Source organism: Lutra lutra, chromosome 4 (assembly GCF_902655055.1).
Source record: "Lutra lutra chromosome 4, mLutLut1.2, whole genome shotgun sequence".
NCBI lineage: Eukaryota > Metazoa > Chordata > Mammalia > Carnivora > Mustelidae > Lutra > Lutra lutra.
The window spans coordinates 188,464,273-188,535,531 of record NC_062281.1 but is presented as its reverse complement, the minus strand read 5'-3'; the positions used below and the strand labels follow the sequence as shown (position 1 = coordinate 188,535,531).

The 71,259-nt window shown below is 46.1% G+C and overlaps 2 protein-coding genes across 3 annotated transcripts; both read left to right on the top strand.

Annotated features, from left to right (window-relative positions):
- Positions 1–15,885: 15,885 nt before the first annotated feature.
- Positions 15,886–25,625, top strand: AADACL3 (arylacetamide deacetylase like 3). Of its 2 annotated transcripts, none has more exons than XM_047728690.1 (4): positions 15,886–16,196; positions 19,107–19,323; positions 20,884–20,947; positions 22,645–25,625. In XM_047728690.1, the coding sequence occupies exons 1-4, from the start codon at positions 16,029–16,031 to the stop codon at positions 23,414–23,416; spliced, it is 1,221 nt and encodes a 406-aa protein (XP_047584646.1). In that variant the 5' UTR covers positions 15,886–16,028; the 3' UTR covers positions 23,417–25,625. The 2 variants fall into 2 exon arrangements, with proteins under 2 accessions (XP_047584646.1, XP_047584648.1); XM_047728692.1 differs by having other exon boundaries at positions 16,068–16,196; positions 19,174–19,323.
- A 9,719-nt stretch (positions 25,626–35,344) lies between these two features.
- Positions 35,345–46,622, top strand: CFAP107 (cilia and flagella associated protein 107). Its single transcript, XM_047727360.1, has 4 exons — positions 35,345–35,669; positions 42,137–42,250; positions 44,940–45,117; positions 46,227–46,622. Exons 1-4 carry the CDS (start codon positions 35,556–35,558, stop codon positions 46,406–46,408), a joined length of 588 nt encoding a protein of 195 aa, XP_047583316.1. The 5' UTR covers positions 35,345–35,555; the 3' UTR covers positions 46,409–46,622.
- Positions 46,623–71,259: the final 24,637 nt, after the last annotated feature.

The window sequence follows — 71,259 nt, the reverse complement described above, 5'->3', positions numbered from 1 at the left end:
ACATTAGGAGAAGGAAAGGAAAAGTGAATTAGGGGAAATCGGAGGGGGAGACAAACCATGAGAGACTGTGGACTCTGAGAGAAAAACTGAGGGTTTTGGAGGGCAGGGGGGTGGGGGGTTGGGTGAGCCTAGTGGTGGGTATTAAGTAGGGCACGTATTGCATGGAGCACTGGGTGTGGGGCATAAACAATGAATCTTGGAACACTGAAAAAATAAAATTGAATTTAAAAAAAAGAAAAAACAAACCCCAGGGGCTTTGTCTCCTTTTCCCGCAACGTTATATTATGACCTAATGGATTTCACAAGGGGACCTGACCAGCACAGGTCCAGCTGAAGGCAGAGAAGCCTGGGACTCTGGATTCAGCCAGACAAAACATGAGCCAAGATAACAGGTGGCTGATTTGGGGGAAAGTGTTTCAGATGAAGGCGAAACCGGACAGGGAGGAGATGACCAGTCGCATGGAGAAGGATCAGTTCTGGGAGGTCAGCTGGGACAGGGGGAGGTAGGACGTGTGCCCTGGAGGCTGAGCAGACAAGTAGACAAATCTAGAAGGCTCAGCTGAGGCAGGGATCAGAGAACCATATGGACAAGGGGCTGGATGCGGGAGTTCATGAATCTACCAGTGGAAGCTGCTTCCTGACATGTTCATGTGGCAGCCATGCACACCCATCCAACCACCATCTGTTGCTCACACCTGTGGGACCTTAGCTTTGTTGCTTGTCTCCTTACAGTGAAGGGAGCCATGAGGGCCAAGGATGGAGAAACTGTGGGTTGGAAGCTAGGTCCACCAAAAGAAACAAAAAAAACTTAGCCCTTGGAAGGTAGAGCAGAGACAGCATGCAGGTGCAGATAAACCACACATATGAAAGATTTGCAAGGCTTTGAAGAGTGGCTTTTGGGGTGGGAGCGATGATGGTGAGCAGGAAAGAAGACTCATGGCTCATGAGGCAACAAAGAAGGGGCCTCAATGCCATGCCTGCCTTTCTCGGTGGGGGTCTTCCCCTCCTGGCTCTGGGCAGGGGTTATTCCATTGGGTCAGGCTGTGGGCAGATGGCTGGGGGTACAGGTGAGCACTGATTGGCGAGGAGTAGGGATGCAGGAGGTAAGATGAGAGGGATAGTTGGTTTATATGTGGTGCTCTTGGGCAAGCCCTCATCGGTTCCAGTGTCCAGCTCAAACTCTGGAGATAGGTTGCCTGGCTTTGCAATGTTGGTTGCATTGTTTCCTTCTCTGCAACCTTGGCCAAGTCACTTAACCTCTTTGGGGCTCAACTTTTTCATCTTCATAATAGAGGTAAGGATAGTACTTACCATATCAAGTCGATGTGGGGGTTAGATGAGGTTATGTATGTGAAGAACCAGGAGCAATGCCCAGCACGTTGTTTGTGCTCAGTTAAGTGTCAGAGTCATTACTGATATCATCATCACGATGTTTTCCTAAACTTGGACTTGCCCTTGAGTTTACCAGGATCCTTATTTTGATTATGCTACTGAAAGCAAACAAGTACCAGGGAAGTCTGAATTACGCAAGAGTTTCTCTCTCTGTTTATTCAAATGAAGGTGGGCAGGACCTCCTGTGGTGCTGGCACTTACTCTTAGCTCATTGTTCTAGCACTTTCCTGTTGTTGGTAGGGGTCCTCTGTGTCTTCTCCTTCACTAAGGAGGCTCCGCCATCTCCAAACAATTGTCCTCCCCTCCTCCCTGTCTAGCAGACCACCCACCATAGAGATGAGTCAATAAGGATAAGCTATTATTTATAGTGTTAAAAATTATAATACTGTTTAAGAAACAAAACAGAGGATCATCAGAGAAGAGAGGAAAAAAATAAAACAAGATGAAACCAGAGTGGGAGACAAGCCATGAGAGACTCTTAGGAATCATAGGAAACAAACTGAGGGTTGCTGGAGGGGAAGGGAAAGTGGGATGGGGTAATTGGGTGATGGACATTAAGGAAAGCATGTGATGTAATGAGGACGGGGTGTTAAATGAGACTGATGAATCACAGGACTGCACCTCTGAAACCAATAATACATTGTATGTTAATTAATTGAATTAAAATAGTAAAAAAATAAAGCTATTACAAAATTGAAAAAAAATTATAATAATGTCATATATGGAATGACAACTTCTGAGAGGGATTTGGAATATAATAACAATCCCTCTTCTTTTTTTAAATTATAGGGCCTTCTTATTTAATGAAAATGAGTATGGAACCCTGATGTATAAAACAGAGAAAACCAGAGCTGTCTGGTTAAAGTCCAGATAGGAGGTTTATCTACTCAGCCTCTCCCTTGAAGCCAGATTAGCTCCAGAGCCCCCTAAAGCATAGTTTATAATCACCAAAATTGACTGATGTCGCTGAGAAAAGGCAGAGTTAGCAGAACTCATCTCCATTTCTGTTTATGGAAGATCAAATTTCTTTTCTGTTTAAGTCTTTGGTTCTTGCCTTTGGCTTTTCATTGCAACTGCTTTCTCCACAACCACTCTAATTCGTAAGCAGCCAAGGGCCTCTGTGCTCTACTCTTAGGAACTCTGTCATCTCCCTCTTTTCACTCCTTCATGAATGGAAAGGATAGATGCAGCTGGGCCACTTGGTGGCAGCGTACTCCAAACTAAACTTGTAAATTTATTTAATTTGTAATCAAAACCTAATTACAGGTTTAAATTTCTAAGAAGGACATGTTTTGAAGATTGATTCTGCAAACTCAGATTAAAAATAATAGTAGTAAGATGACAGAATGATACATAAGACAGACAAATTTTGGCAAAGAAGACAGTGTATGGAGGAAAGAAAGTTTTATCACCTAAGTAAGCAGCAGATCTTGATGGAGAGAATCCAGGTGACTTTGGGGCAGTATACAAGCATAAAAAAGAAAGCAAAAAGTCGTAGGCAAGTTTCTAACCCCCAGTTTTGCTCAAGGCCACCCATGTGTGCTTTGAGAAATTACCTGGGTGCAAAAGTAAACCCAAACACTACCAAGCAAGGAATTCTGAAGGTCACTGAACAGAAAGGCTCACAGACCAAATTAAGATGGCTTAGTCACAAGGTTCAAATTCATTTAAAACATAGCAAGAAGCAAAGGGAAAGTTAGCTCACAAAGAATAAGGTGCCAGAAGGTAGAAACTTTATAGCTACTCTATCCTGAGTAGTGAAATATTCATATGTCCTCTCTCTGTGCCACATCTGTCTTCCCCTCTGTTGGTGTGGTTAGGAAGACCAGAGGGGTTCCAACAGATGCAGGGTGGCTGGAACCAACATATATTCTTCAGCGGAGCAGGAGAGCACAGGAGCAGCTAAATCTGGTCACAGCAGCAGCTCACCCATTAATTTGCTGAGAAGCTGTGAATTTCATCTGCATTCTTTGGGAGAGAACATGCAGAGCAAGCATGGGGCCATATTGGGTGTTACCAATGGGTGACCAACTTTAGATGACTTGGCTTATCAATCCAGATGTGGCATGCTCATGACTTTTAGGGAGGAAGCCTGTCTGGTGAGCAGAGAGATCTTTAACCTAAAACATTTGCCTCTTGTTGCTAATGATGACATCATCCACTCTTCCCCAAGAGCTTGTCTTATGAGCCCTGAGCATGATGTCCTTCGAGATGACACCCTGATGTATAAGAAGAAGCTGGAGGACCAAGGGGTACCAGTGGCCTGGTGCCACATTAAAGGTGGCTTTCACAGAGCCATCAACACTGTGACTTTAGTGGACTTCCTTCCTTATGTTGAGAAGATTAGGAATGCTGCTGCTGGTTTTATAATGAATTTGTGAATGGTTCTCCCCTTCACCAAAGCCAAAAATGGAAGCTCACCTTTTATGATGGCAAGTAATTTTCTCCTGCTCTGGTTGGAAGGGGCACAGGCAGACAGTTGCTGCTGATGGAAGATGAAACCAATGGGTCCCACCTCCTCGCAGCCTCTGTGGACAACAATCCAGAAGATAAAGGAGAAATTGTTATTGTTAACAGCTCAGTTAGAGCCCTGCTTCTCCAACAGTGGTCCCTGGGCCAGCAGCGCCATCGTTGCCCAGAAGCTTGTTAGAAATGCATGATCTGCACAATGAGATACCACATCACACAGGTCAGAATGGCTAAAATTAACAAAATAGGAAACAACAAATATTGGCGAGGATGTGGAGAAAGGGGAACCCTCTAACACTGTTGGTGGGAATGCAAGCTGGGGCAGCCGCTCTGGAAAACAGTGTGGAGGTTCCTCAAGAAGGAACCTCTATGACCCAGAATTTACACTACTGAGTATTTACCCCAAAGATACAAAGGGAGGGGCACCTGGGTGGCTCAGTGGGTTAAAGCCTCTGCCTTTGGCTCGGGTCATGGTCTCTGGGTCCTGGGATCGAGCCCCGCATCGGGCTCTCTGCTTGGCAGGGAGCCTGCTTCCCCCTCTCTCTCTGCCTGCCTCTCTGCCTACTTGTGATCTCTGTCTGTCAGATGAACAAATAAAAAAAATCTAAAAAAAAAAAAGATACAAAGGGAAAGTGATCCGAAGAGACACCTGTACCCCAACGTTTATAGCAGCAATGTCCACAACAGTTAAACTATGGAAAGAGCCCAAGTGTCCATTGACAAATGAATGGATAAGTAAGATGTGGTTCATATATACAATGGAATATTACTCAGCCGTCAGAAAGGATGAATATCCACCATTTACATCGACATGATTGGAACTAGAGGGTATTATGCTAAGAGAAATAAGTCAGAGAAAGAAATTATCATACGGTTTCACTCATATGTGGAACATAAGAAATAGCACAGAGGATCATAGGGGAAGGAAGGGAAAACTGAATGGGAAGAAATCAGAGAGGGAGGAAAAGCATGAGAAATTCTTGACTCTTGGAAATAAGCTGAGGGTTGCGGAAAAGGAGGTGGATAGGGGGATGGGTTAGCTGGGGACCGGGCTTTAAGGAGGGCACGTGACATGATGAGCACTGGGTATTATATGTAACTGATGAATCATTGAACACACCTACATCAGAAACTAATGATGTAGTATATGTTGGCTAATTGGATCAAAAAAAAAAAAACAATGCATAATCTGGGGTCCCTTGCAAATCTACTGAATCAGAATTTGCATGTTCAAGCAGATTCCCAGGTGATTCATGTGCTGCTGACAGTCTCAGTCACACTTCCCTAGGGGAAGGAGAAAGGCATTGAAGTCAGCCCTGTAAATTCTGACCCTGTAGATTCACTGTCCAACTTTGGGCGAGTTATTTATCTGCTACCAGCTTCAGTTTTCTTATCTTTAGGAGGCGGAAATAACACTTTCCTCAGATCCGTCTCTTTTATTGTGGTAAAATACGCATAACGTAAAACATCACCTTTTCAAATTGTGCAATTCAATGGCATTCAGTGCACTTGCAAGAATGGGTAACAATCACTACTGTTTAGTTCCAGAACATTTTCATCACCCCCTAAAGGATACCCTGTACATTAAGGCATCATTTCCATTCTGTTCCCCCTCCAGTCCCTGGCAACGGCTCATTTTCTTTCTGTCCCTGTGAACTTGCTCGTTCTGGTTATTTCCTATGAATGGAAGCGTCCAATATATAACCTTATACGTCTGGCTTTTTTCAACTTGGTCTTTTTGGGAAAAAAAAAAACGTGACTGAAAGAAAATAAATCTTGAGAAAAGTGCACAAATTACAAGCTTACAGCTTGATGAGTTTCCACACCGACTATATTCAGGTAACCATTACCCAGATCAACAAACGCATTTTGGTGTCCCGGAAGCCTCTCCCCGGCCCTCGTCCTGTCACATGTCATAGCCGGGATTCATTTTGCCTGCTTTTGAACGTTACAGAATGGAATTATAACTGTTCTCTTTCACATCCAGCCTCTGTCGCTCAGCGAGGTTCATCTCCGTTGCTATATGTCCTTGTAGCTTGTTGACCTGTTTTGCGTTCTCTCGTTCCCCATCATGTGAGCCAACGATCATGTGTTCATCCCTTCTGCTTTTGATGGGCGTCTGGATCATTTCCAGTTTTTAGCTATTGTGAGTCGTGCCACCATAACCATTTCTGTCCATATCTTTTCGCACACATTTTCAACTTCGGCTGGTTCCATCCCTCGGAGTAGAACCGCTGACTCGGAGGGCATGCATGTGTTCAGAATTCGTGGACGCGTCCCAATCGTCTTCTAGAGCAGCTGTGCCAAGTTAGCAGCAGCGTATGAGAGTCTGGGACGCTCCCTGTTGCTTTCCACACTTCTTCTTGTACTTCAAGTACAACTCCAGTTGTACTTGGAGGACATGAGAAGTGGCCTGTTGAAGAACTCTCATCTGTTCTGGATTTATACAGCTACAATAGGAAATAGCAGGGAGTGGCTGTTCTGTTTCCCAAGATGGCTTTGCTTTATCGATTTTCAAATCTAGAATCGATTATTAGGATCCAAACCTGTCAAGATCCTAACCAGCTTGTGGCTACAGAGGGGAGTGGATTGAGTCTACCTAGTACCCAGTGGGAAAACTTCCTTCCTCCCAAGGCAGAAGAACATGGTCTCTCACCTTTGGGAAACACCAAACATTTATTTTGTCATTCAAATATTTGCAACAGAACTATTGTACCTTCAAATAGGGGCTCAATGACTAGCAGTCAAGGAGTCACGAACTTGATTGGGGAAAGAAATCACATTGTTATTTTCATGAACCTCTCATTGAAATTTAGATTTTTGTAGGGGCGGATAAATGTGGACCACAAGACACAGTAATATTGCTTGTACAGGGGACTTCATCACTGATAGAAATCACAAATATTTTCATATATTTCTTTTGTGGCAAATATTACAAAACATCTCATGTTCATTATTATTTCGAAATGTGGCATTCCTAGATCTGCCACTAGATCATGCTACTTAATGTTTTTTTAAGCACTTACATTACTCTATCAGAAATGGAAAAACCAGGGTGCCTGTGTGGCTCAGTGGGTTAAGCCCCTGCCTTCGGCTCTGGTCATGATCTCAGGGTCCTGGGATCAAGCCCCGCATCAGGCTCTCTGCTCGGCAGGGAGCCTGCTTCCTCCTCTCTCTTGCTGTCTACCTCTCTGCCTACTTGTGAGCTCTGGATGTCAAATAAATAAAATCTTTAAAAAAAAAAAAGAAATGGAAAAACCATCTCTACAACTCCATTTTATTATAATTAATTTTCTTGGTAAAACATCGTCTGTTTTGCAGTTATTTAAAAACATTGCTTTTACCAAAAAAAGTACGAAAAATATTCTGAAAGGGGGGGGGGTCTGCTGCACAAAAAGATGAAGAATCCTTGTTTTCAACTGAGAATCAGCCACCAGCCATGAGTGATCAGGAAGGAGTGGAACATTCCAAAGGGTTCCTGTGTGTCCGCCTGTCTGCCATTCTGTCTAGCCTTAAGCCATCGTGACCTTAATATGGATTATTAACAAAGTTATTGTGAAAATTCAGCCAGAATTGGTTACTTCAGGGGCGCCTGGGTGGCTCAGTGGGTTAAGCCTCTGCCTTCGGCCCGGGTCATGGTCTCTGGGTCCTGGGATCGAGCCCCGCATCGGGCTCTCTGCTTGGCAGGGAGCCTGCTTCTCCCTCTCTCTCTGCCTGCCTCTCTGCCTACTTGTGATCTCTCTGTGTCAAATAAATAAATAAAATCTTAAAAAAAAAAAAGAATTGGTTACTTCAGAGTTTGGAAAGTTGACTTAGCCCCTAGCAACTCAAAGCTTGTGTACCTGTCCTTGAGGCAGGAGGAGCTCCTGAAACAGGAGGTGGGGTCCCTTCCTTTCCCAAGGGGCTTCCTCAGGAAGCGCCCCATCTCTGCCAGGAAGGCTTTCCCCAGATAGCTGCTTGGAGAGCGAGCACCCTGAACATTTTTGAATGAATGAATGCACTTTTTGATGTTGCAAACAAGAATCACACGTAGAGACACGTTTTTCCAAATTCTGCGCCATACTGGCGACACATGGGGGAGGAGCCGGCCCTGCGGGAGTCTGGTCCAAGTTTAAGTTCATGTGTGGTCCACTGTCTGGGGTGGGGGGGTTGGGACTTCCAGCTGGCTCCCTGCACAGTGGTGCCTGAGTGTTCCCCTTAGATTTGCCTGCATTGGCCTGATGGAGCTTTTGCGACCTCCGTGTGCAGCCGGCCCTTTGGTCGGCCTCCCCCCGACCATGTCCTTCAAAACCCATGGCCAGGGATTCAGGTTGGCTCCAGGGACTTCCACCTGGGAGTTTCAGCCCAGGAATGTGATTTCAGGGAAACAATTTTCAGCTCATTTCCCCCTTAAAGGTGCACCACCTCCCCTAACCCACCCCCAACCTCTCCACCCTCACTGCCTTCCCCTCTACCCTTTGCAGCCGGCATGGATTTTCCTAAGGGATTCGGAGCCCTTCCACGTGGTGAGAGGTGAGGAAAGAGACAAAGGCGTCCTTGGTATCCATTTACGGAGCAAGTTCTGAAAGCAGAATCTGTACTAAGGAAGATTGTTCTAGTCATTTTTTTCATACCTTCCCCCTTTATTCACTTGGAAGCTGGAAAACAAAGGTAAAGATTCCTGATAGCTCTTTTCACAGAGGATTTGTGAGAGCCTACCTCGAAAGCATGTGCAAGGAAGGCAAAGTAAAATGGGCCCAGATGTGGGCAGACGGAAGTCGGGAGGCAGAAGGCAGGGAGAGACAGAGACAAGCATGCCCCCTAAAGGGCCAACAACGTGCCACACTTGAGGCAGGTAAGTGTATGTTTTTAACTGAGATATAACGGACATACAGCGTTGCATTAGTTTTAGGGGAACTACATAATGATTCAGTATATGTATATGTAGATAGTGCAAAACGATCTCCAAAAACGTTTAGTCGATATCCACCACCATGCATAGGTATATTTCTTCTTCTTGCGATGAGAATATAGCAACCACTCTCTTAGCAACTTTCAACGTACGGTATTGTTCTGGACCGGAGTCCTCATGGCACGTGATACCCCTCAGACGTACTTATCTTATAGCTAGAAGTTTGGGTCCCTTTTGGCCCCTGTTACCCATTTTGCCTGCCCCCATTCCCCACTTCTGACAAACACCAGGCAACTAATTCTCAGAGAAACTCTTGAGTAAGGAGATAAATCTCCAAGTCTTTTTAGGGGGTGTCCTGAAAAGAAGAGTTTTAAGTGGGTGTTATATCAGTGACAGTATTTTGTATAGCAAAAAGTTCTTGGGACGCCTGGGTGGCTCAGTCGTTTAAGCCTCTGCCTTCGGCTCAGGTCATGATCCAGGGTCCTGGGATCGGGTCCTGCATCAGGCTCCTTGCTCCGAGGGGAGCCTGCTTCTCTCTCCGCTTCTGCCTGCCACTCTACCTGCATGTGCCCTCTCTCTCTCTCTCTCTCTGACAAATAAATAAATTTTTAAAAATCTTAAAAAAAAAAAGTTCTTGCAGACGCATCGATTGCTTCTGTGAAAGCAAATCTCACATACCTATTTCTCAAAGCCAAAGGGGGGTTTGAAGGGGTGTGCTGCCCCCCTCTGCTGTGGTGCACTGAATAACACTCCCCCTCCCCCAGAGATGTTCATATCCTAATCCCTAGCACCTGCAAATACGTTACCCTCCATGGCGAAAGGGACTTGTCTCGTGTGATTAAGGATTTTGAGGTGGGGAGATTATCCAGGATTACCCAAGTGGGCCCAATGTCATCATAAAGGCCCACAGAAAAGGGAGACAGGAGAGGTCAGCATCGGCAAAGGAGGTGGGATGACAGAAGTGGAGGTCAGAGCAATGCCAGGAAGGGATCTTCAGCCAAGGAACGAGGGTGCCTTTCGAAGCTGGGAAAGGGAAGGAAAGGGGTATGAACCTCTAAGAGGAACTCAGCTCTGCTGACAACTTGTTTTTAGTACTTCTGCCTCCAGATCTGTATGAGAATAAATTGGTATCATTTTAAGCCCCTAAACTGGTAGTAATTTGTTACACCAGCAGTGGGAAATGGATACATTGTCCCACCTCCCCCCCCTTCCTCTATGAGTTCAACACTAACTGAAAAACAGAATGGGAGTCAAAGAGCTGGAAGTGAAAATACCCTTGTGCTGGATGTTTTCCCTTTGCCCCTCAGGTGGGCTCCCCACCTTCCTCCACTTGCTCTGTGCTCCAAGGAGCACGGACCCCACCAGTAGTATCCTTCATGGACCCCGCCAGGAGCATCCATTTCCCTCTGCTTTCCCGAAGGGCCTGGGCAGAGGAGCACGTTGGCGTGAGAGCCTAGGGAGGAAGAAGCGTGACAGGAGTCAGCTCTGTCCCTGTGGGAGTGCTGTGTGCCTCCGCTCAGCCGACAGGGAGCCCTCTCCATGCAGTCTCGTTCTGAGGGGAGGGAGAACAGAGCCCTAATGTTACCAGCTGTGCTATCCTGTGGGATTTTTTTTTTTTTAAGATTTTATTTATTGGGCGCCTGGGTGGCTCAGTGGGTTAAGCCACTGCCTTCGGCTCAGGTCATGATCTCAGGGTCCTGGGATCAAGTCCCACATCGGGCTCTCTGCTCAGCAAGAAGCCTGCTTCCCTCTCTCTCTCTCTCTCTGCCTTCCTCTCCGTCTACTTGTGATCTCTCTCTGTCAAATAAATAAATAAAATCTTTAAAAAAAAAGATTTTATTTATTTGACAGAGAGAGATCACAAGTAGGCAGAGAGGCAGGCAGAGAGGGCGGGGGAGCAGGCTCACAGCTGAGCAGAGAGCCCGATGCGAGTCTTGATCCCAGGACCCTTGAGATCATGACCTGAGCCAAAGGCAGAGGCTTAACCCACTGAACCACCCATGCGCTCCTCCTGTGGGGTCTTTGCAGGTTATCTTAATATGAGGGTCTCAGTCCATTCAGGCTGCTATAACAAGATTACCATAGACTGGGTGGTGTATAGACAATAGAAATCTACCTTTCATGGTTCTGAAGGCTGGGAAGTCCAAGATCAAGGTACTGGCAGATTCCATGTATGAGAACCCACTTCCTAGTTCATAGATGGCTGTCTTTTCCTGTGTCCTTATATGGCAACAGGGGCAAGGGGACTCTGAGGTCTCTTATAAGGGCACTAATCCCATTCATGTGGACCGCACCCTAATGACCTAATCACCTCCCAAAGGACTCCCCTCCAGATACCATCACACTAGGGATTGGATTCAACATATGAATTTCAGGGGGACACAAACATTCAGTCTGCAGCATGAGTATGCCGTCTGTTTTCTGCTGGGACTCTGACTGATACATTAGCTTTCTTTCTGATAAAGCTGATTATCAGAGCATGTGGCTTAGCTGTGTGGGCAAGCGTGCTGCCTGATACTAGGAACGAGGTCCCAGGCAGCACCAAACATACACACGTGTCTCTCAGGCGACACGTGGCTCCGGAGCCCAGAATGCCCCTCCCTGCAGGCAGATGTCACAGCAGCACCTCCAAGTCCTTTTCTTAAGATCTCCATTCACAAAAGCCATTTTCCTCCCCTTGGAGGCGTGATTGTAGAAGTAGAGGGAACATAGAATGTTACTCTTCTAGAGATCGCTCTACCCAGAGGAAAGGTGCACCCCAGCACTTTCTAGGTTCTGGCTTTGGGCAAGTAGAATTCAAGGCAGGAAAGATTATGTCATAAAAGAACACCATTCAGTGTTGATAAAGGTGCTATTATGGGTTGAATTATGTCCCTCTAAATTCCTATGTTGTGAGTTTTTAATTCTTTAAAGCATCTTTAATTCTTGAGTAATCCTTACACCCAACATGGGGCTCAAACTCACAACCCTGAGACCAAGAGTCCCATGTTCTGCTGCCTGAGCCAGCTGGGCACCCCCTAAATTCATACATTGAATGGACCCCCCAGGACCTCAGAACGTGACCTTATTTGGAAATAAGGCCTCTGCAGAGATCACTGAACTGAGGCATCAGAGTGGGCCCCAATCCAAGATGCCTGGTGTCCTCACCAAAAGGGAAAGTTCTGGCCACAGAGATGTGAGTAGGGGAAGATGATGTGGAGACACAGGGAGACGACGGCCGTCCACAAGCCAACGAGAGGAGCCCAGAACAGACCCTTTCTGCACAGCCTGCAGAACAAACCTGCTCTGCAGACACCTTGAACTTCCAACACCCAGAACTGCAAGACCATAAACTTCTGTTGGCTAAGTCCCCCAGCCTGAGGTCCTGGGTTAGGGCAGCCCCAGCAAACTGATACAGGCGACTTGCACAGTAAATGTGTAATTCTGTGCCAAATAGCATTGCAGAAGAACACACAAAGGAAAAGACTGCTGGCAATCCCCCAAGGGCACAGAGGAGCACCAACACTGCAAGGGTACAGAACAGGGAGACCTGACCTCAGCCCGGGGGCTCCTCGGCGGTCCATGGTTGGGCTTCAAGGGGTCTGAACATCACAATCACCCTAGTGTTTATTTCAGGGGTCAGATGCTGGCACTCAGCACCCCCCTCATCATTCTAAACTCTCTTCTGTGTCCGGGGCCCAATGCAGGACAATGGCATTTCCTAGGCTCTCTTGCCCACAGTGCTCCAGCTGGCCCAGGAGGATCAGCCCCATGAGCTTTGGAAGGCAGCTAGAAGCAGGAGTCATCCCTCTCTGGTAGCCGCTGAGCACGGGCTCATGAGCACCAGCAGATGGAAAGGCTCAACATTTTGCCCACACTTCCAGGTGTCCTCTGCTGAGACCCAGAGATCAGCCAGTAGCTTTGGTTCCCTGTGACATCTGCAGGTCCCTTTTCCTTGAAAGCCTGCCCTCCCTTGACTCTTGTTCCCTCCACCTTCCCAGCAGTTTCCACATTCCCTGTATTAAATCTCCTCTTGCTTGGGGGACAAAACGTTACATGGCAGAAAGATCCTGTGAATTCACCAAACTCTATTTCATTTTCATTTTCATCCTGTGCAGGTAGAAGATGTGCCTTCCCCAGGGTCCCATGCATTTGGGCGAAGTCATGTGAATGCGTTCTGGCCAATGGGATGTATTTCCTGGCCGGGCCCATGGGTTCCTCCGTGAGGGTACTGTTTGTCAGGCTCCTGGCAAGGTTCAGAGGTCCCAGGGGATGAAAGAGCATCAGATGGAAAGAAACATGGATCCCATAGTTGCCAAGTGCTGTGGTTGTTCCCCAAACATGCAAATGTCTGTGTTGGGAGAGGGAAATAAGTTTTTATTCCCTTAAAATCTGAGATACAGAGGCCATTTGTTAGAAGAACTACCATTACTGATCCTAATCTGTCCAGGAAATAAAAAATGGTTTGGTGTTTATACGTATGCATTCCCTCATTTTCCCTGTGCTTTTGCATGATTTCCAGCTTAGGTGTTTGTAAACCTCAGTGGTGACAGACTCCAATCCCTCTCCTAATAATCAGTGTGTGCTTCCAATTCTTGGGTGAAATTCAGATATATATATTTTGATACAGAAATTCTTCATTTTCAAAATCATTGCCGTCTGCTTTCACGTACTGTAGAAAGGATCTTTCTAAGCATGATGTGAGAATGGGTGGGAGAGTTCACTGCATAAAAATGATAAACATCAATGCAGAAAAACAGCATTAACCAAGTTAAAAGGAAAATGGAAAAAAGTTCTTAAAATATTTTAAAAAATGTTTTGTTGAAGTGTAATTGACATGCAGTGTTCTGTTAGTTCCAGGGGCAAAGCAGAGTGACTCAGCAGTTCTACACATGACTCAGTGCTCGCCACAGTGAGTGTTGTCCCCATCTGTCAGAACATGATCACTACAAATATCTTTTAAGTCAATGCAAGATGACAAAAGTAGCAAAATAGATACCAGGTATTAACACACAAATTCCCAAGAGTCCATAAAGGAAAAAAACCAAAGAGCCAATAAATAAATATTTATTTATTTATTTTATATTTATTTATTTATAATTTATAATTTATAATTTATTTATTTATAAATATTTATTTATTTATTTATAAAATAAATAAATTATATATATGTATATATAAATATATACTATAATATTTATTTATGCAATAAATTATTTATTTATAAATAGTTATAAATATGTATAAATATAATATATTTATAAGTATAAAGCCTATTTATACAATAATTATTTATTTATAAAATAAATAAATTATATATGTATATATAAATATATACTATAATATTTGTTTATATATAATATTTATATAATATATGTATTTATATGATATTTATTTATTCATACAATATTTATTTTTAAAATATTTATTTCTATAAATTTTAATATAATATATATCATATATAATATTTACTTATACGATAAAAATATTAAAATAAATAAATAATATTAATATTAAAATAGAAATTATATTAAAATATAAAATTATATTAAAATTAAATAAATATATTAAAATAAATAAATTTAAAATGTATTTATTTAAGCAATAAGTAAATAAAAAATTCCCCATCAGCATTTTATTTATCTATTTATATAATATTATTTATTTATATTTGTACATAAACAAATATAATATTTATTTATACAATAATATAATATCTATTTATACAATATTTATTTATACAATAATATTTGTTTATAATATATTTATTTTATAATATTTATTTATAATATTTATATATATTATTTATTTATACACTATACATATATTTATTTATACAATAAATAAATTTAAAAACCCCAAAAGCCAATAAATATGTTCTACTTCATTGGCTCATATGTTCTACCACACCCTGAAACTACATGGAGGGACGATTATTATCATCCCAATCTTACCATCTTGGGAGTTGAGGCTCAGCGAGTGTAAGTAGCTCGTTCATGATGAGAACGCTGGCTTGGGCAGAGCCTGGATTCAAATCCAAGTCTTACTAATGCAGGGCTTTCATCGTGGGCACTCTTGACCTGTTGGACCAGGAACCTTCTCATTGTGCGGGCCGCGTGGGCCTTGCAGGACCTTGAGCAACACTGCTGACACCTGCCCTTGAGACACCAGTCCCAGCCCCCAGCCCTCGCTGGGTTGTGACAACAAAAGATGCCTCTAGGTGTTGCCAGAGATCTCCGGTGGGGGTGTGGGCGGTGGGGGGGTGGAATTCTCCCTGTTGAGGACCACGGTTCTGGCACCACCGCAGGGGAGGTGGGAGAGATGACAGACATCATCATTCTTACCCCGGATGTGAGACTTTGTCATTAGGGAAGATTTTGAACACTGACATCAATCTCTGACCTTACCTGAAAAGGCAGGTAAGCTCAATGTTTCCTGCTTTTTGATGAAAAGGACAAAGCTTATCTATTCATCCGTTTCTTCATTCAACAGACATTTGCTGAGCCCCTATGAAGTACCAGACCCTGGTCTAGCCTCTGAGGATAAAACAAGGAACAAAACAAAAATTCAGTGCTCACAGAGGTGACATGTCACAGACAATAAAGGAATAAGTAAAGTGTGTGGTATTTCCAGTGATAATAAAGGCCAAGAAAACAAAGTAAGTAAGTGTCAGGGGTGGGGGTGTAGGGGTGGGGGTGTAGGGGTGGGATGAGCATAGGGATCCTGGTGGGGAGTTATACTTTAAAATAAGGTGGCCAGGCACAGCCTCACTCAGAAAGTGACATTTGAAGAGACCTGCAGTAGGGGAGGGGTTGAGCTCAGTCATTGTCTGGGGGAACAAGGTTGCACAGAGAATAGCAAGTGCAAAGGCCCTGGGGCCTCCTTGGTAGACTAAGGAATGGCAAGTGTGGCCAGAGTGGAATTGGGGGGGTTGTCCCAAGCACAGTTGGAGGAAATGGTGTTTGTGATGTCCATGGGGACGTCTCTAGGGCCATTTCTAGTAGCAGTGCCCCAGGATCTAAGCTGGAAGTTTGGAGCCCTCATTTCTAGCTGAGTCAGGCTGCATGAACCTCTTTCTCCTGTGCATGGGCGCTGTCCTAGAACTGCGTCCTCACCTGAGTCTGTGACTCACCTGGCCCGGCCAGTGCTGGGGAGATGGGGAGGGCAGGGTGTGGTATATAAGTGGAGGCAGGTGGCAGGCTCCAAACCCTGTCCTGAGTGGCCTGCCCTGAGCACAGCCTCCTCTCTTTCTTCTGTGTTGAAACAGCACTCTCTCTTCCGTGTTGAAAACAGCACGATGGCAGTCCCGGTCCTGCTTCTTCTCCAGGTGGCCTGCGTGTTCTCCATGGGGGTTGGGCTGTGGGTTGTCTGCAACCATTTCCTCACTGCGGAAATCCCTGCCGCTATCGGCCACCCCATGAAACTGCGGGTCCTGCACTGTATTTTCGAGCTGTTGGTGACATGGGTGAGTGGTGTGTTTTATTTGTCCCGTCTTCCGGAGGCTGAAGGAGGGAGTTGGGAAAACACCCTTTGGAGGATTGTGGTTGCATTAATGCTACTATCACAGCCGTGGAGGCTAATATGTAACGTATTAGTCATGAGGTTCCCAACCTCTTCCTGGTGTTGCTCAAGCAGCAGTGAGCTCATAGCCAGGAAATGATAAAATGACTTACATCCTCCATTAATGGGGGAAAAATGCCCTGCTCTAGTCCCGCTTTCCTGCCTTCCAACTTACTTTCTTCACAGCTCACGGCGTGATTCTGTGAAGTGAGGAACGAGCCCCCATCACTACCTACCTACCTGCTAGCTAGCAGCAGCCAACAATAAAGAGCTATGCGGCCAATTAGTAAATTAGTGCTAACTTAGTAAATTAGCAAAACTACAGAATGTGACTTTAGAGATATATTTTGTTAATTTTGAGAGATGGAAAACTGTTTATGGAATATAATCAGATTTTGCTTGTTATTCCTGGTGTGTGAGTTTAATAAAACAGATATAAATGGGTCATGGGGAGACCAAGTTGCGCATGCGGATTGGTGGTGCTTTTCCAGAGGGATGATGAATTAAACACATAGAAGTGTTGAGTCTCTTACATAATGGAAAGTTAATTGCAAGCACCTGTTCTCATGAGGGATCCGTCCTGGAGAAGCACCCTCAGGCTGAAGGTTTCCTACCTTCAAGTTCAGCTTTCACAAAACCCAGTGATTTCTCCTGTGGCTTTCCTGCCCTTGATTCTCACAGTCTGGTAGTCCTGGTTCCCAGATATGGTGACTCAGTTTCCTCATCTGCAAAAGATGGGGAATAACGGTCTAGACTCTGTAGCATGGGCTCTCAGGAGATAAGCCATCCTGAGTGCGGCTGATGATGCCTGGGGCAGAGGAAGCCCTCGTTAAGTATTAGCCTTACTGCTATTTGCTGATTTGTTTTTTTTCTATGAGGAGGTGTCTTGTGACTCCTATATGTCATCCACCAGTTCCTAGCTCTGGGATCACTGATGGGTGAGAGGAAGGAAGTCCCAGAGAGCGTCTGACTTCAGGATGCTCAAACTGTCACGGAAATGTCCATGGGGAGACAGTGAGAAACGAGCAAACTCACTAGAAATTAATTGATTTACGCAGTGACAAGTGATACGAAGAAAGTGGAACAGGGCAGGAGGGAACCACGGGGCTTCTGAATGTGGAGTTCCCTGAATCTGCAACGGCGACAGAAGGCAGAGTCCCTGAATTTGGGGGGAGGTAAAAACCACTCCATTTCCCCTCACCTCTAAAGGAAAAGTGGTATTTCCTTCCATTAGGAATGAAGAGGACAAACCACAGTTGTGACAGCAGAACCCGGGGTTTGTCACCAAGGCGCATGCCAGCTGTTTTCAGAGCAGATGACATTTCTTGCAGATATTGCGAAAAACTGTGTGCAGGCCTCGTTTCTCTGAAGTTATGATAGTGTTAATCCAGCCACTAGGTCTTGCTACTTGGTGTGCTAATAAGGAAGCACGTGCATTATTACTTGGCCTGTGTACCTCCCTGTTTTGATAACTATAATCGAAAAGAAATTGGTTTCCTTGGTAATCCCATGTATTTTACGTTATGTGTTGGAAATATTCTGTCTCAAGGTCCACAGGCATCACTGAAAGCCAAAAGGACCTTGGGGCAGAGCTGCTGGAAAGAGGGTGCCTGGGAAAGAGCCCACTTTGTTTACTTTTACGGCTTGTTATGCCGACTCCCAGACATCGGAGACAGAATACCATACCACCCCAGCCCCCCAGCACTGACTGCCGACTCCCGGCCAACCTTGTTGCACCCGTGACCCTAACTTTTCCCCCTTCCCGTTTCCTAGGAAGCAGATCTTGGGTATTATATTTATCCAAAAAGCTTCAGTATGTATCTCTAAAAGACAAGAGCCCCTCACCTTTTATTTATTTTTATTTTATTTTTTTACTTTGTATCCTTTTAAAAATGTAAGTTCGATTATTGGCCATATAGTGGTATTATCAATTTCAGAGATAGAGGTCCATGATTCATCAGTCTTATATCATACCCAGTGCCCTGCTTAATGTCACCCTGTTACCCCATGCTCCCTCACCAGCAACCCTCAGTTTGTTTCCTATGATTAAGGGTCTCTTATGGTTTGTCTCCCTCTCTGATTACGTCTTGTTTTTTTTTTCCTCCCTTTCCCTATGATCCTCTGTTGTTTCTTAAATTTTGCATGTAAGATCGTATGATAATTCTCAGACAGACTTATTTTGCTCAGCATAATACCCTCTAGTTGTGGTTGCCATGTGGTTGCAAATGGCAAGATTTCACTTTTTGATGGCTGCACAGTACTCCATTGTGTGTATAGACCACATCTTCTTTAACCATTCACCTGTCGATGGACATCTGGGCTCTTCCCATAGTTTGTGGACATTGCTGTTATAAACATCAGGGTGTAGGCACCCCTTCAGATCGCTAAATTTGTATCTTTACCTCCCACCTTTTAAAAAACATAACCACAATGTCATTATCAAGTCCTAATAGCAACTAATTCTTGGAATGGCCATGTTGGCTAGGCTGGTCCGGGATGGCATCTTTGGGAAGAGAGGTTATGTCCAGGCCACGGGGGGTGGGTGTTCTGGGTTAGAGGGACCCTCGTGGGGTTGGCCAGAAGCCTGGTTTACGGGGCTGGGTATCAGGTCCTGGGGAGAGAGGAGGAAGGGGCGGTGTAGGTGGACCGAGGTGGGCTGGATCTACGGCAGGGTCATGGGGGCACACGTGGTGGAGCAGGACTGTGACTCAGCCTGCCCTTGACCACCCCGCTGGGGGCCACGGGCAGTGGCAGGACTCCACTGTGCTGCACACTGAAACCCTTCACACCTCATTTCCTCTTCTCTCACCAACAGGGGATGATTTTTGAGAGACTGAGAATCTGCTCTATGCCTCAGTTTGTCCGTTTCATGCACGATCTAGTACCACTCAAGGAGGATCCGGATGTCGTGGTCACAGATCTCTACTATGGGACGATCCCTGTGAAGCTGTACCAGCCCAAGGTGTCCTCCCGCACCCTCAGGCCTGGCATCGTGTTCTACCACGGCGGCGGGATAGTCATGGGGAGCCTGAGTAAGAGTCCTTCCCTCAGACCCAGTAGGAAAGCCTCAGAGCAGAGCGGGGGGGCACCTGCCTTCCAGCAACACGGGGCTCTCCCATCACTGTCCTGGAGTCTGTAAGCTGCTACAGGACAGAGCACGGCCAGAGAGGTAGTGGGGCCCAGATCAGGCTGGCAGCAAAGATATGGAATGTTTGGATCTCTTTATAGAAGTGAGGAGACCCAAATATGGGGGAAAAAAAAAATATATATATACACATACACACACATACATATTTATGTATTTATTTATGTGTATAATCTATGTATATATATGTATATACATGAAATTCACACAACATAAAATTACCCACTTTATTTTTTAAGATCTTATTAATTTATTTGATAGAACACAAGCAGGGGAGGGGGAGAGGCAGAGGCAGAGTGACAAGCAGACTCCCCGCTCAGCAGGGATCCTGATGCAGGACTTGATCCCAGGACCCTGGGATCATGATCTGAGCCAAAGGCAGATGCTTAACCCACTGAGCCACCCAGGCTCCCCAAATTAGCTGCTTTCAACTGTACGATTCAGTGGCATTTACTACACTAACAATGTTCTACAACTACCACCTCGATTTAGTTGGAAATAAGGAGTTTTTTAAAAAGTGAAAAAACAAACAGACAAACAAAAAAACCCAGAGACACAACATTTTGTTTCAGGCCAGATATTTCCTGAGACAAATTCCGGTACAGACAGGAGAATCAAAAATTTGAGGAGAGTTAATGAGAGGAAAAAACCTCAAAATTGAGACAATTTTATTATCTTAACCTCCCCCACACAGGTGCCCCAAGAATTTAAGGGGAAAAACAATTTTATTTGGTTTCAACCCTGCCTTCTAAACCCTGGAAAGGCAGAAGCCCACAGTGGTAGCCTCGGGAAAATAAGGGATTTCTGCAGCCATGGTTTGGGTTCCGTCTGCGTAATGAATGGCTTAACAGTATGGGTATTAAATAATATTATTAGTAATTAATATTTACACAGCAGGCACTGTGGAGACCCTTCATGCGCATCATCTCATTAACCCCCGCACAGCCCTGTTGTTATCATTGTGCCCATTTTTTAAACTTTTTTAAAAAAAGATTTTATCTACTTATTTGACAGACAGAGATCACAAGTAGGCAGAGAGGCAGGCAGAGAGAGAGGAGGAAGCAGGATCCCCGCTGAGCAGAGAGCCCAGATGTGGGGCTTGATCCCAGGATCCTGGGATCATGACCCGAGCCGAAGGCAGAGGCTTTAACCCACTGAGCCACCCAGGCGCCCCAGCATCTCAGATGTTTTGAATGAATTGCAGAAACCACGGGGAAAGAGGGGATCTTAGAGGAAGTTGTTCAGACAGGATGTCCAAGGAGAAATTGTAGCAAGTGGAAGAGGAAGGCTTCTCCGCAACTGGAAGAAAGTCTGCAAAGGCCCATTAGGATCAACCCCAACTCTCTGTCCATGGTGGTTGTCAGAGAGAAGGGGCAGCCCATGGTGACAGCTGCCAAAGGAAGCCACTAACCGTCCTAGTGAATGTTAAAAACGTTTTATTTTCTAGGAACCCACTATGCCATATGCTGTCGTTTGTCCAAGGAAAGTGACTCAGTGGTTCTAGCAGTTGGGTGAGCACGGGAACGAGGAGGTGGTGCTGGGTGATGGCGTGGGAGGCGGGGAGACAAAATGATGCTGGGATACCAGGACACTGGGGCATGGGATGGACTGTGAGCAACCCTGAGGGGAGGAAAGGAAAGAGACAGAGAGAGAGAGAGGCAGAGAACGGCACTCCTTCCTGCGGGCGGCCCTCCGGCATCCCGTGCAGGCTGTCGCCTGGAAGCTGTGTGGGGAGGGACCTTTGTCGAGCAGATCAGGTGCAGAGCTTTGCGTGCATGAGCCCCGTTGGGTGGAAAGTGCTTCACCGGGCCGAAGAGCCCGGCATGTTCCAGACACTCAGCACCTCCTTCCACACAATGCTATGGTGCCCCACGTGGTATACCAGATGAGGGCAGACATTGCCATGGCATTCCCAAGCGCTCCCGAGGTGGGGGGGTCCACCCTGGTGAGATCTGTCAAAGGAACTGAGAAGGATTAAAAAGCCACTCTCTCCTACCTGGTCTTGGAGAGTCGACCTCCTAGTTTGGAACCTCAAAGAGGGCTTGGTGGACATGGGGCAGGCGAGACCTCCCGGGGAGGAGTGTGGTTTCTCCGGACTAATCTTTCCTGCAGCTTTGTTTAAATGCAGGTGCCATAAAGAAATGCCATTTGCTGGGGTCTTAGCAAGAAAACATTTCCCAGCTTCCTTGCAGCACAACTGGTTGACTGAGAGTGAAAAATACAAAAATCGCTCCTGGATTAAGAAGGGGGAACCCAGAGAAACCAGTCACTTTATAATTCTCAGCTATGAGATATTTTCTGCCTTGGGGAATTCTCGATTCAGGCGTTGGCCACAATACGCCTTATAGCTCTGGTCATGCTGAACAAAGACGTTGCCGGTCTATTATACCAGCAACTCTCTACAAGAAAATTAGTTTATGAATCCAAGGAAGATAAGGTTTTAGAGTTGAAACATTGCTGTCCCAGCCTAAACTCAGGACAGCTTAAAAATAGGCATCGGAATGGAAACAGTTGGCAAAAATTTGTTGATCCCATAGAATAGTTTTATATTTTTAACGTTTGAAGTGGTAACATTTCTCACAACACCCAGATTTCTGGAATCTCTTGAAAAATGGGGAGGTCTAGCATGCTGGGCTGGTGTGCTTGCATGACAGCAACCTGAGCATGGAGACCAGGGACTCGGGTGGCTCACCTGCAGGGCAGGAATAGCCCAGAGTGGACACGGCTGACCTGGAGGAGACCCACAGGTTAACTGCTGGTCTCAGGCGGTATTTACATCTACAAGATCCTCCCACAAAACCCGCGAGCTTGGCAGGATTAGTTAGAATTGAAACCCAGGCAAAGCTGGAGATGCTCATAAAGGAACGTAAGTGAGGGGACACATGTGAGTCAAGGATGCACCAGCAGGTTGGTACAGAAAGATGGGGTTTGTTGGTAATTGCTAAATTATTGAGGGCTCTTGTGGTCATTGTCTGTCCCCCAAAGGGGCACTGAGACAGAGGGAATAGCAGCCACCACTCACTGAGCCTATACGCCAGACATGGTGGACTTCATGTCCATCACGTCTTTCAAGCCACTACCTTCACTTCACCTGCTCAGGCTTCAGAAAGAGAACTTAATGGAAGAAATTGGGCCTAAAGGATGCTAGACACAGGTTTGGTTTTGCTAGGGAGCTGGGTGTAAACCGTGGTCCTTGATTCTTTTTTAGATACCGCAAGTTGCCTCACCATAAGTTCCCTGTGGCGCTAAGAGACTGCATTGCAGCTACGACCCACTTCCTAAAGTCCCTGAACACGTACGGGGTGGACCCAGATCGGGTCGTGCTCTGTGGGGACAGTGTGGGAGGGGGGATGGCAACGGCAATCTGTCAAAGATTTTTGGGCTGTCCAGATCTCCCCAAGATCCGTGCTCAGATCCTGATCTACGCCAGTCTCCAGGCTGTGCATTTCCAGTTCCCCTCCTATCAGCAGAACAAGAATGTCCCCATGGCCAGCCAAGACTTTGCCTTCTACTGTTGGAGTGCTTTCCTGGACATCAGCCCCTCCTGGAAAAGCACTATCCTGAAAGGCGCCCATTTGCCTGCTGAATTCTGGGAAAAATATAGAAAGTGGTTGGGTGCAGAAAACATCCCAGAGAGGTTTAAGAAGGGAACCTACCAACTGACCTCTGTGCCCTTGAATGAGGCTGCCTATCTGGAGACAAGACTTGTGCTGGATTTCATGAACTCACCCTTGATTGCAGAAGATGAAGTCGTGTCCCAGCTCCCCGAAACATTCATTGTGAGCTGTGAGTTTGACGTTCTCCGGGATGACTCGCTGTTGTACAAGAAGCGGCTGGAGGACCTGGGAGTCCCAGTGACTTGGCACCACATGGAGGATGGTTTCCATGGAGTGCTTAGTACCTTAGATATGGGCTGTTTGCACTTTCCCTGCTCCACAAGGATTCTGGACACCATGGTTCATTTTCTAAAGGGGTTGTGACCATTTTTCGTCCCAAGACTAATGCATTCCACCACCATCTGTTTTCCCAGCAGGGCTCTCTGTTGTGATGGAGGTGATGTTGAGTGGGGCTAGGGAGGGGGTCAAGGTTGCCATGTCCTTCTTGCTTCAGGTTCCAGAAATGTAGAATGCATGCTTCTGATGTCTGGAGGGAGAGCAGTAGGAGAGACAGGTTTGGGGGGAAGGTGGCGCTCTGTTCCTGTTCACCATTGGGAAAACATGAGCTGACGATCTGCAGCAGTCATCTGAGAGTGAATGGTCATGTGAAGGTTGCCTCTGGCTTCCCTGAGGGAGAGTCCAGGCTGGTCTAGGCTATAGGTAGCAGGAGTGTCCACTTGGCTGGCCTTGGAATGAAAGAGGGACACATTCTGTGCAATCCCATGGGCTCTCAAATCTAGCTCAAAGGATGGGGCTCTGCTGTGCCAGACTGCTGGGTGGAGGTGGAGAACCTGTTGTCCTTCTCCTCTGGGTACACAGTGACATTTTCCCCTCTGTTCCTCTGCCTCTGAACTCAGAGTTTCAACTCTCTGTACTGGAAGAGTTAGGACAGAGTGGATAGGTTTTCTGTAGTGGTTGGGACCTCGTGGCAGATGAAGACAGCCCAGAGCCACCTGATGGGGGAGCTCTGGAGCTCTTGGAGTCAAAGGGGCCAAAGGGGCTGAAGATGTGTTAGCAAGAACTGTTTCCGTTTTAAGACACAGAACCAGCTCAAATTGGCCTAAATCAGAGAAAGAATGTATTGATAGCTATGAATTCTGGGGATAAATCAGGTATCATTTAATCCAGGAATTCAAACAAGCTGGTGAGCTGCCTTCTCTTCTTTCTTCCATTCTGTGCTCTGCTGCATGGATGGCCCCTTCCGCTCTGCATATGGTGGCCCTGAGCAGCTCCATATTCACACTCTCCAGAGTCCCATGCCTCATTCTCAGCCATCCCAGCAGAAACCACACCGTAGCTCAATGGCCCTGTGGGCTTGCTGAGTAGTGTGTCTAGTTGCCACAACCTAGAGAGTGGAACACTTTGACCAACCAGGCCTACGTTCCATGTCAACCTTGGGGTGGAGGACGGGATCTGTTCTACTGGGGGCTTGGACTGAGCATGAGGGAGGGAGGGAGTACTTTCCTCTAATCAGCACTTACTACTCTACTGTAGACATCAATGCTTACTCTGTTGGTGGACATCAATGCTTATGCTACTACAGAAGCTAAATGAACCCTGAATCAGAGTATTTGGAAGTGGAAAGAGATGTCAAGGACTACTAGGTCAGTTGACCACCTGTCCCTGAGGACATTTCCATGAAAGAGCAGGCCCAGGTTCCCAGGGTGATCCTACCTGGACTTCAGGAGGCTCTGCTCCTGGTTGGCCAAGATCCAAGTCTGCTGCACAGAGGCCCCCGTGCATGTCCTTGACTTGCTTTCAGTTGAATGTTTGTGCTGAAACATGGGGCAGAGAGGAATCCCACTTGGTGGCTTCTGGATCCATTCACAGCAGAAGACCAGCAGGTGTCTTTGTTGGAAAGATAGGAACCACTCACTGAAAGCGCCTGGTCTGGTGACCACTCAGCTGTTGGGCAGGATGGGATCTGAGGAGCATGGTCTCTTCTAGACTAGGTCTCTCAGTTGAGTCTGGGTAGGCTCCTCTCCTGGAGTGTGGTCTTCATTGTTTCACCCTGCCTCTGGACATAAGTAAGTGGGACTGAGCTGACCTTGTGGGAACTTAGGTGGTTAGCTTTTCTACTGTGGGGTGGTGAGGAGTGTGGGAGCCACTGGAGGACCATGCCCAGAGGAGATGTGTTGGTTGCATTTTCAGGGTTGGAAGAGCCTCTGGATTTAAATTTCCATCCCCCTCTGATGAGAAAAGAGCTCTTTCAAGTTGCTGCCCAGGCAATTTGCAGCCTGGCAATCCTGCTCACACCCATGGACATGCAGATAAGAACCTCAAGCTTAGGATTTCCAGCCCTAAGTTCCCACTTTACTTTTCGCAGGGCACCTTTTTAAAATAACCACTTGGGAGTCAAGCCCACAAGATGTAAGTGACCTTTGCCCCAACCACCTTATCAGAAGCCGGTACTTGCTACCCTGCTCTCTCTCCTGCACGCTTGAGACCTGAGACAGAGGACTGCCCTTCCCTTATTTCATTGCACACCCCCAACACGTTTCTGGGATCTGTGAGCAATAAATCTCATGAGTTTATTATCTTTGTGTGAGCGTATTGAAATGACCCTGGGTCTCCACTTCCCCAGGGTGGGAGCTGGGATGCTGAAGGAGCTGCCTGCCTATCCCATGTGGGTGCCTCATGTCTCCTCATTCAGCAGGTCATGATCTGCATATTTTAATTTAATCCACCAGCTATGCACTGCCCCCCCAACAACACACTCATTTGTTCTTCACATGAATTCTACAAAGTAGGTATTCTTAAACCCATTTTACAGATGAGGAAACGGAGGCCCAGAGTTGTTAATAACAATGCTCATTTCCCGTCGCTTTCCAGTCAGGCTCAAGGCCACATAGTTGGTCAGGTGCTGTGCATTGAACCCCTGATCCATCTGACAACACCCCCTTTCTGCCATGTCCCATGACCCATTAGCTCTTTCCTTTTCTGTCATTTAGAATTAAAAGACACGACTGAGCCACATGACCTTATTTGAGTCATTTGCCATCCACCTAGGTGTCAGCTGCTGTTTATCTGAGTCAGGTTGATGGAGCCAAGTAAGTTTTTGCCCATCTGGTTTCCTTTGTTTTTTGACTGCAGCTTTCTCAAAGTCTGAGTGACTTTAGAATTGGTTGTTATAGCCAAGGTGCCCATCTAATACCAGCTCAGGGTTGATGGACACCTGCATACCATTAAGCCCTGACATTGTGCGAGTGTTTTCTCAGTAAGTTCCTAGGACTCCCCTGAAAAGATCTGCCAGTTAGGCCAGGGCCAGCTGATGAAGGAAAACGTGTTGAATCCCAAATTATTCTCATTGGTCAGATGGCAATTGAGGACAAGGTCCTAAGGCAAAGTTGGAAAAATGGGCAAAACCAGTCTCTACTGCTCTTCCCTCCACTTCCCTTTCATTGTCTTCCTCATGGTACTCCTCACCCCCATCCAGGACCTCCCTGCCTTTCTGACCCCAAACCTTGTCTCCTCTCTGCCTGCACCCTCTGCTCCAGAGTGACCTATTGCTCTCTGTTATCCCTAGGCTACTATAGTCAGTCTAGGTTAGGTTCTGCTGCAATGACAAGTGGCCCCACAGTCTTAATGGCTTAGGACAGCAAGGGACTATTTCTTGCTCACATTATACACTACGTGGTCTTCTCAGCTTGGCTGGAGCTCTGCTCCACATCTGTCTGCTCCAGCAAACCAGGCTGATGGAGAAACTTCTCTGTGAGATGTTCTCCAGCCTCATGGCAGAGGAGAAAAGACCACAGCAAATCACACATGGGCTCCCCAAACTTCCTTTGACCTTTTGTTGACCAGAGCAAGTCATGCAGCCGCACCTGACATTGACTCAACAGAGAAGCATCATTCTCCCCAGGTGGCAGATATTTTTGGGATAATATTACAGCTTACCATGCTAACAATCACAATATTTCCATTCTACCTTCAAAACATTAATTGTAAATTATAAAAGTGATACACAAAGATATTGTCCTTTTATTTTTAATTTTTTTAAAAGATTTATTTTTTTATTTTAGAGAGAGAGAGAGTGCATGTGAATGGGGGAGGGGAAGAGAGAGAGAGAGAATCTCAAGCAGAGTCTGTGCTGAGCAAGGAGCCAGACGTGGGGCTTGATCTCACAGCCCTGAGATCATGACCTGACCTGAAATGAAGAATCAGATGCTTAACCAACTGACCCACTCAGGGGTCCCAATATTGTCTTTTTAAGTAAAACCTTCAAATACTGGAGATAAGGCTAACATCCTTTTTGACCACCCTTCCTTCACTCTATCCCCTGTTGCCTTGTTGGCAGGGGGTGGTCTTCCAATCCTTTAAAGTCTATTTCTATGCTTTTACATACACAGATGTGTATCCATGGAAAATATAGGAGCCATATTTTGTGGGATGAGTTTGCCATATATTAGTACATAAAAGGTATTATTCTGTACATGTTGTAACATTTGAGCGTTTTCAATCAATGCTATACCTTTGAAATCTAGCCTAGTAAACAACATAGATTTACCATACTCTTTCTAGCTACTGCACAGTATTCCCCATTGTGGCTATATTACAGTTCTTAGCCATTCCCAAGCAGTGGACACATTTGGTCTCTTTCTAGTTTTTCACAGACCAACAAATCCATAGTGAATGTGTCTGCACACGTCCCCTTCTGCATGCATGATTCTGTGATGGGGTCAAGGAGAACTGTTAACTGGCGATATTTTAAATGGTAGATGGTCCCAAGATGCCTGTCCTGTTTCCCAGCAGATCTCAACTGGGAGGGAAATCATTGGATCATAACCATCAATCCCAAAGGCAAAAAGAAAATGGATTGGCTTGACAATTAGTGGAGTGGGACCAAGTTGGCATGGCATGGCCATATTTTTAAAAGGCAAGTTCTTTCACTTAAATGAAACTCTCCAAGAATCAGTTGAGGGATCGGGGCAAGCTGTAACATTATTGGTTTGTTGCCTCCAACCTTGATGCTTCCTACAGAAGAAAACAAATGATGCCAGAGCCAGCAAACTGTATCCTCATTCCCATGGTTGCCATGGCTTGCTCTTTTCCCTGGCTAGCATATCTCTGCCCCAATATTGTAGCTGGTTGTCTTGCAAATTACTGCACAAAGTTGAATCAGATAAGGCAGTGCCTGGGGTTCAGTTTCAAAGCATTTCTAGTCATAGGAAAAAGCCCTCCTATTTTCCAATTTCCCAAATATGCTTCTCTCCTGTAGGGAAAGGAATGGATTTTGTCACTAAGATAAACTTGGTTTAGGCCTAAAGGGAAGAAGGGATTGAATATTTATCTACCCCTTATATGTGACAACATCTTATGAGGTGTTTTATCGGTGACATTTCATTGAATTCTTATCACCTCATGGTATTTACTCCCAATTTTTAGATTAGGAAACCAAGGTTGACTTGGGCAACCTTGAAGCTCAAGCCAAGTGAGTCTGAGTTCCAAGTCTACCACCCCCTACTATTTTGTTCCATGCAAAATACCCCGAGGCAGATTGGCCATCTCTAAGAAGTGTTTCTAGGTCATGCTGGACCAGGAGGAGGGCAGAAGTGAATCCATGATCTAGCTCTCAGGTCCCCTCTTATGTTCTGCTTTCTCTGGAAAGCCAAGCAGGGTTAGGTCCTTCTGTGAATTTGCAGAGCATGCTGTCATTCCTCTAACATAGTGCTGAGCACACGGCATTGGGATCATACAATGATCCAAGAAGCCTGCCCCTAAACTGTATGCAAGTGATCCCTAATTTCTAACGTCAACAGGTGATTAGAGAAGCAAATGACAGTCACCTCTACAGAAGGATAATGTCATCTTAGACCTACATTACTTTTGCAAATAATTTTTCAGGTACCAGGTACATGAGAAAAGAAGAGCTAGCAAAAAGAAGTCACAGAAACAACAGCTAAAAAGAAAAAAGAAAAAGAAAGAGGGCGCCTGGCTGGCTCAGCTGGAGGAGTACACAAATTTTGATCTTGGGGTTGTGAGTTTGAACCCCACGTTGGGTGTGGAGATTAAATAAAACATAAAAAATAAAGGAGTCACATGCTGTAGAATGGTTCTGCTTATTCTGTCCAAGGAGATAAAATCTGTATTAATATATTTATGCATATAATCTGAATAAATAGAAAAGGTAAATATGTATATAGCCTATGAGTATACTCTACTCATTTAAAATATAATATATAAGTATAATCTAGAAATCTATAGATTTGAAAAATTTGGAAGGCAAAGAGTGGTAATTTAAAAATTCAAAAGGTAGAAGGGTGTCTAGGTGGCTCAGTTGGTTGGGCATCCAGCTCTTGGTTTCGGCACAGGTCATGATCTCGGGGTCATGAGATCAAACCCTGTGTTGGGCTTTGTGCTCAGCAGGGATTCTGCCTGAGATTCTCTCTCTCCCTCCCTGCCCCCTACATTCTGTCTCTTTGAAATAACTAATTTTTTTAAATTCAAAAGGTAGAAAATTTTAAAATTTGGAACTATAAAATGTGACATATCTATGAATCACACAGGAATTGTATTCTATTTATTTTTTAAAAGATTTTACCATTTATTAGAAAGAGAGCATGGGAGAGAGAAAGAGAGCAAACACAAGCCCCTAGGGGGCAGGGCAGAGGGAGAAGTAGGCTTCCCACTGAGCAGGGACCCCACCATTGGGCTTGATCCTAGGACCCTGGGATCATGACCTGAGCTGAAGGCAGAAGCTTAATCTACTGAACCACCCAGCCACCCCTCGAACAGAAATTTTAGAACTGAAAAATGCAACAGACCTAAAATCCCCTGGGTTACTGCACCCTTGAAGAGAGAAGATATGTGAGCTGGAAAGCAGGTCAGAAGAAACGACTCAGAATCAAGCGCAAAGAGACAAAAGGACAGAAAACACAGAGGAGCCGACAAGAGGCATTGAGGATGCAGTGAGAAGGTGTCACCAGTATGTAACTGGTGTCCTAGAAAGCAAGGGGAAAGAAATGAGGCAGAAACAATATTTGAACAGAGTGGCTGAGAATTTCCTAAAGTGAGTGAAAGATTAAGCATTAAAAAGTAATTTCTAGTTTTCAATATATTTTCTTATCTTTACATACGTTCTTAGACCTTCAGGGTAAAATTTCTAAAATATAAAATAATCACACAGTAGAGATGATCGTTAATGCCATGTTGGGGCTCTTTGAAAACACTAAGAAAAATGGGGCGCCTGGGTGGCTCAGTGGATTAAAGCCTCTGCCTTCAGCTCAGGTCATGATCCCAGGGTCCTGGGATCCTGATAGTGGAAGTGAACATTATAGGCTGTGAAATTTTGCTCATGGATATAAATATTTCTAAAAAGTATTTAGCAAACTGAATGCATCAGTGTATATTGAGGATAGCATATCGTGACCAAGTTGAGTTTATACTAGACTGTAAGACCCATTTCACATTGGAGAATTTGTTAATATCACAAACTCAATGTAATTTATCACATTAATGTATTAAGTGAGGGAAACTGTGTGATTATCTTAAGAGATGCAAACCTTTAACATTTATTTATGAAAAAACGGTCAGTTCTTTAGAATAGAAGAAAATTTCTTTAACCCAATAAATGGCCTCGACAAAAAAACACCTATAAATAATATTATTATTTCAACAGAAGTGAAATGTAACCAGGGTTGGCAAGGATGTGGAGAAATGGGACCCCCTGCTGATTGCTGGTGGGAACGTGAACCGGTGTGAACCCTGGGAAAAAGAGTTTTGTGTTGCCAGTTCCCGCCCTAGATATTTTGAAAGATTGGAAGGGAAAAACTCCGGTATCTGTACACCTATGGTCATAGTAGCACTATTTGCAAAAGCCAAAAGGTGGAAATGATCTAAATGTCCAACAGATGATTGGATAAACACAGTGTGGTCTATATATATATGTAATGGAATATTATTCAGCCATTATTTGTCCAAAAAAGAAATTCAGAATGAAATTCTGACATGTACTATGCCATGGATGAGCCTTGAAAGCATTAGGCTAAGTGAAATAAGCAAGACCCAACCCAACCCAACCCAACCCAACCAACCCAACCCAACCCAACCCAACCAACCCAACCCAACCCAATCCAACCCAACCAACCCAACCCAACCCAACCAACCCAACCCAACCAACCCAACCCAACCCAATCCAACCCAACCCACCCAACCCAACCAACCCAACCAACCCACTCCCCATATGCTCTCATTTATATGAGGTACGTGGAAAAGGAAAATTCATAGAGATGAAAAGTAGAACAGAGATTACCAGGGCCTGGGGGAAGTAGAAATGGGGAGCTATTGCTTAACGAGTACAGAGTTTCTGTTTAGAATGATGATAAAGCTCTAGAGGTATGGAGCAATGGAAACAAACATACATACTGATGGGGGGAATATAAACTGATATATTGCACAACATATTTGACGCTATGTAGCAACGTTGAAGACCACATATCCTATGACCCAGCAATTCCCTTGCTATAGGTCTATATCTTAGAGCAGAAGTTTCCAAGCAAGATCCCTGGAGATCCTCAAGCTTCCTTCAGGGCACCTACAAGGGCTAAACTATTTTCTTAGTAATACTGAGAAGTCATTTGCCCCTTTTCACCATGTCAACGTTGATACCGACAGTGCAGATGGAGTCGTGGGTAAACCAGCTAATGCCCATGCAGGAATCAAAGCAGGGGACCAGCGGTGCGGGCAGTCATGTTCTCCACCACTACACACTTGCAATAAAATAATTAATAATGATGATGATGATGATGTTAGTTTCCCTTAAGGTTGTCCTTGATGAAGAAGTAAAAGTTCCTAATTTTTTAAAGGATTTTATTTATTTATTTGAAAGAGAGAGAAACAGTGAGAGGAAACACAAGCAGGGGGAGTGGGAGAGGGAGAAGCAGGCTTCCCGCTGAGCAGGGAGGCTGATGTGGGGCTCGATCCCAGGACCCTGGGATCATGACCTGAGCCAAAGTCAGACGCTTAACGACTGAGCCACCCAGGTGCCCCCAAATCACTAATTCTATTAAATCTTTGACCTTTGAGCAGATACCTTTCCAAATGCTGTGTGATGAAACAGAAGGTAGGTGTGTGTAAAACTCTGCTGTTGCATACCCAAGAATGATATTCTCCTGAAAGAGAACATTGAAGTTGTAAGCAGAATTAGGTGGGTTTTTTTTTTTTAATCAAATACCATTTTGACTTGAAGACATGATGGCTAGACAAACCGTGATTATTCAAACTGAACATCTGGCTGATATTTTCTTAAAAATGAATGAAGTACATCTGACCCTTCAGGGAAAACAGTGGATATTAGTTATTGTCTGTGACAGAGTTTTGAGCTTTCAAACTAAAACTAGAATTTTGGAAACCTTGTATCCATCACTGTGAGCTGGTCCACTTCCTCATGTTTAAATGTTTTTCTGATGAGATCACTGGTGGTATTAGCAGATGTAATTCTTACAACATCATATACTCTGCCAACATTTGGAAGATCTGCAAGGCTCAGCATACCCATGGATTCCAAATGACCACCATGATGTTACAAATCGTAAAAAACTGTAAGATCTACTCACAGCACAAGCTCAGTCAGTGGATTTTAATGGAACAGAGCTCAAAGGGGTGTCGGCACAGTTTCAGATTCCACATGGTAACTAACCAGCGAGAAACTACCACTCACTGAGTTTTCCTTCAGCATCAAAGAATAGCCACAGTTAGCTGCAAAGCCTATGAAAATGTTTCTCTCCCTTCTAACTACATATCTATATGAGGTTAGATTTCCTCCTTTACACCAAACAATATAGCACAACAGATAGAATTTTTTGAAATCAATACATAAAAATCAACATATTTACATTAATCTCTTGGGTTTTTCCATCCTGTGGTATAAATATTCCCACCATGAGGGATTTTGAGCTCCCAATGTGATTTTACAGAAGGTGGAATTGGGAAGAGCTCGGGGGCTCTCATGAGCTCTATGACTTGGTTCCAGACCACTAATATAACCCAAATTTTATAAAGCCCTCTGGGTCCTCGTAAATTTTTTTAAAGATTTTATTTATTTATTTGACAGAGAAAGAGAGAGAGCACAAGCAGGGAGAGTGGGCAGAGGGAGAAGTAGGTTTTCCGTCAAGCAGGGAGCCCGACGTGGGGCTCGATCCAAGGACTCTGGGATCATGACCTGAGCCGAAGGCAGATGTTTAACCAACTGAGCCACCCAGGTGCCCCCTCAATAATTTTTAAGAAACTAGAAATTTGAGAGCCACTGCCTTAGATAAATGGCTGTGTCTTGGCCCCAGAGAACAAGTACAAAAAAGTCATAGCAACCACAGCTCCATGCAACATGAGTGAATCTTAAAAAATATTAACTATAGGGGCACTGGGGTGGCTCAGTCAAGTAAGCATCAGCTCAGGTCATGATCCCAGGGTCCTGCGATCCAACCCGGAGTCGGGCTCCCTGTTCAGTGGAGAGTCTGCTTCTCCCTCTCCCTCTGCCTCCTCCCCCCTGCTTGTGCTCTGTCTCTCTCTCTCTGTCTCTCAAATAAAGACATAAAATCTTTAAAAAATGTTAACTATATTTAGGAAAAGAAACCAGACTCAAATGAATACATGCTATACAGTTCCATTTATACCAACTCCACAAACAGGCAAGGCTAAGCATTAGCTATAGGAATGCTTTGGCGCTCAGCATATTTAAAAAAAAAGGCAAGGAAGTGACAGCTACAGAAGTCAGGTTGGAAAGGGAGATGCGTGTGTGGCCCTGGGCTGCTGGATATGTTCTGTTTCTTGACCTCTGTGCTGTTTTGTGAGGGTGTGCTCTACTGTAATTCATTTATCTGTACGTTTATTTATTTATTTATTTATCTTAAAAGATTTATTATCTTAAAAGATTTTATTTATTTATTTAACAGAGAGAGAGGTCACAAGTAGGCAGAGAGGCAGGAACGGTGGTGGGTGGAATCAGAATCCCTGCTGAGCAGAGAGCCAGATTCGGGGCTCCATCCCAGGACCCTGGGATCATAACCTGAGCTGAAAGGCAGAGGCTTAACCCACTGAGCCATCCAGGTGCCCCTGTACATTTATTTTTAATGTATTTGTTCATATTGTGTTATTTTATAATTAAAAGTTTTATACAGAATGCATGACTCCCCTGTACTTGGATTAGAAGGACATCCCTTCTTCACAGTCTAGCCTGTCCAGACGGTTGTCCCTACCAAACAGAGGTTTGCCATGCTCTGTGGTGTGTCTTCAGGTCTTCTCTGCGCCACATGGTTAGTTTCAAGAGGGAACAAATAGTTTCTTGGGGTTCCTCTTCTTTTGTTTAAAGGCTGTTGGAAAATACATTCTCTGAATTACCTACTTGAAACTGGATGTTTTCAGTTGTGGCAAGTGAGACTACAGGGTTCTGCTTCTTTAAGTCAACTGTAGTGGAGGCACCTTTCTCTGTTAGCATTTTTTTAAACAGCTACAGAGTATTTCATTATATGGATGTGCCATAATTTATTGAATCAGCCCTCCCTTGATAGAGAGGTGGTTCCTAATTTTGTTTTGTTTTGTTTTGTGAATAAACAAAATAATGGCCTTTCTCCCATTGGACCTCAGTGGGGTCCCTCTGTGGGGATGGGACCCTGGTCTAGCTATATTCTGCGCATTACACCCACAACTCAGTGCTCAGGATGTAGCATTTGCTCAATAAAATGATTGGGGGGGGGCAAATGAAGACCGACTGAAAAAAAACACATGGTATCAGTTTGAGCACAAAGATAGGATTTTTTGTGGAAACCCCTTGGGCAAAGGGGCAGACAAGCACTAACTGGAGCCCAGGGGTCTAGGCCAAAATCAGAGTGGATTCAAATCCCAGCTCTCCCACGTGGGTGATGTTAAACAGCTACTTAATCTCTCCTTGCTTCACTGTTCTCATCTATAAAATGGGTATAACAGTGGTCTCTGTTTCAAAGGGCTGCTGTGAGAATTAAATGAGTGACTACATGCAAATATCTCTGCATGGGCCTAGCCAATCAGCACTAGAGTAATAGAATTAGTCATAGAATGTGATCATCTCAACTCACCCTTGTTAAATAACCCTAACAATGATGCCTCTCACAGGGCGATAACACGAAAATAAGGTCCTTCTGGCCCTGCATTTGTGGTGGTTATTGTTGGTTCTATTTGCTTCTGTGGGGTCCGTTTGGCTCCTGAAGAATCAGCTTCCCCCTTAAGGAGAGTATTTATCTGCAGAGCCTATCACCATGGAGACAGTCAACAGTAGGGAATCCAAGATCACCGCACCTCTCTCTGGAGGCTGAAAGTAGTCCCTCCAGCCCGTTTATTTTGTGAAATTGTCAGGGTGTCATCAACTGTACCCACTCAGAAGGGTAGCTGGGAAGATGAAAAAGATACCCTAAACTCAGCAACTACATAACATCTCCCCACTCCCGAGACCTGGAACTGTGTCAAGTCCAAAGCCTCGGGGTGAACACTTACCATGCAGTTTTTGACTGCAGTAAGTCCACAGTCATTCTCTACCCCGAGCTGGAAGGTCGAGACCAAGTACTCAACCCGAGTGCTCACTGGAAACTGGGTGGAAGAGAGGGAGAAGGTAAGCTAGGGGAGAAACCGGACCGAGGGCTCGGGGGAAGACCTGGCAGGCAGAGGAAGGATATGAGGTCATTATTATTTCCAAATTAACAGTCATAGGAGGTTACATCTTAAGAATGTGACATTAGGATCTCTGTGCTCTTCATAGGGGAGTTACATTCAAGCCATCATCAAGATCCCCATTATATCTTGAAAATGCCATAACAGAGGTGTCAGTATAGTTAAGCCTCCCAGCATTATTTACAGTGGAGTGTTTTGAGGTATCTGGTGTTCCCTGTCCCTAATTCCCCTGAACCTTGATTTGAAGAACACCGGCTCTCCCTCATCTGGCCCTTCCCAGAGTGTGGTACTTGCCAAGGCAGGCTTGCCACTGCTTGCACTGATGTCCGGGGATGAGCTGCTGCTCTCTGACACCTGTTCCACAATCTTGCCCTGCCTGTGCATTTCAGTTTTTACTTTCCCAGTGTACTTTAAAGGCCAACACAAAAATACTTGGCCTCAATCGGCCTACTTGAAATTGGGTATCTGTATTTGTGGTGGCAATCAAGACTGAGCCACTTAAATTTCTGCAGAGACAAAGAGATATCCTTATGACTTCTTGGGAAGTGGACAAGGAAAAGAGAACCAGGTACAATTAGCAGCTTTGGTGTTAGTGTGGGGAAGGTTGTTGGTGATGTCCGAGAACTGGAAAAGGCTGTTTTCAGGGAGAACATTTGCATTCACCACCCCTCCGGCTAGATGTGGCCTGTGGCCATTGTTAGTTCTCATTGCACTTGGCCTTATTTGGGGACAGATGTGTGTAAAAGAAGGTTCAAGGGCAAGGAGAACTGGCTGAGCAATGTGTCTAGGCTCCTGTGGGCGAGAGAGTACCCAAGGATACTATGGGCTGGTGCTACACCTGGAAGAGATTGCATAAAGAGAGCAGAGTTGGAGTGATATGAAAAACATGGCAGACTAAGAAGATCCAGCTCCTTACTCTCCCAAAGAAACACTGAAGAAACAACTATTAACCTATCCAGAATAATTACAGAAGAGCTCTGAAAAGCAGTCAAAGGTCCACAGCAAATGCCCAATTTAGAAAGTCACATTCAAGATGGTAGGAAATGTCATCATATTTTACCTTGCTCTTTTCTCATTTTATCCTTGGAACAGCAGGGTAGAGTGTAAGAGAAGCAGTGGCTCAGCTCCTAGTTCCTTCCCTTGAACCCAGAGAGAGTAGAGCAACATTTTTTAAAGATTTTTTTTTTAATTTATTTATTTGTCAGAGAGAGAGGGAGAGAGAGCAAGCACAGGCAGACAGAATGGCAGGCAGAGGGAGAAGCAGGCTCCCCGCCAAGCAAGGAGCCCGATGTGGGACTCGATCCCAGGACGCTGGGATCATGACCTGAGCCAAAGGCAGCTGCTTAACCAACTGAGCCACCCAGGCGTCCCTGGAGCAACATTTTAATCTGTCTGGAGGCTGCTTGAGGGATTGGTACCCCTGCTTTGCTTAACTCAGAGCTCAGATAGGGAAAACATGTCATAGTTCATCTTTCAGGCTAAGAAAAGCTGTTGAAAGCAAGGGTAGTTAACAGCAGGTGAAAGCTGCTAGGGGACTACAAACCTGTGAAAGTCTGAGGCCGTGGATTACAGGTGGAGGAATGCAACAGAATATAAAAGGCCTTGAGAAGAACCAGGGGAGACACTCTTTGGAAAATTCAGGATTTTATTTTTAGTTTTATTTTTTCGGTGTTCCAAGATTCATTGTTTATGCACCATACCCAGTGTGTGGATTTTAAAGTAGCTGTGTATATAAACTAAATAAAAAAATCAACACACACTCACACACACACACACACACACATACACACATACACACATACACAGGTTCAGGCAAGATGAATGCTCAGAAAGCTCCTAAGAACTCAAGACTTCATTCATCCTGGAACACACCCTGTTAGTTAGTGGCAATCTTCCCTTAAATGGACTGGACAAAAACCTTAGAACAACTACCTTAAATATGCATAAAGAGCTAAAAGAAAACATGAACAAAGAACTAAAGGAAATCATGAAAATAATATTTGAACAAAATAAATATCAATAAAAATAGAAATTACAAAAAGAAATCAAACAGAAATTATGAAGCAGAAAAATATAATAACTATTGAAAAAAATTCATTAGAGGTATCTAAAAGCGGACTTGAAAAAGCAGAGGAAGGAGTCAGAGAACTTAAGGAGAAATCATTCAAAATTCTTGAGTCTTAGGAGACAAAATAAAGAATAAAGAAATGAGATCAGAGTCTAGGGACTTATGGGTCACCATCATGCAGACCAGTATACACATTATGGGAGAAAGAAGGGAAAGGGGCAGAAAGAATATTTTAAGAAATAATGGCTGAAAACGTCCTAAATTTGAAGACAAGACGTGTGTCTACAAATCCATGAATCTCAGTGAACTCCAAAAGGAAACATCCAAAAAGACCCACACAAAGACATAGTATACTCAACCTGTTGAAAGTCAAAGACAAAAGAATTTAAAAGCAACAAAATCAAAATGATACATCACGTACAAAGTAACATTTATAAGATTATCAGTAGACTTCTCAGCAGAAACCTGCAGGCCAAAAAGAGATGGGGTGATGTATTTAAAGTGCTAAAAAAAAAAAAAAGCAAAACAAACAAAAAAATTCATAACATTTATCCACTGAGAATACTATAGCTAGCAAAACCATCCTTCAAAAATGAAGGAGAAATTAAAGTATCACCAGGTAAATGAAAGCTGAAGCAGTTCATGACCACTAGGCCTACCCTACAAGAAAAGGAGCAATATTAGACAGTAACTCAAAGCCATATGAAATGAAGACCTCTGGTAAAGGGAAGCACATGGAAACATATAAAAACCACGGTTATTGTAATTTTAGTTTGTAACTCCCCTATATTTATAGGATTTAGAAAATAAACACATAAAAATAATTATAAATCTATGTTAATGGGTACAAAATGTATCAAGATGAAGTTTATGACATCAGTAACACAAAATGGGAGGTGGCAGGGCTGTAATGAAGCAGAGTTTTTATGTATGAGCTCAGTCAAGTTGGTGTCCATTTAAAATAGGTTGTTAAAAAGATCATTATAACTTTAGGATGTTATACGCAATCCCCATGATAACTACAAAGAAAATATCTCTAGGATATATGCAAAAGGAAATGAGTAGGAAATAAAAACATGTCACTGAAAATGATCAACTAAACACATACAAAGGTAGTAATGGAGGAAATGAAGGACCAAAAAAATCCTCGAAGAAAACAAATAACAAAATGGCAAAAGTAAGCCCTCCCATGACAGTAATTATTTTAAATGTAAATCGATTAACCTTTCAATCAAAAGACATAGATTGGTAAAATGGGGAGGGTACTCAAAACCTAGGATGCAACTATGTGCCACCTCTGAGACTGTCTTTAGATCTAAGGGCATGCATAGGTTGAAAAGGAAAGGACAGAAGTAGTTACCCATCCAAATAGCAATCAAAAGAGAGTGGGTTACCGATATCATTAAAAAAAATAGACTCTAAGTCAAAAATCAGTATAAGAGCCAAAGAAGGACAATGTATATCGAAGAAAGGATCATGAAGAAATAGAAAATCTGAATAGATCTATAATGAGAAAGAAACAAACACATCTCCAAAATACAAGTCCATGACTAGATGGTGTTACTGGTGAATTCTACTCAGCATTTGATTACCATGGCATAACAAAGGCCATATATGAAATGCCACAGCTAACATTATACTCAATGGTAAAAGACCAAAAAAACTTCTCCTCTAAGATCAGGAATAAGACAAGGATGTCTGTTTTGCCAGTTCTATTCAATATAGTATTAAAAGTTTAAGCCAGAGCAATTAGGCAAGAAAAAGAAGTAAAATGCATAGAAATTGGAAAGGAAGAAGTAAAATTATCTCTGTTTGCAGGTGACAGGATCTTCTATGTACCAAAGCTTAGAGACCACATAACAAACAAAACAAAAAACCCAGAAAAAATCCTGTCAAAACTGATAAATGAATTCAGCAAAGTAGCAAAATACAAAAATCAACATACAAAAATCAGTTGCATTTCTATACACTAACAATGAATGATCTAAAAGGGGGACTAGGGGCACCTGGGTGGCTCAGTGGGTTAAAGCCTCTGCCTTCGGCTCAGGTCATGATCCCTGGGACCTGGGATAGAGCCCCGTGTCGGGCTCTCTGTTTGGCAGGGGACCTGCTTCTGCCTCTCTCTCTGCCTGCCTCTCTGCCTGCTTGTGATCTCTGTCTGTCAAATAAATAAATAAAATCTTAAAAAAAAAAAAGTGGGACTAAAGAAAATTCTATTTACAAGAACACACATACACACACACACAAAATACTTAGGAACAAACTTAACCACAGAGGCAAAAGATTTACACAATGAAAACTATAAAATATTGTCAAAAGAAATAAGACACAATGTCAATAGATGGAAAGAAAGCCTGTGTTTATGGACTGGAAGACACAATCTCATTAAGATGTCAACACTACCTAAAACTGGCTACAGCATCAGTGCAATCCTTATGATTTTTTTTTTGCAGAAATTAAGAAATCCACCCTAAAATTCATTTGAAATCTCAAGAAACTGAATAGCCAAAATAATCTTGAAAAGAAAAGAAGTACAACGTTGGAAGACTCACATTCTCTGATTTCAAAAATTACTACAAAACTACAGTAACCAAATACTGGGATACTGGCAAAAAGGTAGACATATGAACAGATGGGATTAAAGAAAAAGAGCTCGGAAGTAAGTACTCACATATCTGGTCAAATGACTTCAAAAGGACTGGCAAGATCATTCAATGGTGAAAGGAGAATCTTTTCAACAAAAACTAAATGTGAAAGAATGAATGTGGACCCTTACCTTACACTACATACAAAAATTAATTCAAAATGGGTCAAAAACCTAGATGTAAGACATAAAACTCTTAGAAGAAAACATAGGAGAAAAGCTTCATGACATTGAGTTTGCAATGATTTTTGTTTGTAGGACACCGAAGTCATAGATGACAAAAGAAAAAATAGATAAATTGGACTTTCATCAAAATTGAAGACTTTTTATGCATCGAAGAACACTATCAACAGAGTGAAAGGATAACTCCTGGAATGGGAGAAAATGTTTGCAAATCTTATCTATGATAAAGGCTTAATATCCAAATATATAAAGAACACCTACAACTCAACAACAAAAAACAATTAAAAATAGGGAAAAAATGAATAGGTATTCCTCCAAGTTATGCAGATGGCTAATAAGCACATGAAAAGATGCCTAACATCACTATTCATTAGGGAAAAGCAAATCAAAATCATAAGATACCACTTCACACCCATTAGGATGGCTATGATAAAAAAAAAAAGAAAGAAAGAAAAAGAAAGTAGTAGGTGTTGGTGAGAATATGGAGAAATTGGAATGCTTAGTGGGAATGCATAATAGTGCAGCTGCTTGTAGACAGTATGACTACTACTAAATGCTAATGCTAAAAACATTAAACGTAGAATGGCCATATGACCCAGCAATTCCATTTCTGGGTTTATACCCAAAAGAACCGAAAGCAGGATTTTGAAAAGAGATATTCATACATTCATATTCATAGCAGCGTTATTCACAGTAGCCAAAAGGTAGAATGGATAAACCAAATGTAGGGTATGTATGCAATGAAATTCTACTCAGCCTTCAAACGGAAGAAAATCCTTACACACGCTACAGTGTAGATGAACCTCGAAGACACTACGCTAAGTGAAAGAAGCCAGGCGTGGAAAGACAAACACTGTATGATTCCACTTGTATGAAGTACCTAGAAGAGTCCAGTTCATGGAGACAGAAAACAGAATGGTGGGTGCTGGGGGCGGAGGGAGGGAGGGAGCTGTTTAATCGGTTCAGAGTTTTAGTTTGGGAAGAGGAAGAAGTTCTGGGGACAGGTGATGACTGATGGTTGCACAACCATAAGAGTGTACTTAATGCTCCCGGACTGTCTAAGCAAAAATGGTCAAAATGGTAAATTTTGTTAGGTATATTTTTCCACAATAAATATTTTAGAAAATGAACCAGGAAACACAATATAATGGGACGGGGGAAGAGTGGAACTGGGAAGAGGTGAAAACAAAGAAGAAAAAGAGAGGAAGGAGGCAAGCAGGAGGGGAGAACAGGGAGAGAGAAGACGAAGGGAGCAGGTGCAGACCATGAGAAGTGGTCCTGGGACACAAGTAAGAGCTTTCCTGAGGCATAGGGTGCCAAGTGCCTGAGCACGGTCCTTTCGAAGCTCTGGAAGGGAAGGGGCCAGGTTAAGCCCGCATCATGCAGGACGCCCTGGGCTCCAAGGTTAGCCTTTCTCTGCCCGGCTTTCCCCAGCCCGGGAAGGAAGGGGATGCTGCGGGAATGTGAGAAGGTACATCAGAGATGTTATCTTGACTATTTCTTCTTTTTCCAGTTCACCAAAGCCACTGAGAAAACACCTCAGTGCATTTACAGAAAAGAGTATGTCCCCTTCCCGGACCACAGACCAGACCAGATCTCCAGGTGGTACGGCAAGAGGAGAATTGAGGTAAGAGGGAGTGGGGGCCCCACACTCAGGCTGGGCTCCCCCACCAGTGCTCAGGAGTCACCACCTGCCAGATTTTTCTAAGCTCAATTCCCCCTCGGGGGGACACAGGAGTGATCTCATGAGCTCCTTCCCCAACCCCGGGGCCTGCAGATGGCATCCACCTTTATTTACAACCTGCCAAGTCTCCAGCTGGTAGCATTCTCCCTGCCCTGTATCCCAGCACTCTTCTGGATCATTTCCCAGTTCCTCCACACTTGCCTAACAGGCTGTGTCAGTAAAGGGTGTGGGAAACAAACAAACCAACGAACAAGGTAAATACTGAGTTTAGGGGCACGTTGTGAGAAATCACATAGGGTCCTCCAAAAGCGAGTAGCGGGGATGCTTAGATGACAGTATTTTTAGTCATCTATCCCCCAGCTTTCTTTTCTTTTGTATAAAAAGTCAGGGGCCGTTCTGCCCTCTCTCGCTCATTGAGTGCCAGTGCGTGCCCTTGTGCTGCAGTTCCCTGGAGAAGGAACCAGGGCACTACGACCTCAGGGCATGTCCCCTACTCTGACCCCACCTCCCAACCCCATACCTGCCTAAACTCAGGGCGGGGGCATGGAGTGAGGGGTGGGCATGGCCAGCACGGAAGCATTTTGGAGCTGGAAGGGACCCAAGAGATCGTTCAGCTCAGCACCTTCATTTTCAGATAAAAGGTGCCCGGGGTGTACTGAAGGTCTTGTCCGAAATGGCGTAGCTGGTTGGTAAGGGACTAAGCAGGTGGCTGATCTGCAAATCAAGTAAGAAGTATCCTCGAATCCCTCTTCACTGTCTGCTGGAGTGGACTCTCTGTTGCCTGCATTTGGGGTCACCTCCATATAAAACAGCACCACGTTCTCAGCTCTGTCCTGGTGTGCCCGGGTTGCGCTGGTATCCCCGGAGCACGCTGGCATCCACAGACCGTGCGGGGGCTCTGGGGCTGCTAATCTTTACGATTAGTGTGCACTGAAGACCCAAGTGCACGCTCATAGAAGGAAGTGGAAGTAAGAACCCACGATCTGGGGCTCCTTTTCCCCAATCGTCCATATATAAGAGGTACTTAGCCTAGTTCTTGATACACATCCATGCCCTCTCTTAAAGACTTTTGGGCTCATGACAAACCCTGATGAGGAGATAACCACACACACGCACTTCTTTGGAATCAGGTTAAGGGGCACCTGGGTGGCTCAGTGGCTTAAGCATCGGACTCTTGATTTTTGGCTCAGATCATGATCTCGAGGTCATGGGAGCGAGCCCTGAGCTGGGCTTTCCGTGGTTGGCGGGGCGTCTGCTTGGGAATTCTCTCTCTTCCTCTGCCCCTCCCCCTGCTCTCTCACTCTCAAAAATAATAAATAAATAAGTCTTTATATAATCTGATTAAAATTAAGAAGCCCGCTGCCAACATACACACAGAATAGACCCAAGCAATCAGGTAACGCATCTCCAAGGACTGTTCAGATCTCCTGCTTGTGGGTGTGGACCCGGGACAGAGCTCGGCCCCTGCACAGCTGTTTCAGCCCGCCGGCTCCTCCGGGGGCTTCATCCTGCTCTTGCTCCGAGGACAGCCAGCTCCCATCCCCACATCACTCTGCCTCCTCCTCAGGCAAAGGCGCATCTGCTCTTTCAATCAACTATATATGGATCGATGGGGTTAGCCTCCACCAGGGAGGACCGGTGCATCATCAAGACAGTTGGGCCATGCCCCAAACCAAGAAGAACAGCAAGAAAATCCCTTTCTCCTTTCCCTACTGTGATACGTCCTCAGCACTTTCCTGGGAACCCCTCCAACTTGCTTTCCCTGGCATTGGAAATGTACTCCGGGCACCTGGTGAAGCAGACCTTGGGATCCCCTGTGTCTGTGCCCGTCCCCCGTCTCCCTACAGCATTGTGATCTGACTTATTTATTACAAGCAGCCGGCATTTCCAGACCAGAGCAGACACAGATCTCCCTGCCTGCTCCAGACAAGAGGACAGGCATGGAAAGCCACATTATCCTCCCCTGTAAATCAGTCCAGTCCCCCAAGATCCCCTTCCAGGGCCAAGAGGATTTTCTGCGGAAAGGCACTGATGGAGGCAAAGGTCCCAGAGTCAGGAGGACATGGCTTTCTTCTCCTTGTAAATAACTCCCACCAAAGAAATCCCTCCCCGAGTTTCCAGCTGAGGGAGCCGTAAATCCTCTGCGGGAGAAGGCAATTTATGGGGCATTCTCTGACTCTTCCCATAGTAACTGATTAAAATAGAAGGTGCGTATGTCAGGCCCATTCAACGTCTTTCACTGGTCATGGAAATAGGCACTTGGATAGGGGAGCCTAGAGACACATCAGAGGATGTAATTTCAGATCACAAGGGCAGCTGTGAGAGGGCTCTGCAGCTTCCTATTTGGCTCGGTGTCCTGCCTTCCATTTTAATGTGTCCCCATAGCCCATTCTCGGGATGAATTGACTTGGCATACACAGGGTCCCTCAGAGAACTGACAGCCGCAAGGCTGGGATGTGTGTGTGAAGGTGAGCTGAGCCACGGGGGGGCCAGACAGCTGCGTCTCCCAGGTGGCGGCCACCAAGGCTCAGGCAGCAACACTCACCACCAGCGCCGCACACCTCCCTTGCAGCAGCGTCTGCCTTGCTCCGATCGGTTAACATGCCCCCCGCCCCCGTGTCTGTCCCTCCAGGGCCTCCCGTACAAACACCTGATCACGCACCGCCAGGAGCCCTCCCACCGCCATCTGATCAGCACCTATGATGACCACTACAACCGGCACAACTACAACCCGGGCCTGCCCCCACGTCGCTCCTGGAATGGACACAAGCTGCTGTGGCTCCCAGAGAAATCGGACTTCCCTCTTCTTGGTATTCGTATAATTCGGGATTCCGCCCCATGCTGAAAGACTCACCCAGAGAGTGTTAGAATGACACGAGTGGGGGCGAACCCTATTGACCTGCGAGGCTGCTTCTTGCCACGGAGGTGATGCTGGCTGTGGGGTGGGGCCCTCCCCTGCGCACCGCGGTGGCCTGGGTTTACTGGGAGCACAGGTGGCAGGAGTAGGAGCACTGAACTCAGATCCATCACCTTTGCATAAACAGTGACGACCAGGTCCCCGGTGCCCTGCCCTGACTTAACACCTGGGGGACACAGGAGTGACAAATGGGGAGGAATCCCTGCCCCTGGGGAATGTCATCCCAGTGGGTCCGGGATCGGACACTGTTCATGGATGACTTAAAGTCTGGCAAAAAAGATCATTCTGGACCGGGGTATGTGCCACAAGGTGAAGATACCCAGTAAGGGACACAAAGTGAGGCAGTTATCTGTGACTCTCCTTTGGGTGGAATGATGAGGGATGGTCTTTCTGGAAGAGAGAGTTGAGTTGATAGGAATTCGGGAGGAGAGAATTCCAGAAGAGGAAATAGTGAGTGGAGACACTCCACAGCAGGAAGACCACTTCGGGGCTCCAAGGGCACCACAAGGAGTGTGGGTTTTGTCCTTCCAACAGCAAGAGGACTTTGAAGGCATTTTTGTAAGAGAGTGCCTTGACCTGATTGACATTTCAAGCTACCCTCATTCTTTGCACGCAACTTTTTGTACTCCCTACACTTCTATGCAAAGGGACCTGGGTCCAATGGTGAACTGCCTGTCACTCCGCACTACTTCTGCAAGGGTTTCTCCCTGGGATCAGTCTCACAAGACTGCACTGCTCCCTTCCCTGCTAAGGTAGGACAGTCCCCCAGGAGCCGGCAGGTTCACCGTCCACCAGTCGTGGGGCTGCGTTTTCCAAGGCCTATGTACCAGCTCCTGGTTCCTCCTGAGTATGCTGGGAGCAGGCCCCACCCTGAGCCAACGCTCCTGCAAGCCCTTCTTCCCTCCAGAGCTCTGCAGCCCCGAAAAGCCTCCAGGGCCTCATGCCACACATCCCCCTGGCCGGTCCGTGCCCCATTCACCCAGACCCAGCTTTCTCTTGCAGCTCCCCCCACAAACTACGGACTCTATGAGCAGCTGCGGTGGAGATGGCTGGCACCCAAGGCTGCCCCGAGGGAGAGCATTTACACCTCGTCCTACCCCAGACCACCACTACATGCTTTGTCCCGGCGCGAGCATGCCATCCCTGTCCCTCCCCCTCGTCTGTACCCTGTCCCGCGCTTCTGAGAGCGGCCACTCCACGGGCAACGTGGGCAGAGCCCACCAGAGACCCGCTGTGCAGTTGGACCTGTCAGGCAGCAGGCGGCGGCAGACACACTCAGAGTTTTCGATCTGGCCCCGCCAAGGGTCCCCTAGAATCATGGTCTGTGTTGCATGGATCCCACCCCTCCTCCAAACCCTCAGGTTCCTTTCTTTTCCATCTCACAATTAAAGCTCTTTGACACAATGGAGTGCCATGTATATGCTTAATTCCTCAGAGTAGCAGAAGACCCTCTCCCTCATTTCCCATGAGGGTAAACTGAGGCCCAGAGAGGTAACATGTTCCAAGAAGGAGGGTCTGGTCCATACAGAAGGGGATCTGAACATGAGACCACTGCAGAACCCCATGGAATAGTGTAATGTGGTTATGGGAGGGCACCCCGCAGGAGCTGGCCTTCGGGGAGGAGTCTGACACATCATTGCCTCCCCAGGGGCACGCTGAACCCAGGGCTCAGAGGAAGCGAGACACACAGCATCTCCCTCCCACCTCCGAGCTCTCAAATCCTTTTCTGGGTTTGAGGATGGGGAATTTTTCAGCAAGTGTTTCAGAAGGAGGATGGACCCCCGGACAGAAGATCCAGGGCTGTGTCCTGGCTCAGGGACTGGGTGCGGTCGTCGTTGCCCAGGATGGAGTCCTCCGAGGCACGTTCTGCCACCTGACGTGGTGTCCAACCTCTGGAGAAGCACGCTGGCCCGTGTCTGCCCAGAATGGGCTTCTCTGCCTTCTGCCTCCACCCTGCCTGGCTGCATTCATTACTGGAGGTGGGGCGCTCGGTGTATCGTCCTTGGCTGGACGAATGAGTGAGCCATTGCCTCTTCTGGGGCTCCTCTCTGGACCCACGCCGTCCCCCACTCACCATGACCCAGTCCTGTTCCCCACTCTGAGCCTCATCTAGCTGCTTCCCTACACCCCTGCCCCAAGGTGGACTTCTGTCCAGACCCCAACCCATCTGGATGCCCAAAGACCATTATTCTTCCCAGAACTCAGCCACTCCCACTTCTGAGTCAGAGAAAAGTGAGCCCTGCCCTCCCCCTACCCCCAATCCTCCTGCCAGCATCAGAAAGGAGGTCACCCTCTGTAGCTCCATCCTTTAGAAGTTGGCTGTCCACCATGGCAGGGCATTAGTACAGTTCTGACGCCCTGCCAGCCCATCTCGCATCTACCATGACCAATGGTTGTTTTTCTGCTTTGGAGAAAAAGAAATGAATAGAAGTATTTTTCCATGGATCTTTTCCTTAACGTTTTTGGCACCTGCTACCACATTCTAGCAAATAATCAAGGTGGGGGGGAAGGAAGGGAAAACCTGATCTAATATTTATTTTGGGTTAAACAGGCAGTTCAACAAAAACCAGGATCTGGGTGTAAATGAGATTATCTCATTGACTGTCTTTTCTACCCTCCATGGCAGGTGCCCCCAGGTAGGGATTATAAATGTCATTTCTATTTACAGAAACGGGAATAAAGTGCAGACACAATGAAGATTAACCAGCTGGACCAAGACTGCACAGGGAGTGAATCCTAGAGCTGGGATTTGAACCTAGGTGGGCTGGTCACAGAGCAGGCATGCTTAGCTCTCGTGCAAAACTGTCTTTTCAAATAAATGAAAGCCTTGAGACCAACTGATTGTATCGGTCTGCTGTGCACTTGGCTCAGGGACACATGTGTGTAGTTGGCTGTGATTCTGGTCCAGAAATAATGTGACTCAAAGCAGAGGAAGACTGGCTTTGGGCCGTCCCTTTCAAGGACACCTACTGACTCCAGGCCTCCTCTAGGTCGACCTCAGCACACTCTAGAGCCATCGCTCATTCTTCCAAAAGTCTGTTCACTGACCCTGTCTTCCCTACCACACTCCAAGTTCCCTGAAGTTAGAGCTGGGCACCCACGAGACGCTGAGTCATGTTTGCAGAAAGAGTGGTGGGCAGGAAGAGGAAGGGGGATAAAGGATGCTGGGCCCCGAGGAGAGATCCAAGTGGTTGCTGGGGGACTGGCACCACACTGGCCCTCCTCACTCCTCCAGTAGCCGCTACGCGATCCCATAAACATCCTTTGAGCCACAATCGAACAGGGCACTGACATCACAGAGGCTTCCATCAGGTAGAGGACAGGGGTCTAAACAAATACAGGACAGGACAGAGTGATGTTGAGGACCAGTTTACAGAATTCAGGATCTTGGTGGCCAGTGCATCATGAGGGAGATCAGTGGGGGGGGGGGGTGGGTATTGAAGGGAAGGGGTCTCGAAAGCAATAATAGGGGAACGGAGACGTGATCTAGCAGGGAAGCCTTCCTGAAAGAAGGGGTATTTAGACAGAGGCCAGAACATGGGGTGGGGGGAGAGTGGGGGACTAGCCAGGTGAAAGGATAGGTGGGGAGGGTGGAGAGAGTGACTTAGGTCGCAGGAACAGCATGTATGAGGCTCCGTGTTGGGAAGGAACTTAGGAGTTTGTTAAAAGTCTAAAAGATAGTGTATGGGCTTCTTACTGCTGCTGTAACAAATAGCACAAACTTAGTAGCTGGAAGGAACACAAGCTTATTCTCCTACAGTTCCGGGGGTGCAAAGTCCACAGTGGGTTCTTCTGGAGGCTCTAGGGGTGAAGGGGTTCCTTGCCTTTTCCTGCTTCAAGGGGACACCTACACTCCCTGACTCATGGCCCCCTCGCTCTTTGCAGACCAGCAAGCAGTGTAGCATTTTCTCTCTCTCTCCCCCTCCTGGGAGGACCCTTGTCATTACATGGGATGCCGGATTCATCCAGGATAAACCCCCCATCTCATATCCTCAGTCACGTCTGCAAAGTTCTTTCAGAATATAGTCTAACATATTCAGAGTTTCGGGGGATGAGGTTGCAGACACTGGCTCGAGGAGAGGGAGTGTGTGATTCATCTGGAACCTGGATGCAAGGCAGGAGTCCAGTGCACTGAGTGTGTGTGTTCCATTGTGTAACCCCTGAGACGTATCTAGTCCTTTCCAGGAGATTGGGAAGGTGGAGGGGCCACGGGGTGAGGCAATGAGCCCCAGGACTGTGGCTGTGTACACGGGTCAGCACTCCTTGGCCTTCCACACACACGGATTAAAAAGTAGCTCTAGGGGCACCTGGGTGGCTCAGTTCGTTAAGCATCTGACTCTTGATTTTGGCTTAGGTCATGATCTCAGAGTTGTGGGCTTGAGCCCTGTGTCCGGCTCTGTGCTCAGCATGGAGTCTGCTTGAGATTCTCTCTCTTCCCAAGCCCTCCCCCTAAACAGATAGATAGATAGATAGATAGATAGATTGTATAAACACTACCGTGGCCTGAAGTACTGGAATCAGATTATTAAAAAATTGAAAATCAGATTGAAACACTGTAACCAAATTAACGAATCAGACTGCACAACCCACAGCAGTGGCCCCAGTGAAACCAGGCGGGGGAGGAGCGCCCTGTCTTTTTCGAAGGAGTGAAAAGGAGAGTGAGGGTCTTTTCTCCACACCCCTGCTTTAACTCGCTTCTCAAGCCTGAGCAGCATCAGCATGGCTGGGCAGGGGTGGGGTTCTTGCCCTCTGAGTTTGCGGATCAAGTGGGGTGTGGGGTGGGGCCGAGAAGTCACATTTCTGGCAAGTTCTCAGGTGATGCTGTTGCTGCTGGTCTGGGGAACGTACCTTGGGAACCGCTCCAGGAGGCTGCCCTCTTATTTTATTTGTGTGATCTCTTTGGAATAACAGATTCTGCCGTGAAAACAGTATTGCAAACACCTGGACCGGACTTTTCTAAGGCTTCCCAGCAACAGTGGGACCCTATGTCTCTGGGATGTATTACAAAGTATAAAGTGAGTAATGCATTGCCAGATGCTGGGACAACACAGTGAAAGTTTCCAGAGCACTGACTGCTGTGCCTTAGAATTCCAGTTTCACTGCGGACAGGCTGTGTGACCTTGAAGAAGTTACTGCCCCTCTCTGAATCCCTCTTCCTCTAGCAATGGGTACCATAACTATCTCTAATGCAGAGAGAAATACTGAGCCCAGAGCTTGGTACATAATAAATCCTCCCTAAATGGTGGCAACTATTGCTCAACAAAAACAATGGACAAATTTTCCCAGCACCATTTATTGAAGAGACTGTCTTTTTTCCACTGTATATTTTGTCCTGCTTTGTCGAAGATTAGTTGACCATAGAGTTGAGGATCCATATCTGGCTTTTCTACTCTGTTCCACTGGTCTATGTGTCTGTTTTTGTGCCAGTGCCATGCTGTCTTGGTGATCACAGCTTTGTAGTAAAGCTTGAAATCAGGCAACGTGATGCCCCCAGTTTTGTTTTTCTTTTTCAACATTTTCTTAGCAATTCGGGGTCTCTTCTGATTCCATACAAATTTTAGGATTGTTTGTTCCAGCTCTTTGAAAAATGCCGGTGAAATTTTGATTGGGATGGCATTGAAAGTATAGATTGCTCTAAGCAGTATAGACATTTTAACAATGTTTATTCTTCTGATCCACGAGCATGGAATGGTCTTCCATCTTTTTGTGTCTTCTTCAGTTTCTTTCATGAGTGTTCCGTATTTCCTCGAGTACAGATCCTTTACCTCTTTGGCTAGGTTTATTCCCAGGTATCTTATGGTTCTTGGTGCTATAGTAAATGGAATCAATTCTCTAATTTCCCTTTCTATATTTTCACCGTGAGTGTATAAGAAAGCAACTGATTTCTGTGCATTGATTTTGTATCCTGCCACGTTACTGAATTGTTGTATGAGTTCTAGTAGTTTTGGGGATGGAGTGTTTTGGGTTTTCCATATAAAATATGTTGTCTGAGAAGAGAGAGAGTTGACTTCTTCCTTGCCAGTCTGAATACATTTTATTTCTTTTTGTTGTCTGATTGCTGTTGCTAGGACTTCTAGTACTATGTCAAACAACAGTGGTGAGAGTGGGCATCCTTGTCGTGTTCCTGATCTCAAAGGGAAGGCTGTCAGTTTTTCCCCTTTGAGAATGATATTCACTGTGGGTTTTTCATAGATAGATCTTATGAAGTTGAGGAATGTTCTCTTTATCCCTAGCACTACTGGGTGTTTACCCCAAAGATACAGATACAGTGAAAAGAAGGGCCATCTGTACCCCAATGTTCATAACAGCAATGACCAGTCACCATACTGTGGAAAGAGCTGACATGCCCTTCAACAGACAAATGGATAAGGAAAATATGGTCCATATACACTATGGAGTATTTTGCCTCCATCAGAAAGGATGAATACCCAACTGTTGTATCAACATGGACAGGACTGGAGGAGATTATGCTGAGTGAAATAAGTCAAGCAGAGAGAGTCAATTATTGTATGGTTTCACTTACTTGTGGAGCATAAGGAATAACATGGAGGGCATTGGGAGAAGGAAAGGAGAAGTGAGTTGGGGGAAATCGGAGGGGGAGATAAACCATGAAAGACTGTGGACTCTGAGAGACAAACTGAGGGTTTTGGAGGGCAGGGGGGTGGGAGGTTGGGTGAGGCTGGTGGTGGGTATTCAGGAGGGCACGTATTGCATGGAGCACTGGGTGTGGGTCATAAACAATGAATGTTGGAATGCTGAAAAAATAAAATAAAATACAGTCAAGAAAACAGCCAAGGCCATGGAGGACAGCTGAGACCTGAGGCAGAGTCTACTCCCGTGCTAGCCATTGCCTCCATTGAGACAGGATGCTTTTTACCTCGGAACCAGGCACTTCAGGAGCCAAGCCCCGGTGCAACCCCGGTGCTGTCCCACTGGTTGGGACAAGCCTGCCTCCTGCTGGCTGATTTGACACCAACTATGGTTTCAAATTCAGAGTCTCTGAGATTGGTTCTAAGCTCAGACGTGAAAACAATTCAAAACCAGATTTTCTGATTGTTCTTGGAAAACATCTGGCAGCTGGTGGTGAGCCTGGGTGTACTGATGCTTAGAGAATTCAGGCATGAATTTTTTTTTAAAGTTTTTATTTTAATCACCTGGTGCTCATCTCGAAAAGTGCCCTCCTTACTCCCCATCCCGTTTCCCCCAGCCTCCCACCCACCTCCCCTCTGGTAACCATCAGTTTGTTCTCTATAGTTCAGAGTCTGTTTCTTGGTTTCCTCTCTCTCTCTCTCTTTTTCCCTTTGCTTGTTTGTTTTGTTTCTTAAATTCCACATCTGAGTGAAATCATATGGTATTTGTCTTTCTCTGTCCTATTTCACTTAGTTATCTCTCTAGCTCCATCCGTGTCATTGTAAATGGCAAGATTTCATTCCTTTAAATGGCTGAATAATATTCCATTGTGTATATACACCACATCTTCTTTATCCATTCATCAATTTATGGACACTTGGGTTGCTTCCATAATTCGGCTCTTGTAAATAACACTGCTATAAACATAGACATACACGAACCCCTTTGCATTAGTGTTTTTGTATTCTTTGCTTAAATACCCAGTAGTACAATGAGTAGGTCATAGGGTGGTTCTATTTTTAATTTTTTGAGGAACCTCCATACTGTGTTTTCTTCAATTTCTTTCACCAGTATTTTATGGTTTTCAGAGTACATGCCTTTCACCTTCTTTGTTAGGGTTATTCCTAGGTATTTTATTATTTTTGCTGCAATTACAGATGGGATTGATGCTTTAATTTCCTTCCTATTGCTCCATTATTAGTGTATAAAGACACAAGAGATTTCTGTAGATTGCTTTTTTTGTCCTGCGACTTTACTGAATTCACTCATCAGTTCTAGCAGATTTTTGGTGGAGTCTTCGGAGTTTTCTTTGTAGACTATATAGCCTTTTGATTTTTCATGTCCTATATAAATCGCAAAAGTTTTACTTCTTCCTACCATGTTGGATGCATTTATTTCCTTTTGTTGTCTGATTGCTGTGGCTAGGAATCCCAGCGCTATGTTGAATAAAAGTGGTGGGAGTGGTGTCTTACTCCTGACCTTAGAGGGGGAAGCTCTCAGTTTTTCCCCATTGAGGATGATTTTAGCTGTGGGTTTTCGTATATGACTTTTATTACGCTGAGATATGTTCCCTCAGAACCTACTTTGTTGAGGGTTTTTATTATGAATGGATGTTGTACTTTGTCAAATGTTTTTTCTGCATCTATTGAAATGATCATATATACGGTTTTTTATCCTTTCTTTTATTGATGTGATGTATCACACTGATTAATTTGCAAATATTTAACCTCACTTGCATCCTAGGAATAAGTCCCACTTGATCGTGGTGAATGACTTTTTAAAAAGACATCGTTGGATTTGGTTGCTAGTATTTTGTTGAGGATTTTTGCCTCCATGTTCATCAGAGACATTGGCCTGTAATTCTCCTTTTTGTGGTGTCTTTATCTGGTTTTGGTATCAGGGTAATGCTGGCCTCATAGAATGAATATTGAAGTTTTTCATCCTTTCCTATTTTGGAGTTATAGTTTGAGAAGAATAGGTATTAACTCTTCTTTAAACGTTTGGTAGAATTTTCCTGTGAAGCTATCTGGCCCTGAACACTTGTTTTTGGGGAATGTTTTGATTACTGATTCCATTTTTTTGCTGGCAATTCATGTTTCAGGTTTGGTAGGTTAAATGTTTCTAGGAATTTATCCATTTCTTTCGGTTGTCCCATTTGTTAGCTTATAGTTTTTCATAATATTCTCCTATAATTATTTGTATTTTTGTGGTGTTTATTTTTATTTCTCCTCTCTCATTTGTGATTTTATTTTGGTCCTTTCTCTTTTCTTTTTGGTAAGTCTGGCTAAGGGTTTGTCGATTTTATTAATTTTTTCAAAGAACCAGCTTCTGTTTTCATTATTGGGTTCTTTTGGTTTTTTAGTTCCTGTATCATTTATTTCTGCTCTAATCTTTATTACTTCCCTTCTTCTGCTGGTTTTTAGCTTCCTTTGTTGTGTTTTTTTCTAACACCTTTAGATGCAAGATTTGGTTAAGATTTTTCTTGCTTCTTTTTTTGTTAAGACTTTATTTATTTACTTGAGAGAGAAAGAGAGAGCACGAGATGGGTCAGAGGGAGAAGCAGGCTCCCTGCTGAGCAGAGAGCCCGATGAAGGGCTCAATCCCATGACACTGAGACCATGACCTGAGCCGAAGGCAGAGGCTTAACCCACTGAGCCACCCAGGCACCACTTTTTCTTGCTTCTTGAGGTAGCCCTATGTTGCTATATGCTTCCCGCTTAGGACCATCTTTGTTGTATCCCAAAGGTTCTGGAGTGTTATGTTTTTCATCTGTTTCCATGTACTTTTCTAATTCCTTCATTTATTTCCTGGTTGAGCCATTCATCGTTTAGCAGAATGTTGCTTAACCTCCAAGTAACTGTGGTCTTTACAGATTTTTTCTTGCGGTTGACTTCCAGCTTCATCATAGTATTGTGGTCAGAAAAGGTGCATGGTATGACTTCAGTCTTTTTATGTTTACTGAGGCCTCTTTTGGGCCTAATCTGTGATCTATTTTGGAGAATGTTCCAGGATCACCTGAAAAGATGTGTATTCTGATGTTTAAGGATGGGATATTTTGAATATATCTGTTAGATCTGAATATATATCTGTTAGTGTGTCATTCAAAGCCATTGTTTCTTTACTGGTTTCCTTTTAGAATATCTGTCCATTGCTGTAAGCAGGGTGTTAACATCCCCTACTATTACTGTATTATTTTTGATTAATTCCTTTATGTTTGTTACCAACTGTCTTATGTATTCGGGTGCTCCCACGGTGGGGGCAGAGAATTCAGGCATGAATCTGAAGGCACACCCTTGTTGGCCTCCCAGCCTGTGGGATTCCCTTCCAGGTCCCAATTCCAGCCAGCTGACAAACAGGATATCTCTGAGGTCTCTGGAGAGACTGTAGGGGAACTTTGGTTACCTAGTTGTTCTTCCAGACCTGAAACTAACCCTGGATAGGGGCCTTGGCTTTGGAACATGCTGGGGCTGGAATCCCCCTTGCCCCTCCAACCCTCCACCACCAGGTATAAAATGGAAAAACAAAATCAGTGGGAGTCCCTTGCAAATTGCTGTTGAATGAGTATAATATGAATAGAATTCTATTGCATATGCTGCTCTGTACTTGATTTTATTTTCATCCAATGATGTAATCATCTGCGATCTAACATGGCCCAGCAGACTTCTTACTTTTTAAGATTTTTTTTTTATTTGACAGACAGATCACAAGTAGGCAGAGAGGCAGGTAGAGAGAGACAGGAGGAGGAGGCAGGCTCCCCGCTGAGCAGAGACCCCGATGTGGGACTCGATCCCAGGACCCTGAGATCATGACCTGAGCGGAAGGCAGAGGCTTTAACCACTGAGCCACCCAGGCGCCCCGACTTCTTACTTTTTATTAGATAGATGCTCTCTTCCCATTCCTCTCAATCTCAGAAAGTCAAGACCAAGCTCTAGAGGGTCTCTTGCCCTAAGCGGAGAGGGTCATTTGCACCGAGCTCTGGAGCGTCTCTTGCCCTAAGCAAATCCTGCTGATTTCACCTCCGTGCCATGCGCAAAGCCGTCCCCACAGCTGCTCAAGTGCAAGCCAGGATCCCCCACCCAGAGCTCAGAGCTTCCTGGCTGGTGTCTCTGCCTCTCTGTTTACTCAGACGGGGAACATAGTCCAGCAGCGGTGAGGGGAGGCGACCAGGAAAACATGCATCAGGTCATCTCAAATCCCTACTTACAAACTTCCAGTGATCCCCTAGCCAGCCTCTGCCCTCGCGGTTATGTTCCCCCTTCCTAGCCTCTCCCTGTGCTTCCCAGTAGCCTAAGGTGAGACCATTGCGCCTTGCAGGGGACCCTGGACCGCAGCTAACTCTGACCCCACAGTGCCCCCTGGTGGCCGGAGAGACAGGACCGAGGGACCATCAGGACAGAGAGACCAGGGAGGAGGTAGGGGAGCAAGGACCTGGCACTTAAGGTTTGGAAAAGATTTTGGAAGAGCAAAAGCTTAGAAGACCCAGAGTGTTCGTGGGAGACAGGAGTGTCTAACAGTCTTGGCTGGGATGGTGCCTGCTCACTGGGTTTTGGAGATGGGGCCAGAACAGGAGAGCAGGTGGCATCCGGATGGGTAGAAATCTCGCCTCTGGGGCCTCTCATCAGACCAGTGCCCAGGTCTGTGCAGGAGAGAGCACTGGGCTGTGTCTGGGTCAGCTATCAAGGAACTTCCTGGGAATGTGGGCTCTGAGTCACCTCCCTCCCTCCAGAATGGCTCTCCCACCGGCAGAGACCCAGCACGAGGTCTCTGTGGAAACGCCAGCTATATGCAGACATGGACCTTGGCTTTCCACTTGGAAGATCAGGGGGCAGTCTTTACTTTTCAAGGTCCCTGTGACTTTTGCTGACTTGATTGTCTGGTGGTGCCTCTTCCAAGCATAGGCCATTGTAAGGAAAAAAAAAACTGCACAGGTGACCAATCCAGGTGCCTGGCCCTGTGGGTCTGGGGGAGCCGGGGGTGGGGGGACCAGGGCATGGAACCCAGCTCCTCAGGTCCCACCACAACGAGGCTCTAGAGAGACCTACCCCTGCCCCCCAGGTCTCACGTCATCTGCCTGCTTGCCTCGCACTTTGTATTTCCCCCACACTCCGTTTGTCTGTCTGTAAGGCACTGTGTGTTCCTGACCTCACGATTCATATGACAATTATTCTGAGAAATTATGCCCAAAACAAGACAGAAAAGAGAAGTAAAAGGGATAGCATTTTACAATGGAAGAGATGAAAGCAAATATTTGCACTTAGGAGCCATTTAGCTGTCTAAACTAAGGCAGCCAAGTGAGAAGCTGCAGTGAGAGGGTGGCCTGGTGCGGGGACGGACCCCTACCTGTCAGGTCGCACTGACTGTGCTTGGAGGGCGTGACCAGGACTAACCAACAATACAAGGAGAAAAGAACCATCACGAAACTCCATCACGAAACCACTGCTTTCCTTTTGGGTAAACTTTGAAATATAAATGCCATATTTTTATCGAAAGCAGTCATGTCTCCCAAAATTCACAAAAAAAATTTACTGTGAAGCATGGCATTTAAAAAAAATGGCAGCTGTATTGGGATATAATTTACGCACCACACGATTCACCCATTTAAAGGTTAGAAGTCCATCGCTATGGTGTCTGCGTGTGTCTACCTCTGAGTCTCTCTGCAGTGGCTTGATTGGTCTGTGCTCAGACCAGTTTGCTCCCCTACAGCTTGACTCTCCACACATCCTTCCTGGTGAGCGTGAAAGCAATAATCAGACCATGGAAATCTTTCCACGGAGCGCTCTTTGTTCCCAGTCCCACGTGGTCTGCCAATGCCCCCTGCCCAGACTCAGTGTCTTTGTTTCTCTTTTCCAGTTGGCCACCACCTTGACTACATCAGGATCTGCAGTCTGCCTAGTGACCCAGCATGATCGCTTCCACTGACAAACATTCTTTGCTTGACCAACACTTAGCCAGGCTCCAGAACCTTCTTTTTGGCCCATCTGTGCACTTCCTTGTAAAATCCAGTCTTAGCAAGACTCCTGCTGTGTTGGTTCAGCAAGAACCCCCCACCCCACCTGATACCTGATCACCCTTCACCTCGGGGCTGCCTCCAGCAGGAATCCTGTTAGGTTGGTCCCCACGTCCCGCGCCCTGTCTCCCCCACTCCTTGGCTGTTAATCTCCTTTTGTCCCTGTTGTATTAGGAGTAGAGTCCTGTCCTATCTTACTGCAACAGTCCTGAATAAAATCTGCCTTCCCTCTAACCTTTGTCCGTCTCTGGTTTTTTTGGACACAACTCCCACAGCTCGTTCTGTGAGAGAAAGCGCAGGAACAGTGCTTTCCGATAACCCAAGTGAGACACCACCCCCTCCTTTGTAGTTTTCTATCTCAGCCTCTGTGTTCTTTTCAGAGAATCAGTTACAACCTGCCACTTTACAACAGTGGTCTTGTGACAGCCTGTGAGCAGGAGACTGTCCGTCTCACTGGGCACTGTGTCACCATGGGAGACGTCACCCAGGGACAAGTGTTTGTTGAGTGATTCAAGGAGAATCAGAAAGAGAATTAGCCAGGAGGAGGCTGGGGTCTGCAGTCCCCAGGTGAGGAAGATGGAGGCTACCAGTGACTCTTTGTGGGAAGCTGGGTCCATTGGAGGGGACCCTGTGTGGGTACATAGACCTGCCTAGAAGCAATCATGCCTCCAGGATGCAGTGGGTCCCAGGGCAGAGACAAGCAAAAAGTCCTCATCTTCCTGGACAGCCAGTGCCACTGAGGAGTCCAACAGAAAGACCTCGGAGAATAGGAGACCAATGGGCAAAAGCCTTCACTTGGAGATGATATCAAATGTTGAACTTGAGACCATGAGGGCTGGCACTCATCTCCCTCCTCACAGGACCTTGGCTGAGCCTGGCCTGACGCCTGGATGCAAGAATCCCAGGAGAGCAAGGGAGGCAGGAGACCTGCTCAGAGGAAGGAAAGGAGCCATAGGGACCTTTCTCCTTGCCAAGTGCCTTGGGCCTCTGTCTGGGTCTAGGGTGCCTTGAAGGCTACCACAGTGATCCTCCAGGCGTGTCCTCTGGGGAAGACGGACACAGGATGGGAGAGGACCCAGGGCCCACCTCTGTACCCCCGACTAGGTAGAGAGAAAGGTTTCCCACAGCTCAGATCCCCTGCGGTGGGTCCTGGTGTCACCCCACCCCTTTGGGATCCCCACAGAGCTCCCTTCCCAGCCCAAGAACAAACTCCTCTTGGACTCCCTGGTCCACCCCCACTCATGATCCATGATCTGCGGGGTCCTGTGAGTTTCCACCCCAAAGGACACAGAAACCAGGTTTGGTCAGAGAAAGCACGCTAACACTGGTAGGAATGTTTTCCTCCTGCTCTTCTAAGGACTTGCTGATCAGCGTCCTTTCTCTTAATGGAACCAATGTGCAGGGTGGAGGGGTGTGGTGCGGTGTTTGGATAAAAGGCATGTAAATCCAGACCCTGCCCCCTCCATTTTCCTGCAGGGTGACCTTGGACCAGTCAAGGGCGCCCCTCTCTCCCAGGACACTGTTGGTCTCGGGCTCACATTCCCATCTCCCAGAGATGCATAACTGTAGAAAGTGTGTGAAGAAAGGGATGAAGATGTCCCAGGGGAAGGGACATGGCAAGAAACTTCACATTAACCGAACTCTTGGGGGGTATTTCATGACATTGGAAGCAGGAAAGAACCAAGGTGAGGGGCTGAGCCAAAGTCAGGAGTGTAACAATCACGAAAGCTTGGAGAAGATGTTTGCTCCCTGTCGTCCCCAGTGAAGCCGGGAGGAGGGGATCACTGGTCAGACTATTCTTGATACATTTTTTTACAAGGAAATAAAGCTCTCTAATGCTCAATGTTTTAAATGACAGTGTACTAAATAAATATTCATTTTACTGTTTTTTTTTTCATTTTTTTACATTTACATTTTTTACATTTATAACCACCGTAGTAGAGTTCTTAAAAATTTTTGAAGGCCACGGGATAATCATAATTTTCCCCATTGATTATTAGGATCGCTTTGTACTTTCAGCGCACACTCATTTTTACCATCTTGTGCAGCCTGCGACTGGGATGCACCTGCGTTTAATTTACTGTTCAGCTGATGAGTGTTTTGTCTGCCTCGATGGAAAGTAAGGTCTGCACATAGGAGATAACGTTGAGAGCTGGACCGGGTCGTGTTTGTTGGCTGTTTCCCTGTCACCCAGAATAGCAGTTGGCGTGCCCTTGACATCCAGGAAAAACTTCTTTTTCATTGAGGAACAATTGACCAATACAATTGTATGTACTTAAAATGCACAATGTGATGATTGATACAGGGAATATGTGGAGTGATGACCAAGATCTAGTCATGAACACATCCGTTCCCTCACCCAGTTAACTCTGAATGTGTAAGAAATGCTGAAGACCTACTCCCAGTGGGGTGCCTGGGGGGTTCAGTCGGTTAAGCGTCTGCCTTCAGCTCAGATCATGACTCAGGGTCCTGGGATTGAGGCTCACATCGGGCTCCCTGCTCAGCGGGGAGCCTGCTTCTCCCTCTCTCTCTGCCTGCCACCCTCCCCCCAGCTTGTGCCCTCTCTCTCTCCGTCAAATAAATAAATAAAATCTAAAAAAGAAAAGAAGAGACCTACTCCCAGGAACTTTCAAATATACAACCCCGTCTTCCTAACTGATCACCATGCTGCACATTAGCTCCTCAAAGAGATGTGAGCACCCCATGCTCACGGCAGCTTTAATCACAAGAGCCAAGATTTGGAAGCAACCTAATGTCCTCTGATGGGTGAATAGATAAAGGGAAAAAACGGGGAGGGGGACCTATGTCCACAATGGAATATCATGCAGCCATCACAAAGAAGGAAGTCCTGCCATTTGGAACGGTATGGATGAACCTGGGGGGCATTATACTCCGTGAACTATAGCCAGACAGAAAAAGACAGATATTATATGGTATCACATATATGGGCAATCTAAAAAAAAAAAAAGAAGCCAATTTTGCAGAAATAGAGAATAGAATGGTGGTTGCAGAGAGTTGGGGGGAAGGGGAAATGGATGATGTTGCTCAAAGGGTACACATTTTCAGTTAGAAGAAGAACGAGTAAATATTTCTAATGAATCAAGGAGAGTGGAGTGAGGGGGTGGTATAGGGTATTGGGTACTGGAGGGGGGCATCCAAACTGTCAAGACTTTGCAGCGCGTGTGTCCACAGAACTCCCTTTCCCCAGGATCCTGCAGTTCTCAGCCCGAGATACTAGAGGATCTTCCCCACTCGGGGGGGTCTAGTGCCTCCCAACCACTGAGGCTCCCTGGGCTCCACCTTTGTTCTCTCTCACCAGCGGCCAGCTGGGCCTTGGTTTTACTAGCCTTTACCATGGCGGCTTGCAGAAAATGTGAGGTCACTTGGCTGACACAGACATGGTGCCAGACCCCATGTTGTCTCATTTTCTCCTGGAAAGCCAAATTGTCCAAGTCCCAGGAGACCCATAATGAGCAGGGAGACCCAACAGCCCATTTTGGGTCGGATGTCAAGGCTAGGCTCCCCCACAATCAGCCCAGAATGAACGCTTGCCGTTCTCTCTCTCCGACTCTCCCCTGGCCTGATTCTGTGCCGTTGGAGCAGGGGCTGCCTTAGGAACCTCACTAGTGGATACAAACAAAGCCAGGCCTTTGGGAACTCTCAGCCTCCAAATCCAGGCCTGTAGTCCTCTAGTGGTCTCAGCCTTGAAGGGACACAGTTCTTTGAGACCAGAGGACATGTTCTCCTGCTCAGCAGACCCTGTCCTCCTTTCTCTCACTCTGGGCTCTGCACCAGCTCCTCCAACCTTTTCCTTCTCTTGTTTCTCTTCCTTCCCTCAGTTCCTCTGGCCCAGCCCCACCTGGAGGGAGCCCGCGGACATCCTCCCCACCCTGTGCTTCTACAAGCTCGCCCCTCGGGCTTGACTGTCTGCACGCAGGGTGATTTGCCATCGAATCTTAATGGTGAGGAAGAAAGAGAACAGCCCCTGGTTTAGGGTAACTTTTTTAAAAAATTTTATTTATTTATTTGACAGACAGAGATCACAATAGGCAGAGAGGCAGGCAGAGAGAAGGGGAGAAGCAGACTCCCTGCTAAGCAGAGAACCCGATGCGGGGCTCAATCCCAGGACCCTGAGATCGTGACCTGAGCCGAAGGCAGAGGCTTTAACCCACTGAGCCACCCAGGCGCCCCTGGTTTAGGGTAACTTATTAGTGGATCTAAAGTGGAACTGAGAGGGCATGTAGGGTCAAAGAGATTTGGGCTTCCAAAAAGGCACAGGAGGCAATACACTTTAGGGTAAGAACAAATCTACTTTGGGAGAGAAAGAACATTTACTGGATGGCAGGAGAGCTTAGTCAGCTGGAGGGCTGGGCCACTAGAACCACAGAGGGACTAGGTCCCAGAGCCTTCCGTCAGCCTCTCACCTCTAGGAAGACCAGAACAGTCAGGGTCCTCCTCTGTAACCCCAAAGGAGCCACTTCCCGGTGTTTTCTGGGCGCTCCTTCCGTTCTGCGCTGCTTCCGATCTGTGCCCTGCGGCTGGTCACATGTCCCAAGATAGCCCAGTAGGATTGAGAATTTCCTGATTTCTGCTGATGCCATTGGAAGGGTCCCCATTGTCCACATTTTTAAAAAAATATCTTATTTATTTATTTGAGAGAGAGAGAGAGAATGGACAGTGGGGATGGGGAGAGGGAGAGAGAGAAGCAAACTCCCCGAGGAGCCCAAGTCCAGCTTGGAGCTCGATCCCTGGACCTGGAGATCATGACCTGAGCCGAAGGCGGCCACTTCACTGACTGAGCCACCCAGGCGTCCTTGGTTCCATCTTAAAAACATCCCATAGGATATATTTTTTAAGGATTTTATTTATTTATTTGACAGAGACAGACACAGTGAGAGAGGGAACAAAAGCAGGGGGAGTGGGGGAGGGGGAAGCAGGCTTCCCGCAGAGCAGGGTGCCTGACGTGGGGCTCGATCCCAGGACCCTGGATCACAACCCGAACCAAAGGCAGATGCCCAACAACTGAGCCACCCAGGCACCCCCCATATGATATTTTTGAAGAGCAAAGCCTTTGTTCTGACCTTGAACTCTTTCTTCCCTGGAACTCCTTCCCAAAATAGCAATGCTGATATAGTCCTTGGAAATGTACATTTCAGTGTTTTCCATCGCTGCTCCCAAATCCTATATAATACTGTTCTGTGGCTTTTACAATTTCTCATTCAAGGGAGGGGGTGCCTGGGTGGCTCAGCCGGTGAAGCGTGTGCCTTCGGCTCAGGTCATGATCTCAGGGTCCCGGGATCGAGTCCTGAGTCGGGCTCTCTGCTCCGTGGGGAGTCTTCTTCTCTCTCACCCTCTCTGCCCGACCCCTAAAATAAGTAAATATTTTAAATAAATAAAATAAAAACTTTCAAGTGAAAACGAATACCACACGCTTTAGCGGTATCTCCTTCACCTTCCCCAGCCGGGTTAACGGTGGGAACTGAGGCTCCATTAGGGCCACGCGACACTCCCATGCCTGCTGTTTTAGGGCTTTGAGTGATGGTCGAAAAATCCACCCCCCCAAAAAAAAGGTGGGAGTCAGCTCTCGGGCGTCTCAGTACCCACTTCCTAGTGACTCTGGAATCAGGCAAAGTGGTGGGTGGAACCGTGTGGGCTGGCGGCTGCATGTACCTCCCCTCAGTGCTTGTGGGACACTCCGTCCTCAGCCGGCAGGGGCCGAACCATAGCTCTGTGCCCATGGAGCCCAGAGTGGACCTGGGGTAAGCTGGGGCTCTCCCACCAGTGCCTGAGAAGTGACTCTGACCCCGAGCTGGTTCCTCTGGAGGATGAGGGAAGAAGACGGGCATGCTCAGGCGTGGCCTGAGAAGGATGCCTCATGCCCTTGCCACAGCCTCGGGATTCCTTCCGGATCGGATTCAGGATGAGCGCCCAGCCCCCGCCCAGACTCCTGGAACTGGCGGGAAAGCACCTGCTGAAGGAAAAGGCCTTGGCCATCGTCGCTCTGGAGTATCCTCCCTCAGCTCATGGTGGCTGCTGCTCACGGTCGCCTCGGCTGGGAGCTGCAACAGGACCCTGACAGGCCCTCGGCCCACCTCCCTCTGGGGCCCCTGACGCAGATGCCTCAGCAGGGCACCTTCCCAGCCACACTCAGTGGGCTTGATGTCTTCCTTGCCCAGAAGGTTCCCCCCCAGGTGAGGCTCAGCCACATAGTCTGGTAGGGTCCTGGGTATCCTGGAAAAGGCAGCTGAGGGTACAGAAAGTAGTTGGTCAAGGGGTGGGTGAGAGGCTTCTGATGATGCCAGTGAAGGCACTCAGAGGCCTTGGCCATCACTGACCTCGCGGTGGGAGATGGTTTCTGGGGGTGCATGGCTGCTTCCCATGCAGGAGCCCCTGAGAGAACATGCCCCCCCACCTCCTCCCCAGGATACCTCCAGGTTCCAGAAGTAGAGCCAAGGGATGACGGAAGGGAAAAGGAGGTAGAGAAAAGTGAGGCAGGGAGGGAAGAGGGCGGGGGAGCAGCTGATGTCTTCTCACAGGTGGGGAGTCCAACGATCGCCTACATTGAGACTCTGGTATGGATCTTAAAGCATCTCTGCCAAGCTCCCGTTTTCTCCATGGGAGACGGAAACTGCAGGGGCTGGATTTACAGAATACTGGCCAGGACTTCTGGAGTGCATGGTCTGGGGCCAGGGTCCATGGGTGCCCACCGATGGGACCAGTGACCGAGGATGGGTAAGGACGAGGCAGCCCTTGGCTCCGTCGGTGGTGTTCAGAGACCTCTGCCTCGGGGACAGGAGCCAGGATGAATGTCTCACCTACCTCTGTAGGTGGGGTGGCACAGAGAAGTTCCCTCCACCTGTGCTGGAAGAAGGTAAAGACTTTTACAGTGCCCATCCAAAAGATCGAGAAGGTCCTGAATATGGGGCAGGTGGACAGCATCCTTCTGAAGGTGGACGAGAACTGCACTTGGAGGCTGTCTGTCCTGGGGATGTTTGCACCTTACCTGGGCCAGACAAATAACATGCAAAGACTCCGGCCCTCCCATGTCCATGTGACCCCCTCCAAGAAGGAGAAGCAGCCTGTCACCCGATTCATTTTTCCATTCCCCTGGCCGCACCGTTTACAGAAGCTCTCTATGGATGTCCCTCCTTCCTTGAGGGCCACCTGGACCAGATGCTCAGGTGAGAGGCACCCCCCCCCAAGGTGGTGTCACTGTGAATGGGAGACTGGGATGTCAGGCGCACTGTCTCGTGTGCTGCTCTCTCCTGAGTGTGCTGTCACACAACCACCCACATCAAGGTTCGGGGCTATGGAAAGAGACACCTTGCCAGGAGGCGACACACTGGGGGGTCAGATAGACGAGCCTGGATTTGTGAATTCTTCCTTAGGAAGAGATGTCCAAGTTAAGATAACTTAGGGAAATAAGAAAGGGGAGAGGGAATCCACAGCAGATCTGAGCTTCTCCAAAGAGAAGCTCTGCCCTCAGCAGCTCCATGAACATGCACGAGTCTGTCTCGATCCCCCATCTGTAAAATGTTTTGTGCTCCAGGTCCGGGAATGCATATGGGGAATGCATGATTCTGGAGGTAAGGGAGTGGGAGCAGAAAGAATCATGAACAATGGTAGAAAGTGTGCTGATGTTACGGGGCTCTAAGTGAGCCCCTGCACACTGGCACTCCCAGTTGATGCTGGGGGATCTTGCCCAGGTTTGTTATTTGTCTCCCACTAGCCTCACCTGACACAGAGATGCAGGTGCCTAAGGCCTGAGCAATGGCCCAAAAGAAGCCTGGACTGACAGCATTTCTGGTCTTATGTCCCAATATTAAGATCCAGCGACGCCTACCCTTGACCGAGATCCTGTGTCAGACTGATCCTATTCTAGCGCATTCTGTTACCTTCATTCATTTCCAAAAGTTGGAGTATGTTGTACTCTGCCTGACAGGTGAGGAAAAGGAGCTTTAAAGATTTTGTGAACCTGACCCAGTCCCACAAGGGTAGGTGGAAGGCCCCAGTCTAAAATGAGTCTGGGATCCTGGGTACGGACCTTCATCAGATGGTCACTGCTATATTGGCCTTGGGTAAGTCAGTTGTCTCCCCTTTAAGGCAACCTGCACCCCCACTCCCCAGGCCTAACTGCTTGGTTTCCCCCAAGTGCCTGAAGACCCCTTTGGATCTTCATAATGAAGATCTCTCCATAACAAACTGTCAGCTCACAGAATCGGACTTGGCCCGCCTCTCCCAGTGCCCGAACATCAGCCAGCAGAAGGACCTGAATCTGAGTGGCATCAGCCTGATCTGTTTCAGCCTTGAGCCCCTCTAGGTTCTGCTAGAGAAGGTGGCAGCCCCCCTCCAGGACCTGGACTTAGATCTGTGTGGACTCACGGAAGCCCACCTTGAGGCCATCCTGTCCACCCTGAGCCGCTGTCATCAGCTCTGGACCTTCAGTGTCTGTGGGAACCTCCTCTCCATGGCCATGGTGGGGAGGCTGTGGGGCCACACTGCCCGGCTGTGCCATCTGCACCTGGAGCTGTTTCTTCTGTTTCTCTTGTCCCTCTGGAGAGCCCTCAGGGAGCTCTCCATTTGGGGAGATCTGCCCAGGTTCGGGCTGAGCTGACAGAGATCCTGAGGGACATAGGATTGCCCAGGACCATCTGGCTTAGCACCAGCCCCTGTCCTCACTATGGTGGCAAGATGCTCTATGATTCAGAGCCCATTATATGCCCCTGTTATATGCCTGCCTAGTTGAGTGCATCTCTCAACAACTGTCTTCTGGGCATCTGGAGACTGAAGTCTAGGACATGGGAACATCGCACGAAAGGGGAACACAGACCCACGGTTTCAGGTATCTATTCAGTGTGAACGGGAGAGGGAAGGTGACCCAGAGGGAGGGCAGGATCACAGACAGAAGCCTTGGCTCAGGGACTTGCTGGGGCCTTCAGGGACATGTGTCTTATAGTCAGAAATACGAATCTGAATTTCTGGAGGGGGATTTGAGCTTGAGACTCACATGTGCGAGTTATCCCTGTGTGGACCCTTGTAAAGAAAGGGTAGGAAATAAAGAAACCCAGTGTAAGCTCTCTGGTGCTCTTCCTGATCTGTTAACTGGTTTTTCCAAGTTACGCTTCAGGAAGCCTCAGTTACTGATGGAGAAGAGCCCTACTGAGCTGTCCATGATCAGAAACTGCTGTGGTGGGATTAGGCCCCAGGAACTCACTGTATATTTGTGATTTCCTCCAGTTCTTTAATCTCTCCAGGGCATCTCTTAACTCCTTGTTTTGGGGGCTATTTGGTGGTTTAATACAAAAATTGGGACACACTAAGTGGCCGATGAGCCAATGGAGTATAGGGCTCTTAGGACGCTCACTGGTGACCCAATGCCATGACCCTGGACATGAACCCTCCCCACAAGACCCCAAGACCCCAGTTCCCAGCCTTTGTATTGAGAAGGCACAAGGCAGGCCAAATCTGGAAGGAGTTGTTCACCCTACAGATTAGTTGGAGCCTCTGGACCTCACCAGACCATGTCTATCATGGGTGGGTAGTCGTCCTTGAATTCAACAGTAGAGACATTCAAGTTCCTTCCAGCAAAAGTATTAAAATCCTACAGGCATGGAAACTTAGTATTTCTACACCATGTTAAAAAAAGAATATCCCGGTGCTAGGTCATGTCAATAAAAGACTGACTTTATTCTCCTAAAATCTCTCTTTACACACACACACACACACACACACACACACACACACACACACACCCGCCCCAGGAAAGAACAGAATGACATGGTTTGAAATTAGTATATTGGGATGCGTAACAAAATACCTATAGGCAAATGAGTGACTTCCTTGCCTGGGGTAAGACAATGTCTTGGCTTAGTTTTCTTGACTAACCAATGGAATATATACAGACCCAGTAGAAATGGCTCACATGATCATGGCAGAAGTCCCACTCTCTGTCTTCTCTGAGCTGGAGAACCAGCAAAGCCAGTGGGAGATCTCAGCCCAAGACTGAAGGCCTGAAACCCAGGAAAGCAGATGGTATAACACCTCGTCTGAGGCCAAAGACCTGAGAACTGGAGAGTCTGGAGACTTTGGAGCCAGGGAGCCTGGGAGTTCATGGGGAAGAAGAGACAGAATTTGCCCTCCCTTCCCCTTTGTGTTCCATTCTGATTCCCATCGGGTTGAATGATGCCAAGAATCTCTAACCTCAGTCTACTGATTCAAACGCTGATCTCTTCCAGAAACATCTTTACCGACATAACCCAGGATTAAGGTTTTACCAGCTACCTGGGCATCCCTTAGTCAAGGTGAACTCCAAAAATCATCACAGTGACTCAAACAAGGGCACCCAAATGAAGGATTCAGGGGCTGGTGTTGCTGGTGGGAGGTCCTTAGGCAAGAGCCTCCGTTTCCCTGTAAAAGGAGTTTTCCCTGCATAATGGTGCATACCCAACCACCTTATCCAGTGCTCGTAGGAGCCAACGAGATGACGCACGAGGGGGGCTTGGCATACAGTAAGCTCAATAAATGGGGCTTTCCCTTCACTCTTCAATCTTCCTTTCTGTTTCTGACAGCAGGAGAGCAGGATACAGGGCATGCCATAGGATTCAGCTTTCAGATGTGGCCACCAGCGAATCATGGTTCACACAAGCAGCTGCAGCCGCGGGCTCCCGGAGAGGGAGGGCATCTGAAATAGGGCATCTGGATTTACCTCTAGTGATGCTCAGATAGACGTTTCCCAGCCTCGGGACTTGTACGCCACCTGCTGGTAGATCCGGGTGATACAAGCTGGATAGTGTCGTTGACTATTTTAAGAAACCTGTCATGAACTATTTGATTATAAATATTTGTGTTGTGATATATATAAATATTGAAGATATAAATTGCTTTTAAAGATCATAAAAGGTGATTCGATGTTTTTAAAGAACGCATCCAAGTAATTAAAAAATATTTAATTTCGTTTGATGCCTGTAAGCAAATGAGACTTTAGAACAGTTTAGAAATCAAAGAACAAGGAATTGTTTTCTCTGTTAAAAAAAATGTTTAGAATTATAAAATTTTAGAGCTGGAAGGTTACAGTTAAATTTTTAGAAAGAGACTTCATCTTTCAGAGCAGTTTTATGTTCACAGTAAAATGGGTAGAGAGTAGTTTCCATCTAACTCATAACCCATCCCCACTCTGCCCCCCACAATGCGCAGCCCCCCCCCCCCCGCAGAGTGGCACACATATCTTGGTTGCTTCCAGATTTTGGCAATTATGACTAAAGCTGGCCTAAGCATCTGAGTGTCGGTTTGGGTGTGGACATAAGTTCTCACCTCATTTAGACAGATAGGTGGCAAGGAGGAACATTATATGATAAGGATATGAATTAAATTCTTTTTTTCCCCCCTTGACCTGTTAGAGATTGCCCCATAAAGGGCAGAGACTGTGTCTCTGTCACCCTGTGGTCCCACAGCAGAGCACAGAGCCTGGCAGGTGGTTGTAAATGCTTGTAACTGCATATGGCGCATGGAAATCTTTATCATCAGTTTATAGCTAAATGTTATTTTCCACTAACATGCCAATTTGGGGAAATCCGACATTAGCAGGATACCAATAATATAACCGAGTTGGATATGGAAGGAAGAGCAGGTGGGATTCTGTAGTTGCTACGTTCTTACGGGTAAATGGTACATGAGGGGGAGCTTCCATTGTTTTCCATACTTTCTCTGGTTTTGCCCAAGTAAGACAGACAACATTCTCAATGAAAAACACTCAGTGATTACAGAGAGAACAGACATCTCCCTGTAATTTCCCTTCATCCCAGCCCCCTTTCCAGAGGGTTCAGTTTCATGCACCTTCTTCCAGACTCTTCTTTCTTTCTTTCTTTCTTTTTTTAAGATTTTATTTATTTATTTGACAGATAGAGAACACAAGTAGACAGAGAGGCAGGCAGAGAGAGAGGAGGAAGCAGGTTCCCCACTGAGCAGAGAGCCCGACATGGGGCTAGATCCCAGGACCCTGGGATCATGACCTGAGCGGAAGGCAGAGGCTTTAACCCACTGAGCCACCCAGGCGCCCCTGTCTTTCTATATACTTATATGGGCATATAGAAATGTCTGGTCTCATTTTCCCTTATAGAAATAGTGTCTTGGCATGATTTTGATCATCTTTCTTTTTTTCATTGAAGTATAGGTCTTAAAGATTTGCTCTTCTTGTTATCTGGCATACAGGATTCCGTAAAATGAATGGTCCACAATTTAACCCTTTGCCTAATTATATAAATTTAGGCTGTCCTCCCCTCTGCCTCCCACTTTTTTTTTTTTTTTTTTTTTTTTGCTAATACCGACCACAGAACAATAAAAATCCTTGCACACGACACAAAGCTTCTCTTCGGGTTCTCAATGTTTTCTCCCCACATTTAGCTCCATCTTTCCTGAACCTCCCATTTCAACATCTCAGCTGGATTTTTCTCATCAACTGATGAACAAGCTGCCCATTGCTTTTCATTTAAAAAAAAGAAGAAGAAGAAAAAAAAGCCTCCCTTGCCTTCCCATCGTCCACCAGCTCTTGTTTCATTTCTTTTCCTTTGTAACAAAACTTCTCTAAAAAGTCCTCAGCATTCCCTGTCTCTGCCTTCATATTTCATAGACACATGCTGTCGTTTTTATTATGAAATATTCCAAATACATGGGAAAGTATAGAGTAATATACAAAACACATAGGTACCTACACCCAGCTTTACGGTTACAATATTCACAGTTTGCTGTTGTTTGCTTTAGATTTTTTTAAGCCTATTACAGCTATTTTAAGCCTATTATAGTCACAGGTGACTCTCCCTAGGGAGCTCCCCCACCATCATCCCTAAATCCCTCTCTCTCCTTCCCTCCCAGAACTGATCACTAGCTTAACTTTGTTGTTTATGGTCAGCGTGCATGTTTTAATAACATTTTATACATATGTATCCATGAATAGTCGATATTGTTACAGATATCTGTAAAATATACATAAATGTCATACTTGATCTTTCTTCAACCTGTTTTTGGGGGGGTTAAGATTTTGTTTTTGAGATTTGTCAATATGTATTCATGTAGATTTTAAAATAATTCGAAGGAGGAGTCAAGATGGCGGAGAAGTAGCAGGCTGAGACTGCTTCGGGTAGCGGGAGATCAGCTGAATAGCTTATCTAAAGATTGCAAACACCTACAAATCCAACGGGAGATTGAAGAGAAGAAGAACAGCAATTCCAGAAACAGAAAATCAACCACTTTCTGCAAGGTAGGACTGGCGGAGAAGTGAATCCAAAGCGACGGGAAGATAGACCGCGGGGGGAGGGGCCGGCTCCCGGCTCCCGGCGGAGCAACGGAGCAAAATCAGGACTTTTAAAAGTGTGTTCCGCTGAGGGACATCGCTCCAGAGGCTTA

What these genes read in the sequence shown, in the direction of transcription:
- AADACL3 (XM_047728690.1), top strand. Translation starts at nt 16,029, where the DNA reads ATGGCAGTCCCGGTCCTGCTTCTTCTCCAGGTGGCCTGCGTGTTCTCC. An exon ending in TCGAGCTGTTGGTGACATGG is followed by an intron (nt 16,197 to 19,106) that starts GTGAGTGGTGTG and finishes TCTCACCAACAG; the next exon opens with GGGATGATTTTTGAGAGACT. An exon ending in GATAGTCATGGGGAGCCTGA is followed by an intron (nt 19,324 to 20,883) that starts GTAAGAGTCCTT and finishes TTTATTTTCTAG; the next exon opens with GAACCCACTATGCCATATGC.
- CFAP107 (XM_047727360.1), top strand. Translation starts at nt 35,556, where the DNA reads ATGCAGTTTTTGACTGCAGTAAGTCCACAGTCATTCTCTACCCCGAGC. An exon ending in GGGTGGAAGAGAGGGAGAAG is followed by an intron (nt 35,670 to 42,136) that starts GTAAGCTAGGGG and finishes TTCTTTTTCCAG; the next exon opens with TTCACCAAAGCCACTGAGAA. An exon ending in ATCGGACTTCCCTCTTCTTG is followed by an intron (nt 45,118 to 46,226) that starts GTATTCGTATAA and finishes TTTCTCTTGCAG; the next exon opens with CTCCCCCCACAAACTACGGA.